The sequence below is a fragment of the Impatiens glandulifera genome, chromosome 7 (assembly GCF_907164915.1).
Source record: "Impatiens glandulifera chromosome 7, dImpGla2.1, whole genome shotgun sequence".
NCBI classification, from domain to species: domain Eukaryota; kingdom Viridiplantae; phylum Streptophyta; class Magnoliopsida; order Ericales; family Balsaminaceae; genus Impatiens; species Impatiens glandulifera.
The window spans coordinates 1,336,702-1,408,790 of record NC_061868.1 but is presented as its reverse complement, the minus strand read 5'-3'; the positions used below and the strand labels follow the sequence as shown (position 1 = coordinate 1,408,790).

The 72,089-nt window shown below is 27.9% G+C and overlaps 5 protein-coding genes, 1 non-coding gene and 1 pseudogene across 6 annotated transcripts; 4 read left to right on the top strand and 3 right to left on the bottom strand.

Moving 5' to 3' along the window:
• The first annotated feature begins 18,396 nt into the window (after nt 1-18,396).
• LOC124944739 (auxin response factor 2B-like) lies at nt 18,397-23,022 on the top strand. The gene is made up of 14 exons (XM_047485078.1): nt 18,397-18,826; nt 18,908-19,023; nt 19,175-19,270; nt 19,382-19,435; nt 19,510-19,662; nt 19,746-19,830; nt 20,055-20,145; nt 20,224-20,388; nt 21,118-21,237; nt 21,313-21,388; nt 21,474-21,639; nt 21,716-22,299; nt 22,369-22,559; nt 22,646-23,022. The coding sequence occupies exons 1-14, from the start codon at nt 18,709-18,711 to the stop codon at nt 22,803-22,805; spliced, it is 2,175 nt and encodes a 724-aa protein (XP_047341034.1). The 5' UTR covers nt 18,397-18,708; the 3' UTR covers nt 22,806-23,022.
• Nucleotides 23,023-25,285: 2,263 nt separating this feature from the next.
• Nucleotides 25,286-25,651, top strand: LOC124944858. The gene has a single exon (XM_047485204.1). The coding sequence runs from the start codon at nt 25,286-25,288 to the stop codon at nt 25,649-25,651; it is 366 nt and encodes a 121-aa protein (XP_047341160.1).
• Nucleotides 25,652-29,677: 4,026 nt separating this feature from the next.
• On the bottom strand, nt 29,678-31,954 carry LOC124944440 (transcription factor ICE1-like). The gene is made up of 4 exons (XM_047484692.1): nt 30,873-31,954; nt 30,185-30,460; nt 29,941-30,111; nt 29,678-29,868 (listed from the first exon to the last, which is right to left on the bottom strand). Exons 1-4 carry the CDS (start codon nt 31,866-31,868, stop codon nt 29,791-29,793), a joined length of 1,521 nt encoding a protein of 506 aa, XP_047340648.1. The 5' UTR covers nt 31,869-31,954; the 3' UTR covers nt 29,678-29,790.
• A 9,995-nt stretch (nt 31,955-41,949) lies between these two features.
• LOC124945761 lies at nt 41,950-44,218 on the top strand. Its single transcript, XM_047486253.1, has 4 exons — nt 41,950-42,087; nt 43,322-43,440; nt 43,516-43,637; nt 43,724-44,218. Exons 1-4 carry the CDS (start codon nt 41,982-41,984, stop codon nt 44,022-44,024), a joined length of 648 nt encoding a protein of 215 aa, XP_047342209.1. The 5' UTR covers nt 41,950-41,981; the 3' UTR covers nt 44,025-44,218.
• A 213-nt stretch (nt 44,219-44,431) lies between these two features.
• On the bottom strand, nt 44,432-45,417 carry LOC124945832 (acyl carrier protein 1, chloroplastic-like). Its single transcript, XM_047486335.1, has 4 exons — nt 45,257-45,417; nt 45,059-45,157; nt 44,838-44,960; nt 44,432-44,765 (listed from the first exon to the last, which is right to left on the bottom strand). Exons 1-4 carry the CDS (start codon nt 45,308-45,310, stop codon nt 44,640-44,642), a joined length of 402 nt encoding a protein of 133 aa, XP_047342291.1. The 5' UTR covers nt 45,311-45,417; the 3' UTR covers nt 44,432-44,639.
• Nucleotides 45,418-46,449: 1,032 nt separating this feature from the next.
• Nucleotides 46,450-46,521, top strand: TRNAD-GUC. The gene has a single exon. It is a non-coding gene; the product is annotated as a tRNA-Asp (tRNA).
• An 11,240-nt stretch (nt 46,522-57,761) lies between these two features.
• Nucleotides 57,762-59,635, bottom strand: LOC124944853 (annotated as a pseudogene).
• Between the last annotated feature and the right edge of the window lie 12,454 nt (nt 59,636-72,089).

Genomic DNA, 72,089 nt, shown 5'->3' with positions numbered 1-72,089 from the left:
TTTTTTTATTCTCTAACTTAATCAAATAATTTTTTTAGCCTCTCTATCTATATTCACATCTCTCTTTCATCTTCATTCTCATATGATAGAGCTTCATTCTCATATGAAAGATATGAGAGAGCTTCATTCTCATATGAAAGAGCCTTCAGACTTTAATTGCATTTATTCTCCATTTTCATATGAAAGAGTTTTCAACTAAATATCTAAGCTTCAATCTATCTAATATCTCTATTTCTTTGTTTCTTCTTTGCAAAACTTTTAAATCTTTATATATCTTTGTCGTTTAACACCTATTTTGAAGTCAATATATCTTCGTCGTTCAACATCTTAATTCAAATTTTATTTTGAATTAGAATAATCTGAATTAAATATTTAACCATAAAAGAAAAAAAAAGAAAAACAAATTCGGTTCGAATTTAAATTTGATTCGGTTTTATTAGAATTTATTCGAATTCGGTTCGGTTTTCGAATTAGATAAAAAAAAATAATTCGAAGAAACCGAACCGAAGAACTCGAATAACCCGAAAACCGAATCGATGAACACCCCTAATCTTAGGGCCGATCCTGTATACAACCTTTTTCCGGTCTTGCCCGACTTGGAAGTGACCTTTTTTTTTATTTTGAGAAATGACTTATTGTAATTAATTAAAATTCAAAAGTGAAAAGATATATAAATTTTAAATTAGAGTAAAACAACACTTTGTTCTAATAATAAAAATAACACCTAACAAAATAGGTCTAAAATGAAATACAAGCAAACAACCAAACTACAACAAAAACAAGAGATTTAAAGCACCTAATACATAGAAATTTTAGTCACTTCTTCAAACTTGAGACCAATTTTGACATATCTCTCAATTGTTCGGATTTATGGGTATTCGCCTTCATATATGAATGAGGGATGGCCATCAAGAACCATGTCTCTCTAAATTTGATCTTCATTCCTTATTGTTCTTGAAAACACTCTTACATTTTTTCCATCAACAAATAATACACAATAGTTCAAAAATAGCATTACATGACATTAATAAAGAACAAATTACTTTTGGCCTTTTCAAGCACTAACTCCTTAATATGAATCCACTCTTAAGAAAATTTTACAATCTCATGGAGTTTGCAAATCTTCCCCAAATTGTATTAGTATAAGGGAAGTCTCCAAATATATGGGCAATTGACTCATCATTATTCACACAAAGAACACAACATAAGCAAGGAATGGTCATGCTTATAATGTCTCTAGCTGAATGATCTTAGAAGACCAAACAAATTGTGTCCAACTCACAGCCTGTCCACAAACTTATAATCATGGAATCGACTCGATCATCCGATTATATATTATAAGTTTATAACCTTAGTCTATTCCCGTTTTGGACGGAACAGATCTACTAATTCTTTGATTATATTTAATAAGAAGGATCTTGAACGTTCGACGAAACAAATCTACTAATTCTTTGATTATATTTTATTAATATCTTGAATTGAGAAATAAACTTGCATGTTCGAGAAATATGAATCATTTACTTGTATCTGATAAGAATTAAATAAAATAAGCTTAATGGGAATGAATTATAACTTTTATGATGTGAATTTAGGGACGGATATAAGTAGGGGTTTGGGTGGGCTGAAGCCCATCCCGAAAAAAAAATGTGACATTACCCTCTAATTTTAAAAAAAAAAATCAATAGAATTTATTATTTTGTTTATTTAATTATTAAAAAAATGGTAAAACTTAAATTTATTTACCCGTTTTAACTAAAAAATTTTCGTTTTTTATTTTAGCTCACCCTAATTTTTTTTAGCCCGCCCCATCACCAAATCCTGGGTCGATCCCTAGATGTGATCGATCAAAATAAACGTATGTAGAATAATAGTAATTAAAGAATATCAACAATTCCGAATTTGAAGTTGTATCCTAATTCATAATGACTTACTTCAATTTTGAGCATCTAAATAAAATTAGATCAATCTTTTATGAAACATAACATAAATTAGGATCCAAAAATTATATTTAGGGTGAGTTTGAAAATGAAGAAAAACTTTGAAATTGACTTTAAAATATTAAAAAAAAATGTAATTGAAGATAATCGAATTTAAAAATGGCATCATTCCCTATTTTATTCCCTCCCACAAATTCCTTCTTCCTATTACTCCTCTTAACTAATATAACATTTATTAAAACTTTGTAATATAAAACTTAAACTCATCTAATATTTAAAAATATACCTCATACGAAAGAAATACAAACTCGTGTATTATAGCATAAAAATAATATATGAAAGATAACAATAAAAACAAAAACTTGTGACATTTTTATTATAAAATTATAAAATAATTTTATTTATCTCAAATATACATAGCTTTTATAAAAATATTTATCTTTTTATTGACTACCTAAACATCATCTATATGAAAAATTAAATTATTTATACAATTTTTTTTAAATTTCATCTTAATCTAATAAAATAAAAGAATATCTCAAATAGTTTTCTTCAAATAGACCTTCAAAATTTCTGAAGTCAAGAATTTAAATATATATATATATATATATATATATATATTAAATTTAATAAGTTATATATATATTTAAAAAAAAAGAGAAAATGAATAAAATAATAATAAAAGTAAAAAAAATTGTAAATTATAAGATGTGTAAAACAGTATATTATAGGATGACTGTTCCAGCATGAGTTTGGGTGGGCTTAAGCCCGCCTCAGCCCTAAGGTGCGTCCGTTATCTAAGCTAACCCAATAAATTGCTCAACGCACATTTATAGTATTTAGTATGTAATTATTTTTTTTTATAATAAATAATATTATTTTTGGATAATGATAAATTTTTACTTTTATAATTAATATAAAAAAATTCAGATTAACACCGTAATCATAAAAATAAATATATCAAATTTGATTTATTAATAATATTTGTTTATAATCTGACCCACAAAGAATAAGTCCATTAGTTACCATGTATGAATTGGGCCCAAACCTAGAGTTGGAACTAGCATTCATGTAACACAAATTGATCATTATTTTTTCTTTCATTTCTTGAAAACTAGTTAAGATTGTTTTAATCTTACATAATCAAATATCACTTCATTTAAACTTTTATTATAAAATGTATTTTATAATTATATATTAATACCCATTAATTTTTTCAAAATCAACACCAATTATAATTTTTTAAATAATATATTTTTTGAAAAAAATCTCAAATTATAATATCAAACAAGTCCTGAGTGGATCTGTCAATAATAATAATTATTATTGTTATATAATATAAGGTGGTAAAGGGTGAAAACAATTAGTGGGATTTCATTTTGTATGTATTTTTGGGAATTTAATTTAAAATTTTTGAGGTGGGGGAACAGAAGAGGACCTTTGCATATAAGTGAACATGGCCAAGTTATGTTTGGGACTCCAAATAGACAGCAAATATGAAGGACTGGGACATCTCCCCCATGTATCTACCACATGGGTTTATTTATTTATTTTTAAATTTTTTTAATTTTTAATTTTTTTTTTTTTTATAAATGATGTGGTGTGGGGGGAGGTTGTTGGTACCATTATAGAGTAAAAATTACTATCAATAAGAGAGCAGCCACAAAAAGATATATAGGACATTAGTCCTTTTTCCCATTCAGTCAATTATTTTTTTCTTTATTGCAATGTATAATTTTTTATTTTATTAAGTTAGCATGAATTCTTACAATTATATCTATTTGAGATTTCAAACCTTTTATTCTTGTAGAAAGAATGATTATTCATGGTAAAATATTGGTTGATAACAAATCTACCCTACCAAGATGAGACAATTGATGATAAAGCTTCAATTTATGGATAGAAATATATTTAGATGATCAGATTTGAAGTTCAATAATTTTATCTTAGTATTTCATGTAAAGAATGAAACTTGGGTATAAAACATGGAGAACTATGAAATAATTTTATCTACTATACATTTGGAAGTTATTATGTATATAAGAGTAAATTTTGACAAACAACTGAACAAGATAAGATGTGTGATATTTTTTTATTTTAAAAAAGAATTGCCTTTTTATTTTTTATTGTGAACGCGTCAAAATGATGTCAGAGTCTAGATAGACTGAATTCATTTGAAAGATGGAGAGTTATTTTCATGAACATAGAAATATCGTATCAAAGCAAGTATTACGTCCAAAGCTAAATTATCATGTCTTTTTGGATCAAATCAACCGACGATTGGAGACAAGTCTTTCCTCCGCGGTCAAAGAATGAACAAAACTTATGATTCTTTTCTTGTATTTGTTGGATGATAAATACGAGACAAAAAAAAAATTGTTCAGAACAAGGGATGGAGCGCGCGCAGAAAGCTTAAATCCACATAAAATGCTTTTTATTTATCTATTTATTAGTGAAAATTGCACTAAATTATGAAACCATAAAAAAAGAAAAAACAATACAATTTAAGTGATGACATTATTTGTTATAAGTTATAAGGACACAAATGAGAATCAGAAGACCGGGGAACTAGATGAGTGGATAACAACTTCTCTATTTTGTGTAATATCCATGTAAATTAAGTTACATTATTTCTAAACTTTTAATAAATTACCTTAGGAAACAAAACAATTGGCTATTCTTGAACTCATTGCAACAGCTTCCACACCAGTGCCCTTGGATTAGCAACCTAAATCTTATTTTATTTTTAATTGAGTCTTTTATATGTTCACATTTTATTCATTTTAGTTTAATGGCGACAAATAATTCAACCGCCGCTGATTCTAATTATAATTTTGTTGTTATTGTTGTTTACTTTATTTTTAATTATTTTTAAAAGCAAAAAAAATATTGATTAGCTTGGAAATTATTTATTTTGATAAAACAATATTTTAGAATTTTAAATTAATTTTTATGCATTTGTCTGATATTTTAATCTATAGGGCCACCCTTCCCTTCCCCTAAAAAAAAGAGTATTCATTAATAAAAGATTTAAATTTTAATAAAAATTTATTATATCATCTAACTAACTAAACTATTTTTTTAATTATAATACAAAATTATTATATATTATATATGTTTTTAATATAACATAAAATATATTCATTTAAATAAAAAAATAAGAATAAACTGATTTTCGCGTAATGCAACTCAAACTTTGAAGTCGACCATATTTTTAATAAGTAAAGTTCTTACCCTGATAAAACGAGATCTCTCAATGACTGTCAAATTTCGAATCGAGATCACCAATATGAAAACACCAAATTACATATATAGATCAATTGTTTCAATCCTGGAAATGAACATAAATTTAATAATGAAATATCATTTCAATACTAAAGTTGAAAGCCAAATGAGCCCACTCATATAGCACCATTGGTTTATAGCCAGTTGTATGATTACTTGAATAGTGTTTTATTTAAGATAAGGGCGGTGCACATATATAAATTGGGTAGACCTAACCTAATCTTTCACTAACCTTTGTTTATATAAGGTTAATCATTATTCTTCACTAATTAATAAATGTTGTAACATTGACATCAATAAGGTTTAAATTTCTATTACATCCTAATCTTCAACTAACTTAACTTAATTAGTATTAAGTTACATATTGCAATCCAAATTTAGGTATTGACTACACGACTAAGCACCATAAACTACCAATTTTCCCTTTCAATGTTAGAGCCCGTTTGTTACTTTCTCTAATTTTCTAAAAAAAAAACAAGGGATTGTTTGATCTAAAATTTTAAGAATTTTTATTAAAGTTTTTTTAATCTTGTTTGAATTTTGATTAAAAAATTGGCTATTTGGGATTTTTGTATGAATTATCAAAATATTATTTTTGAATTAATGAATTATGTTATTTAATGGTTAAATGACAACACTCAAATGACAATGGTGATTCTTAAAAAACCAAAGATCAATAATATGAAGATTATTCTACTTCTTACATTACAAAATAATAATAATGAAATATAATTATTTATAAAAAAAAAAACAATATCAAACTAAACTAAAAAAAAAATGTGTTTATGAGTTATATCAAATTTGATTTAAACTTTAAATGATAATGTCTAAGTTATCATACATGTTAAACATTTAAATTTGAATGTTATTATATTTAAATATCATCTTTACAATTAAATAAAGAAAAAATATATATTTCAATATATTTATATTTTAAATTTAGTTCTAATTATTACTGTGTTAAGAATAAAAAAATATGCACAAAATAAGTGTACAATTTTGATATATATATATATATATATATATATATATATATATATATATATAGACAAAGAATTGGTATAAGAAAATAAATTACTTTTTCCATAGTTATATATTTTGAACAAATAGTTAATGTTTATGCAAATAAACAATAAAAGGAAAAAATAACAATTGTGACAAAATAAAATAAAATTGTCACTGCATTATATGCATTATATGCACAATAAGAAATCATTACACAAAATCTATTTTTTAGTTTTAAATTCTCAAAAATATATATTAATATATAATAATAAGATTTTTTAAAATAAATAATTTTAATATTTTAATTATTAAATTAAGTGATATAATTTATTAAAAATATATAAAATAATGTTGGATTATGTTTATATTTTTATAAAAATTCAAATGAAACAGTCTCATAGATTTATTAATGTCTCTTTCACACACACTGACACACACTCATGCTTTGTGTCCCTTTTATTGGTGCTTAGGATTTCCTTTGTCATATAAATGATGATGTGTTATGATTGACTACTTTTGTTTAATTATTAATTAAATTGATCATTTATTCTACTTTATTTTTTAAAATATTATTTTAAATTATAACCTTAATATATCAAACAAACTAATCCTAATATATATTGCATTGTTATGCCACATATACACATTATTAAACTTTCAAATACAAATATAAAAATGATATCAAAATAAGATAATAATATAAAAAAAAAAGATACTTCAAATAATAAGAGTCTTACTATTAAGTTTAATTCTCACACCAAACGTAATTGTAGAAATAATTTTATTTTGCTAACATCTTCAAAAGATTCAAAATAAACTTGTATAGAAAATTATACACAAATAAGATCTTAATGTAGATGTTATGACTTGTTAACTAGGGACCAATATGATACTTCATAATTCCATCATATTGGACTTAGGACTTAAAAGCAAATATGTAGCCACAATAAACTTAAACTTAACATCTAATTTTTTATTTTATTTTTTTTACAACTTTATAATTCCATACATCACTATTGTTTTTTTTTTTGTTAAAGTGGATTGGACTCCCATGCTCAATATGAGGGAATTGCTCTATTTCCTGACCGATTTTAGGTAATCTTTTCATTATTGTTGTTTATCTCAACAATCGAGAATTGATATCAAGCTTCGAACCCGGAACAAGCTTTGCTACTCACTATGGGAGTTTTGTGAGCTTCTTTTGTTTTTATTGTGAAAGTCTCTATTTTCGCATTCTTAGATTTTATGATTGTTGTTTTTCTTTTGATTATGGACATCCTCTTCTCCTCCAATAAAAGGTTGTGTTATGATACTTTTTAATTGTTAAGTTGGAGTTTCCCTCTAAACATGCTCCTTTTTATTCACGAAATCACGATCTATACAATTTATTCTTCAATAAAAAAAAATATAATTGTACAATTAAGGTAATATAGGTTAAACAATCTAATTAATGAAAGCTCTATCATGTATGGACAATGTTTATAATTTCAACTCAAGTTGGTGCCAACTTTATTTAGAGAGCTAGAGTGAAATTGATTTTTTAACTAATCAATATTATTAAATTTTATAATATATTTTTATAATTAAAGTATTTTCAAGATATTGTTATATCTAAATTAATATTCCAATAAAATACTTGATATAAAATATTTCAATTTATTTTTTCAAATAACTAACCACCCACTCAAGCGATAATGTATGAAATAATTGATGCAGATTTGTAATGTATAATTAAATGAATATTTAATATTCAGAATGATCCGATTGCTCCAAAGCTAAGCTATCTTCATATATAGTATCATGATCACATAAAGTGTTCCATTAATTTAAGTGACAATGGTCACATGATAATTTATCTTAATAATGAAATATTAAATTATTCATGCTTTGTCTTGTCTAATTAACATAAATTATTAATTATCTTATCTCTTGTGCACGTAATTAACATTAATTTGTTTTTAAGTGTTAATTAAGTAGTTTATTTTATTATCTTATCTTGTGTTGTCAAACCAATAGGAGTTGGTCATCATTTTCCTCACAAAGACCACGGACAGCCGACAGGAAGAAGAAAGAATATTTTCTTATGCTTTTTGTTATAAAATATTTATGAATTAATTGTTGATTTCATTTTATTAATTTTATAAAGTTAGCTTGAATTTTATTTTCATTTAATGTGTTTTTAAAAATTAAACTTAATTTTTTTTAACATAAGAAGTTATAATAACCTCTTATATTCTAGGTAAAAATTGTATCAATAACTTTTTGTTCTTTTTCAAAACCAAAATAAAGAAATGTGAACTTTTTTATTTCTTAGTCAAATTATTAACATTTGAAACCACAATAAATTAATTAATATGTATTAGACAATTAATTTATTTGAAAAAAAACATTATCCTATAATCTCAAAAGCATATTGATGATGTATGAGCATTTAAAACATATAGCAACGGTATTAAGAAGGTTTGATCGTAATCAATAGACGGGTTCATATATATAATCGTTGTTCATTTAGCAACGAAAATTTTGTAATAGTAATTATGTTATAGTTATTATTGTCTCTTTATTAATATGATGTCTTTATTAATATTATGTTTCCTCTAAAACATTCATTTTCTATTACAAGTCAAGCTTAACACAAAATTCAAATGTATACCCATAGAGACGGAATGCTCGTACTATTGTGGCAATGTGGTCGCAAATTAGATTCTTTAGTCAATTTTTGATTTTATATTAATTAACGACATTCTAATCCTTCAAATTGTTGGAATTTTTAAACACAAAATTTTATATTTCTGTAACCCATTTATATATGATATAAGTTTTAACGTGTCATAACAATTAAACGGACCAAATCAGAATCGTAAAGTTTGAGTAAGTTTGAAAAAATTTAGACTGTTTTTAAAATTTTCTTAAAAAAATTATGAACAAAAACAAATGGATTACCGTAAATTTTTTTGTTAAGAATTAAATAAATAGGTAATTAACTAAATTTTAAAAATTAAAAATTAAAAGGTCATGTCATATTTTTATTATTCTTAATTAATTTTTATCATAAATTAAGTTTATTTTTTAATGTGTTTTTCTTGATATTTGCATCATTCTTGTAACAAAAATCAACTTGGAATTTAATAGAATATGCAAGAAGACTAGAAAATTTGTAATTGTTCATCCACTATTAGTTATTTGAAATTTTTATTGATTTTTTTATATATATATATAAAAGAGTTTTTAATTAGATGAATTAAATAATTAAAAAAAAGAAAATAGAGATGGGGGACATGTATCCTTCAGGTCTGTAGGTTAGGAGGATCAAGATTCAAGTGGACTAGGCAGAGGCAGCATGGGGCCCACCTGACTTGTCTACGTGTCACTTTATTAGTAGAGAATCGTTGTGGGACCCACACATCTATTTAGGCAGTTGATCTATATATTTTATTACCTTATTGAAAAGAAGAATTAAAAAGTACCCCACTACAAAATCTTCAACAACCACCGACTATATGATTTCTTAATTATTTTTTTAATTTTAAAAAGTTTAAAAACTCTCTTTATTGAGAGAGTAAAATCTTCATTCACTCACTTATCAAGATCATCAAACACATAGAAATAACATTATTATGGATATTATGTTTTTTAACCCAACACTATTGTCTAAATTAAGTTACAAGGTTACAAAGAAAAAATGAAAATTTAGTGGATAATCTAAATTTATGGATTAGATTAATCGGGGTTGGTTCTCCAAAAATAACAATAGTCTATTTGTATGCGCTTGACGAATCATATACGTTATGAAACTATTTTAGAAAAGAATTAAGTTTTACAATTGAGTAACCATATAGCATTAGCTTTGGGAAGATAGTGGAATAGAGAATTAATTCTCAACACCATGCTTGATAACAATTTGTAAGAAATCGAGGACCAAAGAGATGTTCGGTGTAAGGAGTTAAGGATATGTTCTTTTGATAATATAATCTGATTTTTTAGAAAATGAAACTTAGAAAAACTGGCTAATTCTTTGAACTCCATAGGCGCGTCTCATGGATTACAACACAGAATAAGCGTTGGAGAGATCTAAAAAATAGTTTGAGTCATAGTTATTCACATGAATTAAGAAAAGAACCTATTTTCCGTGGAACTAGTTCCACAGATGTTATTGTATTCTAACATATGTCAAATCTAAAAGGAATTGAGAATCATCATTGTAAGTAGGTGTCGAATGTGCCTAAAGGTTGAGGAATTTGCGACAGTCATCTTACTACACGGTTCATTTGTGTGCAAAATCTTGAGTTTGTTTATGGGTTTTACTTGTCATGGAATAGGTGATGCTTATTACTATTATGGGAAGTTGGAAAATATGAATTGAGTTATGCAAAACACTTGGACTTATAAAAAATAGAAATCAAAAGTGAATCATTATGCTTGTATGTAGGTGATACATTGAATTTAATCAAGGAACAAATGATTAAATGACATTTTTCTCTTCTCTTCTTTTCTTTTATTTTCTCCACTTTTCTATTCTTTGTTTGATCATGAGATATTTTGATCATAAATGTTTCAAGCAAATCCCTAAATATCTTGATGGATGGGGCCACACTAATGTGATTGGAGATGATTCTCCCAATCCTAATTCTACATCTTAAAGATAACATGAGGATGTGCTTGTCCTATAATAGATAAGTTTTACTTTTATATGGTTATTTTGGACCTTCAACATTTAATTATCTTTTGACTAAGTGGGTTAAACTTTCATTGATCTTTCTTCTATTATTCTCCATTAATTTTAGATGCCACAACTTTGTGTGAGTAAGTTCTTGTTTTAGATAGCTTCAAATAATCAAGCTGTCTTAGAGTGCATTTTAGTTACCCAATTTGAGTTATTATAAGAAGTTGAAATCTGGGGTGAGGCCTATTACGCAACGTCCCGCTAACATTTAACCAAGTAAATTAGATCACTTTTGTTAATTATATTACAAAATTATTATATGTTTAAATATAAATGTTGAAATGATCTATTTTAAAAAAGATAAATCGAATACTTCAAGTTGTAAAAAATAAATGCTACGTAAATTGCATAATTCAAGAATGAGATTTTTCAATTATTTATTAATGATAAGGGTAACATATATAATGAATATGTCTCATGGAAGAAGCCTTTTCATAGAACTTGAAATGATTTCAAGATCTAAATAACTTCATTATATTAAGTACATATTTAATTCCATGACTAATAAAAAAAACACTTATAAATTAATAAATTTTAAAATATAAATTAAGATTTCACACACAATTATTTGATATGGAAGAAGAAAAAAGGACTAACATCACCCATATGAAAGTGTTGTAGAGGCGCCCATACTTCAAAGTATACTAAAAATGAGCAAAGTTTATTTGTTATCTTCTCTTTATGTTTTCCTTTTTAGGACTATAATACTATTATTATTCTTCATCTTCACAAAGCAAGCAATGAAGTGAAGATTTCTCCAACCACCTTTGTCTATACAATGATGTGAAATGAAATTACTTCACATATTCCTCTTATTCAATAAGTAATCCTATTGACTTTGAAAAAGCCAACAAAGCATATTCTATTTTCTTACTAGCATATTGGTCCCATTTAAGAGTGCTCCATCAATGCATCATAATCTCTATCATTATCTCTAATTATAATATAATTATAGGTTTTTAAAAACAAATAATGTCTTGTTTGAACTATTTTCTAATCTCATTGTTGCGAAATTCGTTTACGCTCTTTATTGGCCTTCGTTGGAGGATATTCAGATCGTATTAACATTGTTTTGCGTTTTCATTAATTATACATTAGAGGAATTTGAGAAAGTTAGAAATCTATAGCAAAAGATTTTTATTTTTTTTAAATTATAGAACTAACATGACACTCATAACCATCCCTCTTCGTTTTCATTGGAAATCAAATCTGTGATTTTTTTGTTTCTTATGTCGATTTTTTCCAACGGACCACCATAACGGAGTCTTATATCGAAAGAAGAATAAAAGTTAGAAATATAGGAAGGTTGGAATTTGCATTAAAAAAAATATTTTATTTAATTAATTTGTGTAAGGCTAGTTTTGTTTCCTTAAATCTTAAAATGACTCAAATTACTATTTTATTTTATTGTTTTTTTTTTAATTTCGTTAATGTGCTGATATAAATCTTATAAAGAAAATTTTTTAATCAATTTATATTAAAAAGTTTTAAAATTATTTATTTAAAAATTACATATTTTGTCACTATTATCATCAAAATCACAATTATTTTAAAATTTGTTAAAATAAAAAATGAAAATAATTTTGTTTTTGTTTGATATAAAAGCAGTGTTCTAAACGGCGGTAGGCGGTGGCGGAGCGGTAAGTGACTGCCTACTGCCTCAGGTGCCTAGGCGGTGCCTAAGCGGTGCCTAGGCGGTTGAATATAAATATAATAAAGTTGTTCTATAATTATCATTTTACTAAAAAATCAAATTAATATTCTCTAATATAGTAACATTTAACAAAAATAAGTATGTAGACGAGCTGGAGAAGAGATAGATGATTAGATGATCTAAGAAGATGTAGATGATCAAGAAGGTGAGGTGAATGAGATAATAAACAGAAAAGAAGAATATAAATGAATTGGAATGTAAAAAGTCATTTCAAAATTTAAATAAATAGTGGGTGATAAAGAGTTTTTTTTATTAAATATATATACATATATTAATCTTAGTAATTAATTAATTAAAAATAATAAATAATTAAATAATCTGACCGCCTCATGTATAGGCGGAGCGGTGTTGGACCGCCTACCGCCTAGGCGCCGCCTCGACCGCCATTTAGAACACTGTATAAAAGACTTGGGTTAATTAAATGAAAACTTTTTTTAAGTAAAAAATGGATGAATAAAATAATTTTTTATCAATATTTTAGTTTAAATTAAAGAAAAAAATTTAATCAACTTTTTCTAAGAAACTTAATTAATTTTGTTTTTTAACCAAACAAAATTTTTGTTAGTGCAAATACGCTTGAGAATTTAACCCAATTAAAAAGAATAAAATATAATTAGTCATTTTTTAAATATATCAAATAGAAATAACTTTATCTATATTGAGAAAAGATTAAATTAAAAAGAAATGTTCATGCTAATGGACAAATTCTGTTTGGGGTCTCGGCAAAAGTAGTTAATTTACTCCGCTACCCCCTACCTGGAAGCTAGCACGTGACTTGGCTACTCATGTCTTTAGGTCTTGTTTGTTTACAACTTATGTTAATCTATAAATAAATATATAGAAACGAAATAAGTCAAATAAATATAAAAGTTTCATCAATTAAGTTTTGTATTAATTATTCTTTAAATCAGACCTGATTTATCAGTTATTTATTTATTTAATTTTAATATATATTTTTTATAATAAAATACTATTATAAACAAACAAAATTAATTATAACAAGATTTATTATTAAAAATTTAACAATAATTTTTTTTATAGTTAAGTGATTAATAAAAAAAAATAAACATATTAAACATTAATTAGTAAAATAAATTTAATTATTTAAATCATACTTAATTTCATATGTATTAATCAATATAATTATTTGAATTAGGAATTAGATAAATATAATTTGAATTTAATATAAATTTAATGAAATATATCGAATTTAACTATTTGTTCGCACCTAATTATGCTAAGCGAGAGATTTAATTATTCTTACATATTTAAGCTAAAAATAGAATGGAAAGACAAACAAAATTAAACTGTTGGTAAAAATATGAAAAGAAATTCAAGTATTTGAATACTCATAATTTGTATGTATACTTATTTTAATTAAACCATATTGGTCTAATGATAATTTGAAATATGTTAGGTTTATTTTATTATTTATACTTAATTGTAGATTAGAATATATAATAATATTGTTCAATATTGATATGAAGGTTGGAAGTCTCTATTTTTTATTATCTATTAATATTAGAATAATTTAACTTGATTTTAGTAAAAGTGTCATTATTTATATATTCTTCAGACTTACCATTTCTTTTATCAAGAACTATTAGAAGGCGAGGATAAAGTCGGAGACCATTCTACATGAGGAGACCATGACATTATTTATTGAAGGACAAAGAAGTATATGTCTCCATTATTGATTCAAGAGTACTCACTATTAGAAATGAAGGAACAATGTTACTTGATGGAGTGTTGTACTAAGAATAATGTTACTTCCACGACTTTGAAAAGAGGTGTAATTTTTTTTCGCAAATCACAAGATGTAAAACATTTAATATTGAAACAATGTTTATGGGTTGGGGAACAATTTTCGGTATTGACGCTTGTGTGATCATAATTTCTTTAAAGACTCTTACACAAGGATAAAAGAAAAATACAACAGAACATCAATAATGCCTTAACTTATTAATATCTTAATTTAAGTAGGTTCATAATAGTTAAATTTTGTGATAACCTTTTTTAGGAATAAATAATGTCACAAAATAAAAGTAAAAAATTAGGGCATGTAGACAAATTACACACTTTGAAGAAAATTTTGCAAAATTTAATGTGTGCAACCATATTAGTACATTGTAGTATTTTTAAATGTATTTTTATTATCTTTGTGTATAAGATTTGATAAGAAAGAAACAACATTAGCTTTGTACATTGCAAAAATAAAGTAAATATTTATTTGATTAATTTTCTTTTTAAGTAGACATTTATATAAAAAAACTCAATAGTTCATGGATTTGCCATTCACACCCTACTTATTTCAATGCCGAGTAATACTCTTTTGAGAATGTTATCAAAATTAATTGGGTGATGCTTGAGTCTTTGGGTAGCTGCTGAGAAGTTTAGATTGATGCGACTGATATGAGAGACCATATATATGGGTTACCATCCCAATTATCTTTTGGTGGACTATCTAGTTTGAGAAAAATTATCGAACCTTCAATAATCGTAACCGTGGGATGCGTATCATTCATAATGCTATTATTATAACGCTTTATGAGATTCGTTATGAAAAAATGTAAAATCGGCTAGGTAGTTAATCATTTTTCTCGAAAACTTATTGGGTAACATGATTGTATTTTATTATTTTTTTTAATGTTATGTTTTGTCGTTGTGGTTAAACGATTTTTATATTTTTAATATAGATCGACTAATTTTAAAATAAATCACTGTAATTATTTGATTAATTATCTCATATAAATAATCAAAAGCATTGAAGGAGGAAATATTCCTAACTCTTCTCTAATTGGTATTCCTAACTCTTCTTCAATTGACTATTTTTGCAAAGAATGGACAATCACACTATTATAAGAAATTAGAAGATTTGGTTTTATAACATACTTGCCTTTTTTTTTCTACTTAAGTGGGTTTTAATTATGTTAAATAAATAGTTTTTTTAATGCTTTTAATTGGAGTAAAATAAGAAGAAAAATCATATTTTTGTTGTGCTGAGTTTTTATCATTACTTATAGTTATAATATAAGAATGTCATATAAAATTGGAGTTATAAAAAGATCATATTTAAAAAGAAAAATAAACAAATATATTTATATTTGATAGAAAAAGTACTTATATTTTAAGTTGAAACACAATTGCTAATTAATAATAATTTAGTGAGAAGTGCTAATTACTATTACAGTTGATTAATTGATGATTACGGATTGGTTTAGTTATAAAATTCTATTTTCAATCTAATATTTGGTGGATAAGATTTATAAGATATTTGATTATATATGCCCTCAAATTCTAATTTCACATGCTTGAGAATTAATTTCATAATAATTAATCAAACACAAAAAATTAATTAAATAAATTAAGTACAATATTTTAACAAAATAACAATTTAAATAAATTTGTCATTATAAATTTTGTTTGTTAGAATAACACCAACAAAAATTAAGTATAAAATTAAATTAAATTAAATTAAATAAATATATAAAAAAAATATGGACAAAAAAAAATATTTCAATTGAGGAATGACAATTCAAGTAATAATGTTCAAATAGTTGGAAGTTGCTTTACATTTACTTTATTATTATAATAGTAATCTATTATATATATAGGCAACAAATCAAATCAGCTGAAGGGTTCTATTACAATATGATAATAAATTTTTAAATATCACCATTTTGCTCCTCTCTATGAGAGAGCACATCAAGAATTCCCATAACTGAGGAGAGGTCCTGCAAATTTTGAGTACAAAATAGTTATGTATTAAGTTAATTATTTTAGCTGGTTATGAAACCTATAGTTTCACTTGGTGCTTGCCCAATTAAAGTTTAACCTTAAATTCACAAATTTCCTTCTTCCTAAAAGAAGAAAAATGAGAAGAAAAATGAGTGTCGAAGACGAATAAAAACCTACCATTTCAATAATCATTTATCGACAATTTCAATAATCATTGATCGTGTTAGGATTTTAAGCCCATTGTCACCTATTTCATTTCTTAAAACAAATAAATGGAGCTTAGAAAAACGTGGCACTCATTTTTCTTTTATATGTTGTTTAATCATAACAACTATAAAATATATCATGAGAGTTCAGAAATGATCCCGATTACGGAATCTCTTCGGTTCCATTGTTCCCTTCATTATATTTAAAAATATATATTTTTTGACCCTTTTGCCCCTCCATGTGAGGAGGAACATGAGGAATAGAGGAGATCCCGTAACAGATGATCTTTTCTACATAAAAGTGAAAAGAAATAAAAAACGTGAAAAAAAAATTATTGGTCTCTTTTAATTTTACTCAACACATTTCACGTAAAGGAGCGCAAACTCACATATTTTATTTTATAAAGAAAAAGAGAAAATGTGCGTCGAGCAATTTCACTCTCATTTACCAAGGTTAAGCCAAGCCCACATATCTCCTTTCATAGAAATGGTACTCACACTATCAAAACCCTATAATTTTCACTATTCGCTCGGAGGCATCATTTCCTTATTTGTTGGGTTGGTTCATGCAAACGAGTCCTGGCCGTAACAACACGTTAGGGTTTAAGCCCAAGCCCACGTACTTCCTTTCTTACGAAAAAGTAAAGGAAAAAGAGTATAAGAAAGTGTGCATCTTTTGACGCCAACAAAACATTTCACTCATAGGTTTTAACGTCAATTAATATGTTTTTCACTTTCTTTAAAAATTGATAAAAAAAATTAAAATTTAAAGTGATGAATATTTTATTACTCACAATCCATACTAGTAAAAGTTATTTTTGAATAAAAAAATTTAATAAAAAATATTTCAAAATTAAGATGGACTATTCGACTCTTAATTTGACAAATATTGGACTCTTTTAATTTTACTCAGTCACATTACATTTCACATAAAAGAGTACAAAACTCAGATATTTTATTTCTTAAAGAAAAAGGGGAAATGTGCGTAGAGGAGTATGCGAACCTTTATAATTTCACTCTCACTTATCACGCTCAAGCCCACATATCTCCTTTCATAGAAAAGGTACCGACACTATCAAAACCCTATAATTTTTAATATTCGCTCGGAGGCATCATTTCCTTGTTTGTTGGGTTGGTTCACACGCGCAAACAAGTCCCGGCCGCAACATCACGTTAGGGTTTAAGCCCAAGGCCACATACTTCCTTTCATAGAAAATGGTATTGACACTATCAAAACCCTATAATTTTTGCTCGAAGGCATCATTTCCTTGTTTATTGGGATGATTCACGCGCACAAACAAGTCTCGGACGCCACAACACATTAGGGTTTACAAACAAGTCTCGGCCGCCACAACACATTAGGGTTTAAGCCCAAGCCCACATACTTACTTTCCTACGAAAAAGTAAAGGAAAAAGAGTGTAAGAAAGTATGCCTCTTTTGACGCCAACAAAACATTTCACACATAGGTTGTAACGTCAATTAATATTTTTTAACTTTCTTTTAAAATTGATAAAAAAAAAATTAAAATTTAAAGTGATTAATATTTTATTCCTCATAATCCATACTAGTAAAAGTTATTTTTGATTAATAAAATTTAATAAAAAATATTTCAAAAATTGAGAAAAACAAAATTGAGATGGAGTATTTACTATTTAAAATGAAAAAAGAATAGGGATGGACTAGAACTAGAAGGCTAGAATTACTTACCGGGAATAGCCGGTGTAAACATGGTTAGAATTTGACTATAGTTGAATGATTGCAAGGGCCATTTTGACCCATCTTGGTTAACAAAAACTCTCTCTCCTCTCTCTTCTCTCTCTCTCTTCCTTCATCCTCATCAGTAATCAAGTCGACAAAGCAAGGACTGTGTTTCTGGCACCTGCACTGGAACAGACCAATCCAATATCCATATAGAGAGAGAAAGACGAAGATAGAGAGATAATCTGAGTGTGTATATGTGTGTGAATTGTGATTCCAATTCGAGATGTTTACTTGATTTGTTGAGGTTTTGTTCAGTTGATTCTGGAGGAAGGCTTTGTGTTGATTTCTTCAGAATAGTCTTCATATGATCAGAGATCTGCGTTAAGAATTGATCAGAAATGACTTCTACTACAGATATGCCTTTCACTGGAAACGTCAGCGGAGAAAGAGACAGAGATAGAGATAGAGATAGCTTCTCTTCTGGTAACAACGAGCCAAATGATGTCGCCGGACAAGGTAATTCCGGCGAGTTCAAGCTAAGTTTTGAGTATTCCTTTCGTAATTTGAATCATTTCTATATTTGTTTCTTCAACGCAGTGATTCCAGAAGCCGCGCTCTACGCAGAGCTTTGGCGTGCCTGTGCTGGTCCTCTCGTAACCGTTCCTAGTGAAGGCGAACTCGTCTTCTACTTCCCGCAAGGACACATTGAACAGGTCTAGTTCTTCTTCGTCAATCTGCGTTACTGAACAAACGGAGAGCACGTTTCTCGTTTCTCGATATACGTTGGCTTTTTAGAAGCCTTTTTCTGTACAGTTCATTTTGGCGAAGAATATATGGTGAATAAATGATGTTCTTGTCTATTAGGTGGAGGCGTCAACTAACCAGGTAGCTGAACAGGAGATGCCTATTTATCGTCTTCCATCCAAGATCCTTTGCCGTGTGATGGACGTACGCTTAAAGGTATTTGTATGTAGAATTGGCTTATCTTGCAAATCGGTGATGATTTTTGTAGATCTTCACTTAAAATTCTGAATACATCTTGATCTCTTTGTTATTTACTGTTCTTTGTAGGCTGAACCGGAAACAGACGAGGTTTACGCCCAAGTGATTCTACATCCATTGAAAGTAAGCTTTCTTTTTCATAGTGATGGAGAAATATCAAGGAACCTGAACGTTGTCATGTCCATTTTTCAATGTAGGAAGATGAGAATCAAGTGAAGGATATTCAACCTTCTCCCCCACCTAATTTTCGTGTACATTCCTTTTGTAAGTCACTCACTGCCTCAGATACTAGCACTCATGGAGGATTTTCTGTGCTAAGACGACATGCTGATGAGTGTCTTCCTCCATTGGTGAGCGTTTATAGTTTGAAAATTTAGTCCTTATCTTTTTGCAAGTGAAATCCTGACCCTGACTCTGTTTTGTGCAAACACAGGATATGTCAAGGCAGCCTCCAACACAAGAGCTAGTGGCAAAAGATCTGCATGGAAATGAGTGGCGTTTCAAGCATATTTTTAGGGGTAATTCCATATAAATACACTATAAGATTGATGTGGGTTATTTTGAGAATAATTTCAAATAATCCACTATCCAATCAACATTTTTATCATTCAAATCATCAACTAAAATACCTCTAAAATCTTTTTATCTAAATAGCCCATAAATTACTTGATTTTCGTCAACTTACATTTATCAAGGCATTATACCATGGCATCTAGATCTTTTTTAATTTTTAAAATCCCAGGTCAACCACGAAGACATCTCCTTCAGAGTGGTTGGAGTGTGTTTGTAAGCTCCAAGAGGCTTGTTGCAGGGGATGCATTCATATTCCTAAGGTTAGTTAGTAGTTTTTATTCTCAAAGATCAAAGTTTCTATTCTTTTACTTGTAATTTATTTTACTTGGCCTCGCCAGAGGTGAGAATGGGGAACTTCGTGTGGGAGTAAGACGAGCCATGAGAAGACAGTGCAATGTTCCATCATCAGTGATTTCAAGCCATAGTATGCATCTTGGTGTTCTCGCAACTGCATGGCATGCATATACTACTGGAACAATTTTCACAGTCTATTACAAACCCAGGTTTTAATTATTTCTCAGCTTTCAATGTAATTTGCAGCCAGTTTTCTTTTCAATCAAATCCGTTGCAGAAATAATACACAAGTCAAAAAGTGAAGCATAGTTTAAAAGATAAACATCAAAAAGCAAATACCCTAGAGAAAGTTACTCCTGAACTTCAAACTTGTAATTTATACTTTTGCAAATCCTCATATAGTCAAGATTTGAGAGCATCAAACCCTGAATCCTGCTCCCTCCAATTGAGTATAGATAATTGGAGTGTAGTAGTAATGGGAAGCTATACTTGTGTGATGGATTTGACAATAATTGCTCTAAAATTTGTTTTAAGTACTCTTGTAAAACATGTGAGCGATTGTTAAACCTTGCAATGTGCTTAGCAGAGAGCTTATTTTGGTTTAAGCAGAAGCCTTAACCAATCAAATTTGCATTAATCGGGTGTATAAATGAGACGATATTTTGGGTTAAAATTATTTAAATCATGTTACCCCAGTTTCAGTTGGAGAAGGCATTTCCAAATTTGTGGATTTTGTAGAATCTGAAAGTTTTGAACTCATACCCATGACATTGTGACTTGAGTTCTTGCATTCTATCACAGAGTCACGAGTCTCCACTAAAAGAAATGTATTTTAATTGATGATTTGAATAATTTGATTAATGATAAGATTGTTGATGGGACAATGGGATATTTGGATTAACATCAAACAAAGCTTATGCTTTTCTTTCTTATTACAGGACTAGCCCAGCTGAGTTCATCATACCTTTCAAGCAATACATGGAGTCAGTGCAAAGTACTTATTCAATAGGGGTGAGGTTCAAAATGAGGTTTGAAGGCGAAGAATCTCCGGAGCAAAGGTATAAATCTACTCAATTATTCCTTGCAGCCTTTGTACTTTGAACTAAGCTGCTTTTGCTTTTCTCGTGTTGTAGATTTACTGGAACTATAGTTGGAATTGAGGATTCTGATCCTAAAAGATGGCCGGAATCTAAATGGAGATGTCTTAAGGTTCTCTATTGATCCTTTAAAGTTCATAATTGTTAAATAAATATTTTGTATACAATATATTCTAAAATATTTATTTTTATAAAAGGTTCGATGGGATGAAACTTCAACTATTCCTCGTCCAGATAAAGTTTCACCATGGAAAATAGAACCTGCTCCAACTCCACCCGCACCAAATTCCCTTCCAGTCCCGAGGCAAAAACGTCCTCGACCCAACAACATATCACCCGATTCATCTGTACTCACCCGAGAAGGTAAAATTCTAAAATTTAATCACTGACATTTCTTCCACAATTCCTAGCTTATCTTCTTTTCTTTTGTTTGTTTTAGGCACTTCAAGTAAGATAACAATAGACCCTTTTCTATCAAGGGTCTTACACGGTCAAGAATCATCGTCCAGCGCTTTGAACGAGATTAATAAGGAATCAGACGCCACTCAGGAAGATGACAAGTTTGAATTGGGAGATGGATCATCATCATCATTTGTAGCAGCAGCTAGACCCAAGTCTACATTTACAGATTTATTATCGGGATTTGGGAGTAGGAAAATTGTTTCCAGGGATTTCTATCCTCGACCAACTGATCATCAAAACATAAAATCATGGTCTCAACCGTCTTCATCACTCTCACTTAACCTATTATTGGATACTACCATGAATTCTTCTTGTACTCAAGGTCAGGGAAATTGGCTTATGCCACCTCCACCTACTCCATCTCCTCATGCGAGAGAGCCAGTTCTTAAGAAACCCGGTAACTGCAAACTTTTTGGTATATCCCTTACTAACAGCAACTTCAGCAGCCCCGTCACATCGGAAAATCCAAAATTGGTTGATACTCAAATCGCTATCATCGACCAAGAGAAGTCCTACCAAGATCATCATCGTCAAGGCAGTTCAACAAGAAGTTGCACCAAGGTTTTTTTTCTTCTCTTAAATTCTTGTAAGCCTCTTTAAAAAAATTCTTATGTTATACTTGATTTTCAGGTTCACAAGCAAGGAATTGCACTGGGTAGGTCAGTGGACCTAACAAAGTTCAACAATTACGAAGAACTATTGAATGAACTCGACAGGATATTTGAATTCAACGGTGATCTGAAAGCACGCGACAAGAATTGGTTAGTTGTGTATACTGACGATGAAGGTGATATGATGCTTGTTGGAGATGATCCGTGGCAGTAAGTGTTCCTTTTAGTATAAATTTCGGGAATTAACATTCTTTATTTAGTTAAATTTTTTTAAAAAAAATGCGTTGAACAAACAGGGAATTCTGCGGGATGGTTAGGAAAATATTTATATACACTAGGGAGGAAGTGCAGCGAATGAACCCGGGGACCTTGAATTCGAAGATCGAGGGAAATTCATCAGATGAAGATGAAACAACTAAAGATAGAAAAGGTAATGCTCAACTTCCTTGCGTTTAGGTATTATTGATCAGATGTTAAAAAGAGAGTTCTTCAATTATTATTAGTTTATTATAACTATTTTGGAAATGAAATGAGGGAGTTGAAATTTAGTATTATATACAGAGTGGTTTTTCGATGACTTTAAACTTTCTATAGCCCTTTGTAAATAACCCATATATACTCCTCTTTTTTTTTAACATATAAACTTATGTACTAATGATGTCTTCTTAAGTCATTTTCTTTATTTAAATTTGGATATTCGATATGGATTAACTCTTATAATGTTAAGTGGACGGTTTGAAGGTGATGTGATTTTTGGTGCATCGATCAAACTCGTCCATTTAATAGTTGTTTTCAAATAATTTCATTATATTGTGATCGATTTTCTCAAAATCTACCTATGGGCTACGATAACTTGGGACCCAAGAAAGAGTAGTTACTGATTTATAGATGAACAAATTGAACCAATATATTAACTTTTTTGAAAACTATGGATATTTGGAAATTTATTGTTGTTATTATCCATAGATATTAAAAACTGTTCCAACTGATGTATGTTGAGAGTGTTTGATAATTTGATTTTGGAATACTTTGATATGCATTAATGTTTTTATTACTGTTAATGATTTTATAATGTACACGGTATTATTTGATTCATTCTTCTAGAAGTATCCGTGTTTGTTTATAGGTAACACAATAATAAAAATATATATAAATAATTAATAGTTTAAAAATATCAATATAAAGAATACAAAAATGATATCCTTTTAAAAATATTAGTCATTTATTTTAATATTTTGAATTTTTATTTAAATAATTATTTTATTTTGCATATTAATTTTTTATTGTAAAATATGTCAGATATAATAATTAATAATGGTTAAAAATATATTGTTAAATTATTATTTATAAATACTTAATTTAATATAAAGTAAATTTAAAAAGAATTTTGAAATGTTTGAAATAATTTATAAATATTTATTATTTTAATTTATAATGTTATTGTTGAATAAAAAAATATTTATATATATTTTAAAAATATTATTAAATCAAATATTGAAAATAAATCATTCAATTAAAAGGTTTAAATAAAATATTAAAAATATTTAATAAAAACTTACCTGTGATAAATATATTTTAAATTTGTTAGTAAAAATTATAAATATACATATATTTTAATTATATATATAAATATATATATATATTTTTTTGACAGTAGAGATTTTTTTTTGAATTTGTGTTTATTAATAATATATAATAATAACTTCATAAAACATTGAAATGACCGTACAATTAAAAGTTTGTCATATTTCTCCACATAAATTAATTGAAATACCTATACAATGAAAAGTTTGTCATGTTTCTCTATTCAAATTAATTGAAATGATCATACAATGTTGTCATATTTCTCCACTCAAATTAATTGAAATGATTATACAATGAAAAGTTTGTCTTATTTCTCCACATAAATTAATTGAAATGACCATACAAAAAAAATTGTCATATTTCTCCACATAAATTAATTGAAATGACCATCCAATGAAAAATTTGTCATATTTCTCCACTCAAATTAATTGAAATGATAATACAATGAAAAATTTGTCCTATTTCTCCGCATAAATTAACTAAAATGACCATCCAATAAAAAATTTGTCATATTTCTCCACTCAAATTAATTGAAATGATAATACAATGAAAAGTTTGTCCTATTTCTCTGCATAAATTAACTAAAATGACCGTACAATGAAAAACTTGTCTTATTTCTTCATATAAATTAATTGAAATGAGCCTACAATGAAAAGTTTGTCATATTTCTTCACTAAAATTATTTGAAATGACCAAACACTTAAAAATTGGTCTCATTTCTCCACTCAAATTAATTAAAATGACTATATTACCATCCTATTGCATTTACACTACTATAAATACATAACATATCCTACTGATATTGTTAAATCATTCATAACTCATCACATATATCTTCCACAAGTCTCCATAATGAATTTCAACGTTAGTGATTCATCATTTTCTTCTTCTTCTTTAGATGATGATAATATGATGATTCATCAAAGACAACAAAATTGATGTCGTTTTCATAAAAAAAAACATGATCATCCAACAACTTCTTGAACAACAAAGCCAACAAGTACTACATCGTGGTTCAGTTCCTGGACATATTGTCATCAATCGTGATCGTGAAAATGTCAATCGTAGATTATACAATGATTATTTTTTAGATAATCCAGTGTATAATGAGACCATGTTTCGTCGAAGATATCGAATGTCTCGCTCATTGTTCCTTCGAATTGTTGACGCAGTCAAAGATCATGATCGCTACTTTCAACAACAATGCAGGCAGACTTGGATTATCTCCAATAAAAAAATAATGGCAGTTTTTTGTATGTTGGCATATGATGCTCCAGCAGATGCCACAAATGAGTATATTAAAATTGGAGAATCTACTACAATTGAAAGTATAAAAAAAAAATTGTCGCGCTATGGTTGAGATATTTAGCGAACGCTATCTTAGAAGGCCAATACCAAATGATATTTCTAGACTTCTCAATATTGGTCAGCAATGTGGATTTCCTGGAATGTTAGGCAGTTTAAATTGTATGCATTGGAGGTGGAAAAATTGTCCAACCGCGTGGGCGGTGCAATACGCTGGCCGTAGTGGAAAGCCTACTATCATTCTCGAAGCTGTCGTAGATTATGATCTTTGGATATGGCATGCATATTTTGGTTTGCTAGGCACCAACAATGATATAAACGTGCTAGAGTCATCTCATTTGTTATCGGATCTAGCTCAAGATATTTCTCCTCCGACTCATTATGTAATTCAAGGAAAAGAATATATAACATGAGCTATTATTTAGCTGATGGCATATATCCAAAATAATCTACTCTTGTGCAAACAATTCATGAGTCACGTGGTTGAAAGAAAAAATAATTTGCAATGAAACAAGAAACATATAGAAAAGACGTTGAACGTGCATTCGGAGTTCTTCAATCACGTTTTTCCATTATAGCAGGACCGATACGATATTGGAGAAAAGAAGTGTTGCATGATATAATGACTACGTGCATAATTTTGTATAATATGATTGTTGAGGATAAACGTGACATTAATGCACATATCGAAATTGAAATGAAAACGCATTCACCAGAGGTCGAAATGGTGATAGATGAAAATACTCAATTTTAAGATTTCATATCTCGGCACGGAAAAATAAGAAATAAAGATGCACACATTGAACTTTGTAATGCATTAATTGATCATTTGTGGGAAGAGTACATCAATTCCGAGAACTGATACATTGTTTATGTTATGTGTATGTGTATCAAATGTTTTATTATTAATAATGTTTGTTTTAATATAATATGTTTGTTTATTTAAATGTATTATTAAATTATTTTGTTATTTATGAATTATTGATATATAATTAATTTTATTTTAATTTTATTAAATGAATTGGAAATTATTGTGCTTAAATATGTAAAGTTGATAAATATATAAATAATATTAATAAAGTAAAAAAGTTAGTGTAAAAAAGAAATATTTTAAGAATATTTTTTTAGTTTAAAAATGAATTTTTGAGTTATAAATAAATTACTGTTTGATAATGTAACTATTTTTTTTTTTTTTTGTTTGTGAATGAACTCGTGGGTTGTAGATTGTCTGAACAAAATAGATCACAAAGACAAAATGAGACAACATGTATTAAATATTCCATTAGTCCATTATCCAATGAATAGTTTGTTATTAATTTTTATTTATAATTTTGTTAAATGTAAATTCTTAAATTTAATAAATAAAACATAATTTAAGTGTATTAGATTATTTAATAATTATAATTCAATAGAAACATGTTTCGAATTCTTTTTATTTAAATAATTTTAGATTAATATAAGAAAACTCTTACAACTATATTATTTTGTTTTTGTTTTATTCGATTATTTTAGGTTATATATCATCACTATAATTCGGGACATATCTAGGTTATAATTTAAGTAGATTTAGTTCACCCCTAAATATAAAATAAAATAATTTTATTTTTTTATTATAAAAATGTGAAATAACTCTATAATTTATTCAATTTAATTTACTATTTACTTCTAACATTTAAAAAATGACCAAACTTATGTTGTTTAATTTATTTTATTCATATTTTTTTTTCTTAAGTTCACCTTAATTGTTTTTCAAGCACAATTCAACTCTATTTTGGGATCATTCGTCCATGACTAAAATCGATAATATGATCCGATATAAAATAAAATATTGATTTTTTATTCTCAAATATATTTAAATTTAAATATTAAGTTTTGTTTAAAAATAGTATTTAAACAATTCTCATATTGATCTAATTAATTTTAAAACAATGGTTACAAGTTACAACCTATCAAAGTTATTTCAAGATCAAAATTCTTAAATTTGAGTAGCACTAATTAAGAACCCACAACTAAATGGTGTTGTTAGTCACCTTAAAATAAATTTGGATCATAAAAAAATTTCAGTAATAAAAATTATTTATGTGAAATATAAAACAACTCTATTAAGAGGACAGTCTTTTTTTTATAATAGTTAATTTTTTTTTATAATAGTTAGATACTAATTTTTGATATCCCTGAAAATTAAATAAATGGGATAAATAAAGAAAATAAATAGACAATACGGTCAATATATAATAAAATAAAGTATTATTAAAAAAATAAATGATGATAATGAAAAATTAAAATATATAAGGAAAATAAATAAAATAATAATAAAAATATATTTGATTTTTAATATTATGTTTGATTTTTGCAGAAAAAAAAAATTGGAGATAAAAGGATAAAGAGAATGCAAGAAAACAAAAAGCTATCTTTATTGGCAATAATCCAGTGCAATAGAAATCAGATAAAAACATTACAGCAGGGTCATCCAACGACCTCCAGACGTCCAGGAACGATCCAAGGGACAAGAATGGGCCATGCCTTCATAAACGAAAAACTAACGGACCTAACGGCGTCCCTTAATCTCTGACGGAACTCCAAGCAAACGCTAACGGAACGCTGAAATCCGTTAACACTTGAGGAATATGAGCCTTCATCTTCCCCGAAGGCTAAAAAGAGAATTTCGATACTAAAGGCGGTTAGATTCGTAGGATGAGTTTGATTTTTTACTTTTACCATTTCGATTTCATTGGCCATTATCTATGCTTAAATAATTTATAAAATAAAAAAAAAAAGTTCAAATTCAGGCTTGTTCAGATTTGTGCTTCATTTCAATCTTCTCTCTATTAATGTTTAGTCAATTGCATTCCATTTCTAGTCTTGTCTAAAGTTACGAACATCTTAGATATCATCTAGGAAAGGAAATAAGTGTAGCCTTTTAGACATAGGCTATATCTTTAAATGAAAAAAAATCAGATTTAGAATCAAAACAAAAATATAATAATTTTTCACATTTCGAAAGACCAAATGTTTCGTAGTAGAGACTGTCCATTGGATGGGCATGCAGGTCATAGCGCGAAAGACCATTTCCCAAACGTAACCAAACACCGAGCCCGAAAAAAATTCTTAATTTTTTTTTCTTGATTTCTTTCGAAGTAAACTAAGTGACAACTCTTAAAAAAAAGCCAAAATTATGTCTAATTATTATTAAGTTCTATTTCGGTTACTCATCTCAATTTTGGTGAAACAACCTTGAGTGAGTTGTCTCATCATCTCGTTTTACGAGATTTAAGAGAAAGGTAAGACACGAGACTTAGCAAATTAATTGATTAAAAACATTTTTCTAAAAAGTATAAGGGTCGACTTTACCAAATCGATTCTTCTTCCCACTCGGGATTCGAGAGGAAGGTAATGCCAACCGATTTCGGATTGTAAAAACCACTTTTAAAGACAAGATAAAAATGTTTTTAAATCAACTGATCAAAAACTAACTATGTACAAATACATTTTTTTATTTATAGCAAGCACAAAGTTATAAACATTACAATTTATGTTATTTCTATCTTTCAAATTAATCAATAATAACTTAAACAACTTATAGTTTCTTATAATTATCACTTGTAACCTTTTTTTTCATTTTTTTTAAGAACACATCCTTTGTTGAAAAAGAATTTGGTTAAGACTTCAATGTAACTATGTCAATATTCATTATATACTATACTTTTATTTCATGATTTTCTTTTTTAACCAACACACATTCTTTATGTCCAATCTACCAACTATCTAAAGATAGATATACCAAATGTTTGTTTATCTTCATGTAAATTTAAATTTATTTTGTTATAAACAATCAGTTTTATTCGGTTAAGGTTCAAAAGACCTAGTGAAAATTTATGTTACAATTTATCAAATAAAACTACCTATAAAAACGAAAATAAATGTAATCTAATTGCAATACTCGTCGTGGTAATGGTTTCTCCCGACTCATAATTTCTGAAGCACTCTGCAGATAACATCCTTAGTGTACATGAAAACCGACCAATGTCGGCGACAATAGCTTCATTCGTGGCAGAGCACAAAAACACAACACCAATATCTGAACCTGACAAGAAAATTACCAAGTGTATCAATAAACAAAAGCAAAACAATCAAGAATCTGTCAGCTAACATAAATCCAAATAACCTTTTAGTATGACTATGAAGGGCACAAGGATCATGTTCTTTTTTTCCCTTAGTAGCTGAAGATGGTTGTGTAAACAACCCCAGAAAAGATTGAAGGCTCGAATCATTGCTGTTTGACTAATACCTCGATCTTCCAATAAACAGACTTAGAAATAGGCATGTAAATTGCAATAACAACACAAAACTTCATGTTATAGGATCAAAATTAAAATAAAAGCCATTATATAGTAAACTAAGAAATGGGCATGCAATATAGAGAAGGGGGAGGAGAAATTAAGAGTAACAAAACCAAACATTTAAAGTATATGATATGGGAAAATCTTAAACAAAGTTTGAAAGTTAAATAAAGTCTTTGAAATGAAAATCATTAAAATTCCAGCTTCTTGAATCATGCCAAAAGTCCAGCTGATTCCAAAAGGATTGCTTTGATCTGCTCTGGACTCAAATCCTGCCCTTCTCTACATTGCTGAAATATAAAAACAACTTGTATTACTTACTTCAAATATCAAATCTAAGACAAAACAAGATATAATTTTACCTCTGCCCGAAAAATATCCATGGCGAATCCATTAAAGCAGCTAATGACAGCTTGTTGAACATCGAGTCCCATTTCATCCATAGCCCTCATAGTCGATAGCAGCAGCCCCGGTTTACGCGCACAAAACATATGTATATTCACAGCCCTTCCTTCTCTAGCTCTTACTTCAATCTACCCAAAACAAATTTCATTAATCAAAAACAACCAATTCAATGAGCATCATATGTGTAAGCTAACTAATTACCTTTCTAGGTTGAGAGTTTGGGCTATTGATGTTCATTGAAGCCGGGCAGAGTTCATCCTTAATCCGGTTTGATAGCGAAGGAGTAGTCGGTGTCAATGGATAAAAACTCGTCATCATGTTATTGTTAGGCGCCATCGAAGAAGATGATGACCCGGGTGGAGTAGTAGTAGTAGTATTAGTATTAGTTGTTTCCAATTCATTGTGTAGTTGGTTTATCTTTTGCAAAAGCTCCTTCAAATATTCTATAGCATCACCAAGAATTGATGCCCTGTCCATCTTTATTACAAGATCAATAAAATGTTACATTTATGTTAATACAATTTGAATAATTTTATAAAAAAAAATACTTTAAAATTCAAATGGGTTGGTCTCATAAATACTTAAATCTTGTTCTTTTTCATTTTCTTCCTCGGGACAGTCCATTCAAAAAGATTGAGATGAACAAGTTGTGTGGTGAATGTGGACCCAATAAAATCAATCTTTTAACAGGATTCACGTGAGACTATTTAATGCTATTCAAAAACCCTTTTTTTTTCTTTTTCAAAAACTTATTTTTATTTGAATTACTAGAATAATTATATAAAATTTCACGGGAAAAAAAATGATAGAACATTAGAACAAATCAACAAACAAATTCACGAGAAAATCAAAAATCATGTAACAATTGAAAACAAACAATAATTCTTACCTTACTAATCTTTGGAACAACAGACCTCAACATGTAAAGTCTATCATTAAGCTTCTTCCTCCGGCGACGTTCAGCCATCAGATTCTTCGCCGGAAGTTTCTTCTTCCCATTCTTAGAACTCCCTTCTTCATTACCGGCGCCGGCGCCGTCACCCTTATTACTCTCCAGAAAATCATCTGAATCATAGTTCAATCCAGACCCATCAATACTATCATCAAGATTATTATTATTACTATTACCTCCAATAGAAACCCCCCCTCCACCGCCGCCGCCGCTTCCACCGCCGCCGTTGTTGTTGTTTATCATCATCATCATACCATCGGAGTTATTATTACTAGAACTCCCAAAATTCTTCCTCAGAGCAGCTCTTTTCTGAAACAGAGTAGGCTGAGCAGCAATCGATTCGAAATTCTCAAGTGGTTTCAAAGTCATTGATCTGTTGTTTAGAAAAATTGAATCGTTATTACAACGATTATCGAAACCACGGAAGCCGTATCCAGTAAACGCCGGTGTTGGGTTATTGTTACTCTCCGGTGGCAACGATGGAAGTAAGTGATGAGGATTTGAGGTGAGATTTGGGAGAATTCCGATTTGGGTATTGTTTGAGGTGAAATCTACGTTGAACAATTGATTATGTTCTAGAAAATCGAATCCATTATCATCGTTAAGAACGGGTTGAAAAGATTGTTTATTGGGTATAAAATAGTTGACCTGAGATGGGTCTAGATTTGTGAACATGGACGCCGGTGATGGTGAACAGGAGGCGGAGGAATCGACAGGATTAAGTATTAGGTTGTTTTGGGTTTCTCCGGTGGTTTGAAAAGTGAGGTTTTGTGTTTCGTTATTGGTTACATACCAGCTGCCGTCGTCGACATCGACTCCAAGCATGGATCTGAAGTTGGAAATAGATGAATCCATTTGGCCGGTGACATTCACGGCGGCGCCGGTGGTGGTGGTTTGTGGCCATGGTGGTGGTTCTCCATTTTCCATCCACATTTTCTTCTTATATATGTGAATAGAAGAAACAGAGAGAGAGAGGAAGAGAGAAACAGAGAGAGAGAGAATGAGATATGGTGCTTTGGAGAAGGAGCCTTATATATATATATATTTATATATATTGTTAAAAAAACAGTCTTTCTTTCTTTCCTTCACTTTGTTTTGATGTAATGATGGAAAGATTGTTCATCATCATCAATTCATCATCATCATAGCTGTTTTTCTTATTTTTGTAGAGTTGTTTGATTTGGGGTTATTTGGATGGTATTTAGATGTATAATTTAAGATAGATTAGCAATCAAATAGAACAAGACCTTAGTAATAATATTTTCAAATAATTTAGGTAATCTTGTGTGATTGTAGTGATTGTATTAACTAAAAAAGTGTGCAAGGCTTTTTTTCAATTTTGAGTAATTTAGGGTTACTTAGGTGTAGAGAAGATATGATTGTATTAAAATATAGATATTTGATGAACAAATATGTATGATTTAATGATAAAATGAGATTAAACTCAAATATAATTGAACAAAATTTTCTAGTATTTTTTTTTTAAATAAGTTGTATGAGAATAAATCAAAATAATTGAATCAAACAAGGCCTTAGTAATATTATTTTTAAATAATTTAGGTAATATTGTGATTGTGTTAACTAAAAAAGTATGCAAGACATTGTTTGCTTTTGAGTAATTTTAGATTACTTAATGTGAAAAGATATGCTTAATAAATTATATAAAAATATATAATGTTTTGATTGATTATTTGATGAACAAATATATATGATTTAATGTTAATTTGAGATTAACTCAAATATAATTGAACAAGGCCTTCATTATTTTTTAAAGATAGGTTATTTGAAATTAAATTAAAATAATTAAATCGAACAAGATTTTAGTAATAATATTTTCAAATAATTTAGGTAATCTTGAGATTGTATTAATTAAAACAGCGAGTAAGACGTTGTTCAATCGATTTTGAATAATCTAGGGTTACCTAGTTGAAAATATATGTTTACAAGATTATATAAAAATAAATAGTGTTTTTTGATTGATTATTTGATGAACAACTATATATGATTTAATGATAATTTAAGAATAAACTCAAATAAAATTGAGCCATACCTCATATTATTTCTTTTAAATATTTTATTTTAGATTAAATCATAATAATCAGATCGAATAAGACTATATATAGTAATAATCATTTTAAATAATTTAGATAATCTCGTGATTACATTAACAAAAAAAAAAGTGTAAAGCCTTGTTCGATTTTGAATAATATGATATTACTTAGGCAAAAATATATGTTTACTAGATTATATATCATAGATATTATTTTGATTGATTATTTGATGAACAAATATATATGATTTAATTATGATTTGATATTAAATTCAAATATAATTTAACAATGCCTTCATGTATTTTTTAAGGATATGTTATTTGAGATTAAATTTCAAATGATTAAATCAAACAATACATTATTATTAATAATCTTTCAAATAATTTAGGTAATCTCTTGATTGCATTAATTAACTAAAATAAAAATGTAAAGTCTTGTTCGGTTTTGAGTAATTTGAGATTAATTAAGTGAAAATATATGTTTATTAAATTATATAAAAATATAGATAGTATTTTCATTGATTGTTTGATAAACTATATATGGTTTAATGATAATTTGAGATAAAATTCAAATATAAGTGAACAAGGTTTCCTATTATTTTTTTTAAGATAAGTTATTTGAGAATAAATTTAAAACAATTAAACCGAACAAAACCTTTGTATCAAATTTTTAAATAATTTAAGAAATAGTGTGAATATTGCTCTTTCGAAATAATTTAGGAAATCTTGTGGTTAACTAGAAAAAGTTGTAAGGCCTTGTTCGATTTTGAGTAATCTAAGGTTACTTAGATGAAACGATGTGCTTACAAGATTATATAAAAATATAGATAATAGTTTGATTGATTATTTAATGAACAAATATATACGATTCAATGATAATTTAAGATTAAATTCAAATATAATCAAACAAGTCATACTAATATTTTCGAAAAATAAATTATTTGAGATTAAATTCAAAAATCAAATCGAACATGACCTTATAATAATCTTTTCAACCTTAGTAATAATCTTTTCAAATAATTTAGGTAATATCTTGATTAGGTTAACTAAAAATTAAAGTGTGTAACGCCTTGTTCATTTTGAGTAATATGAGGTTACTTAATTGAAAAGACATTGAGTATAAAAATATAAAGGTTAATTAAGTTTTTGAGATTAAAATTGAAGTAATCAAATCGAATAAGACCTTGGTAATAATAATTCAAAAACATTAAGCAATCTCGGGAGTACGTTAACTAATTAATGAGTTAGTGTGAAAAATGTGTGTAAGACCTTGTTCAATTTTGAATAATATTTGATTACTTAGATGAAATGACATTAAGTGTAGATGCATGTAATAAAAAAATTATATAAGATTATAAATATTATTTTAATTAATAATTTGATAAAGGTGATTGATGAACAAATATATATATGATTGAATGATTAGTTAATTTCAAATAAAACACATAATCTAACAAGGCCTTGAATGATAATTTGATTCATTTAATTGATTATATTGATTATACTCATCAATTAATAATAAGATATTATTGGATGAGTAGTTGTTTGATATTAAACTCAAAGTAATCAATTCGAATCGATTATTTTGAAAATTATTAAACATAATTTCTATAATAAAACCAACAAGGCATTATCGAGATAATTTTTTTAATACAAAATTATTAAAAATAATAATCATCACTGTGACACTTAAAATACCAAAAGTTTATATTCAATACAAATATTATACAATAAATTTAAATAAAAATTCATTAATAGAAAGAAGGAAAGTGCAATGTTAAAAATGGAAGAAAATGTCTTTTTGACCAAAAGGGTCAATTCATTATTTATATCCACATACTTCAAGATTATTTTGTAAAACAGTTAAAATTGAGATTATTTATAAATATATTTTGGTTATATTTAAAATCATAATCATATTCAAATATAAATTTTATGATATATAATCAAACTCTTTTGATTAACCAAATGGGACATTTAAGTTAATCAAGACTTACTTATTTTGGTAGTAAATTAATGGTCATTCCTTAATTTTTTCAAAAACAATTGTTCTTTTATGTTTCATTGGAACATATTAGCCATTTAATTATGAGGAAATAATAAATTTCTTAATTAAGAACACTTATTATAATAATAATAATAATAATAATAATAGAAATAAGCTTATAAAATGACACTCCTTCAATTTCATTTTAAACAAAAAAATAAAAGGCTAAAAATGCAACAAACTAGAGCTAAATATGCATTTCCAAAATAAATAAATAAATCTACAATAACTCCTTTTTAGAAAAAATAAATAAATAAAAAATCTACAAGAACCAAATTTGCATTTCTTAGTATATAATTTAGAACTTGGATTGTGTTAGATCTTAAGATTTGAACTCATTCTCCTAAATCACTAATTAATCTTATAAATAAATAACTAATCAAATAAGATAAATAAATTTTATTAATTTTAATGCTAATATTACATATTTCTATAATTTTTCTTAAAGAAAATGCTAAAAATAATTAAAAATAAATAAAGTTGCATATGTCTAAAGTGTCGTTTCTCTCGCATTTGGGTGTGGTTTGTTTCTTTTGTTTGATAACGATGGTTTTAAAATAGAGTCATTACAAACTTTTTCGAATGATTTTAAACTACTTTCGACAAATAACGACGAAATAGATAAACATTATTGCAAAAATAATAATTGTCTAGATTAATTTTATGTATATTTTAGTTTTAAAAGGAAGAAATTTATGTAGATTGATACTTATCTCATGATCACCTCATGCAATATCTATTCAGATTACAAATTAATTATTCAGATTATAATTTAAATAGAAGTTACCATTCTTACTAGGTATAAAAGTTGCAGATTTCATCTAGAAAAAATATAAATTATTTCATGAAAATGTTTTGAGAATATTGTACATTATACTTAGGTCATCATTAACTACTCAATGTTAATGAATAGGCTTAAAATTAAGGAATTTACTAATATCATTTGATTTTTTGGATTGATTGTTGTTCTTAGATGAAGGGGTTTAGTTCTATAATTTTAAAGTACATAGGAACATTGTGAACCTATATATTGTGTCTCGAGTAAAACTATTAGTGTATGTCGATAGTTTTTTTTTCCTTCTAGTATAGAAATGTATAATATTGGGTAATGCAAATATTTTGTTTTGATACCTAATATTTTGTATACATAATATAAAAAAGGTCGAACTTTTTATATAAATTTGGGTTTTTTCTTACCTATTCTATTTTCTTATTTATTGTTGGGAAAGTTATTTTAAAAAATCATTATTAAAATTAAAATTTTATACATGAAATGAACTAGTCATATTTAATTTTAGATTTAATTTTCACTTAAACGCATTAAGTTAAAATGAGTATCATTATTTATTTTTTAGGCAATTCGAAAATCGAACCAATATTTGAATAAATTCTAATAAAATCGAACCAAATTCAAATTTAATTTTCGGTTCAAATTCGAATAATTCGATTTTTTTAATATATTATATATAATTATATATAATAATAAATAAATAATAAAAAATAAATTCGGTTTAATTTTCAAGTTGAATAAATCCCAACTCGAAAATCAAATCAAAAAACCGTATTTAAATTCGAATTAATTTAAAATTTGATTCGAAAACTGAAAATAAAATTCAAATTAGTTTATTTGAATTCGGTGAATTTAAATTCAATGAATTCAAATTCAGTTAGATATTCGATATAGACTATGAAAGTAAAAATCATGATAATATCTTAAATTTAAAGAAAAAAAATTATAACTAAACATTATTATAAACTTACAGGAAAATTGGGAAGGACCCTAGGTTTAGGTTTATTCTACTTATATAGTTTTGTAGTTAAAAAGACATCATTGCATAAATATATAATAATGTTTTTTTATAAAATTAAAATATTTTAATATTTTATTTGATAAATTAAATTACTTAAATGATGAGATGATATATAAATTATATATATATAGACAATTTATTCAACTTAATCTCAAATAACTAAAAAAACATTGGCTTTTCAAATAATTTTGTTTAGATACAAATTTATAGAAAAAGTTAATTATTTAAAGTTATTTGGTCAAATTAATAATGTATAAATATATAATCATTATAAAATAATATATTGTTTATAGTTAGAGAAATGATAGAAATGAGAATTTAAGAAAGAGAACGAGGAAGGAAATTACTGTCACCAATTATTGTTATTGAAAAAATGATTTAGGTTGAAAAGAAAGATAAAAGAGAAATAGATTGTGCCAGATAATTCTGGCTCAAATTTTCTCTACCAATCATATTTTTTATAATTATTATTATTATTTAACTATTTTGAGTTTTTAGAAACTATTTTTTATTATTTTAGTTATTTTAGTAGTTGAATTTTTTTAATTAATTATATTTTATTTAAAATTCAGTAATTTAAGGGATAATAAAATTTTGTAAGAGATCAAACGTAAATGGTTAGATTTTCACTAAAATACTTTTAAATTCAAGTATAAGTTATAAATTATGGTATAATATTAACTTTCAATATTAAAATGTTTTGATTTGAGTATTTTTGAATAATTAAAAATAAAAAGTATAAAAATATTGACCTAATTAGTTTGATATATATATTTTTTTAACAGTGTAATATTATATATATTCTCATTAGTATTAGTAATTATTTTAATCTTCTCAAATTTTATTTTGAATGTTATTTTATGTTTGACTAAAAATGATTAGATCTTTAATTAGACAGTGCAAATTTCTTAATTTTAAATAATTAAGTATGTTTAAGTAGTTTATGTTTGATGCATTCATCAATATATAGGTTAACTAGTTTAGTTGGTCGATCATGTACATATGTACATATAATATAAATGAGATTCAAATTTAAATTTAAATTTATCATTTTTAATTATATAAGATTTAAATTAATAACTCATCAATTTGTAATTATTAATCACATTGTATATATTTTTTTAGGCGGCAAAGAAGATGATGCGGTCGGATATAGAGTTTACTTTTTTTTTTTTAGAATTAAATTTTCATTTGAACACCCTTCTGTATTATGTGTTCTTTACGGTTTGATTAGGAAAATTACAAAGTGTTTCTAATAATTTGGATGGATTTATCATTATTTTAATTATATTTATATATATGGTTAGTTATCATTTGATATAATTTTTTTTGGTGTTCATTACCAACCATTAAATAAAGATAAATTTTATCTCCCGCTCATAAATCCGGGTAGAAATTTTTCCAATGTCGTTTAATTTCGGTTTACTCTCCTTTATCATTCATTGTTATTGATTAGATAAGTTCATCATTTCTTGAAAAAATTGTGACTTGGTGAATTAATTTTTTTAGAATCTTTATTTTTACATTTTATGTAACATTTAGATTTAAATTTTTAGATGTTATTTTTTTATTTGTAAATTAATACTTTATACGTAACTTCTTATTTAATTTAATAATGATTAATTTTTTTATAAAAAAAAGTACATCTATTAAAATATAAAAAAATATATTTTATTATATACTGTCCTCTACTTTTTTTACCTAATAAAAGATAAGAAAATAAAGAAGTAAATGCCAAAACTATTAAACGGTGGATAAATGTCTATTTTAGCACTCAAACTTATTAGAAATACTTATTTTGACCTTATACTTCAAGAATTTACAATAGATAATAATTATACTCAATTTGCAACATCAACTCAAGCATATTTCTCTTGTTTTAGAGCTTGTTTGATTTTGTATTATGAATTTAAAATCTTGTTTGATGAATATGTTTTATTTGAGTTAAATTATTAAAATATTTTTTATTTAAAATTTATAAAATATTATATAATTATTATTTTCTAAGTTAGAAAGTCATATCTTTTATTTTATTAGACACATTATATTAATATGATTTTGTGATGAATTTGCAAGTTCCAAGATGATGAACTTTAATATCTAATAAATATTTCAAGGTTTTCTTGTGATGAGATGATAATTAAATAACATAATTTTATTTGTAATTAAAAAATTAGATAAATAGGAAGAAGATGTTACAAAATAAAAACTTAAAAATTGAAAAGAAAATTATAATTTTTTTTATTTGAAACAGTAATTTTCAGATAAATTAATTACGATCAGAAAGATGAAGATTCCCGTGAAGCTTAAACAGTAACAGTCTGGTGGGCCCAATAAGAGTATTTATTTGACTTCAGCTAAATGGGCCCACTCTCATTTTCTTCACTCAATTCAACGGTTCTATCTCATAATATCTATTATTTATATTATTTATACTTTTATAAAATTGTATTATATTAATTTAAATAGATAAAAAATAAAATAAAATAAAATAATGTGTAAGTTATTTAAAAACACACCATTAAAATTGTAAGGTCAAGAATTTAAAACAAAACCCTAAACCCCAACATTTGTAAAGTAATATAGGATTTGAACCACTACCAAATCAATTAATAAAATTTTAAATACTAATTTTTTAATAATATAATTTATTATCTTGAATTAATTCTTTAATTTATTTAAATTTATATAAAAATTATTTATATAAAAATTATTTTAAATATTTTACATTTTAAATGTTGACCAAAAAATTGAAATATCTTCATTAGTGATCAAGATATATGATAAGTTTTTTTTTTTTTTTTTTAATTCTATCAGTTTTCAAATCTTGTTAAATATAATAATCATGTAATTTTATAATTTTAATGTTTGCATGTCTTAATTTTAAACATTAAGACATAAACATTAACATGATCTAATCAGTGAGAAATAATTTTAAATTTGAAATTAAAGAGTTACAATTATTTTGTCTAATTAATTGACAAGAATTTTGTTGAAGCGAATAAATTTTTGTTATTTAATTTTTATTAAAAATGTAAAATATAAAAATAAGACTATGAAAGATCATATTGTTTTTTTAATTTTAAAAAAAAGATCATATAAAAAAATCCTTCAAACTTAAATTAACATTATATGACAGATATGAAACATCTTCCCAATTAAAAAAATGAAATCTTCTTTCTTCCATTAATTGATGTTTAAGTGGTTAAATTGAGGTTTCATGAAACATCTAGAATTAGTTTTTTTTTATTAAATAGTTTTTGAATTCATTTTTTAATATTTTTTTTTTTTGTTTGAAACCTTTTATAAATATTTACATAACTTTTTCGATGTTATTTATCAATTACCAGACCGTTTAAAATTTTGGGTAGAGTTTCTTTTTAAAAGGTTTAATATTTAGGTTAATATTTAGTCTTAACCAAATATTCGACTGAATTCGAAACCGAATTCGAATAAACCAAATTCGAATTTAATTTCTTGTTTTTGAATCGAATTTTAGACCAATTCGAATTCAAATTAATTTTTGAGTTAGAGTTTCAACTCGAAGACCAAACTGAAACTGAAGACCGAAAACCAAATTCATTTTTATTATTTATATATTATATAATTTATTAGATATAATTAAATAATTATATGTTAAATTAGGTCAGCATTTCTTAATTTATGAGAAATTGTGTACGAGTGTTTAATATTTGATTTGAACTAAATATTCGACTGAATTCAAATTCATCGAATTTAAATAAATCGAATTCGAATTTTAATATTCGGTTCGATTTTTGATTTGGCTTATAAAAAATAAAAATTCAAAGAATCCAACCCGATTAACTCAAATAACCCGAAAATCGAACCGATGAACACCCCTAATTCTTCTGACATTATTGAGTTGTTCGATTTAATCTCCTTCTCCGTTCATTATAATAGAGCTAATATCATTTCGTCTTTAGAGTTACCTCAAAAAAAAAGTATTATTATTAAATAATTTTTATTAAAAATTTAATATTTGTAAATTTATATTATTTAAAATATTTTATTATTTTTTATAAATTAATATTATATTTATAATTTCTTATTTCATTTTATGAGAATTAAATCCGGGTAATCATAATTATGAAATAGATAAACACTAATAATATGTTTTGTAATTTTTTTATTGGTTTGATCTACATTCGAACAAGAATGGGGACATTGCAACTCAAATAGGAATTATAGAATGGTAATATTTTTTTTTTCTTAAAGTAGCCATTATCATTCTTTTTAGTGTTACTAATTTACATAAAAAAAATCACTTATTTAAATATATATATTCAACTAATTTAGTATATTTAGAGTTTATTCAGTTTTTAAAAACAAATTCAACTTAAAATCAAATATTATTTTATCCATTTTTTTATTAATTATATCAATTAATTTATTAATTAAAATTAATTAAAATATTTTTATTAAAAAGAATTATTCTACAATTAGATATTAATATTTTTTAAATTATTTTTCAAAAAAAATAACACTTCACAAAATAAATATAAAAAAGCCCAGAAAGAGACAAAAGAAAGAGGAGATAATATCAGGTCCAACAGCCCAAACCCTCTTTAGTCCCTCTACCTTCGTGCCTGCTCCGACCGCCGACTTCCGACCGCCGTCCGCCGACGCCGACCGCCTGCTGCTTCTGCATCTTGCTGTCGTGAGCCGTCCACTGTACAGTCTTCAGGTTATTACCCTTTTTCTCTTTTTTTGTTTTGTTTTGTTAAAATCCAACCTAGATAGTATTAGTAATTACTAAGATCAATTCGAACACAATCATTATTAATATGTTTGTTTAATTGGTCAAGAGATCCATGAACTGATGATATGAGATGATTTAGTTGCAATTTTCAATATGTAAAAGGAAAATTAGAAATTGGCAACAGTCATCAATTCCAGCAGCTCTTCATTGATGCCAAATATACTAATTTTATTCATGTTGGGGACTCCCCACAGTAACTGTGTTAAAGATGAGCATTGGGTTTTTCTAATTTGTTGTGTAACTCTAGAAATTTGTTCAAGAATTCCTTAATCTTGATTCTTGATATCTTGTTTAGTTGTTTGATTATCTGTTTATAGTTTATGATTACCATCTCCCAAATTTCAATTGTAAAATACAGATGGAGAAGAGCTTTGCTGCTGAGATATATTCTGAGTCTCTGAAGCATTCAGAAGCTGTAGTTAATCCCTCTTCAAGTGCTTTCCAAAGTCAAACTACTTCAAATGGTATTTTACATTCACACTGAAATATACTTCTCTTGGCTATTTATATCGGACATCACTTTCTTTCGAATGTATTGTAATTTCTATGTATTTGGCTATTTATATCCTGGAGTGGGTATCTTTCTATAGTTGAGCATAATCAAAATAGAGAAGTTGTAGGAAAGGAGATGAACTCAATGCTTGATTTAGAAACACTTTTGTATTATCTGCTCCATAGATGATATCATATCTTCTCAAATCAAAGCTGACCAAAGATATGACCTTAATTTTATTGGCAACACCAAGCATCAGACTTCAAAAGTGTAGTAATTACCATTGAAAATGTCACCTTACTCATTTATAACCCTGGAAGTTGATTCATCATCTAGATCAAAGTTATAGGACCACTAAAGTAATTTAGATTGTAACCTTAATGCACCTATGGCTTTAAAGGAACATGTTTTGTTTGTACCTTGAGAGGATTAGGGGCTTGGATATAGTTGAGAAAGTGGAAGAGGTACCAATTGAGCCTATTTGAAATCTGGTATTTTATCAGAATTCATTGCACAATCACATTCTTATTGAGATCTGTCAAAGTATATGGCCTTTAATTCATGATTCAGATTATAGTGTGATTTTATTTTATTTTGTATAAAACTCATCATTCATGTTTTTCTATGGATAATGATCCAGATATATTTTAGGTCATGATTCTGATTATTCTGTGATTTTTTTTGTTTCATTTGGTATAGGAGTCATAATCCAGAATATTTTATGGATACTGATCCATATTATTTTTCAGATCATTGTACTTTTTTTTTGCAAAGATAAAGTTTTCAGATCATAAAGATAACAAATATGCCCAATATGATTACAAATTTAATACTCGATTATTCAATCAATATTAGACTCTGGTACCAAATTTATGTAAAATAGACATTGTTACTGGAAGAAATAGAGAATTGTAGGAAAGGGAATCAACTTCAATTTAAGAGATAACAATAAAACACCCAATTCATAATTTTTCTAAAGTTACTTGAATATCTATTCCAATATATTCATAGATAGTTACAATATATTCAAATAATGTTGAATTATGAATATCAATTAGAGTTTGCAATCTATATATTTTTTGTGACCTGGGTTTATTCCCCAGGGAGGCGAGCACAACCCTCACTGATTACTCTTGATTATTGTGATTACTCTTTTGATTATGTGATTACTCTTTTGATTTATTGTTAATGTCTCCTTCATTTAGATAGATTGAACGAGTTGACAAATGAAGACGATTCACCATGGGGCGGTTCCTCCGACGAGCTGGAGGGACCATCTGATTTAGACCGAGAATGGAAATACAGGCATGACCAATTTCACAAGGTATTCATGTATAAGGCTTAAAGCTTGATTTTTTTTTTTGGGGGGGACTCATTTGATGTTTTATTCGTAACTCAGATTGGATATCGTGATGGGCTCATTGCGGGAAAGGAAACATCAGCACAAGAAGGGTTTAACATTGGATTTAAAGAATCAGTGCTCGTCGGATACGATTGGGGGCTTGTTAGAGGTTTTTCTAGGTTGGTTTATTCATCTTCCTCTCCCCTTCCGTCTTATTTCATTGTTTAATTCTGAGTTACTGAATTGTCCAATTGTTGTTTTAAAGTGCATTTTCTTTGCTACCGGAGTCGTTAAAGGAGAAGCTTGTTGAAACAGAAGAGGATAGAGAGAAATTCCAGTCGCTGGAGAAATCAGTCCGTTCAATTGCAACAACAGACGCACTTAAGTTGTTTAACGATGAAATAGTGGAAAATGATCAACCGGGGGAGGAAAATCAGAGTGGCCTGAAGAATAATCATCCAGGTTCGAACAACACTTTAAGAGATTACTATGTGAAGCTCACCTCACTTCTCAGTAATAATATGCTGATTAATGAAGCTGTTACTCAAGTAAAAATAGATAGATAATGGTGAATGAATGGATAAGTAAATGCTCAAGAACTTACAATGGATTCATAACAGCTAAGATGGCTAAGGGTTTATCTAATTCAATTTATATATGTATTTACAATTTGAACAGTTTATATGAAGAACCTTGAGAATGTTTACTGTTTAGTAACTTATTTGATTTCTGGTTACAAATTTGGCCCGTTTTCATGGAATGTTTATGTTCTTGGACCCTTTTTGCTCAATTTCCAAGCTTAAAACACTATATATCTAAATTTGGGTTTGAGTCCAGGTTTAGATGAGAAAACTTCAATAAATCGAGTCTAATTAATTTATCAAACAATTTTTCATTCAAATCAATACCCACAAATTGTTTCTAAATGGGGCATATTATATGAATCTAGATTTAGAAACAAAAAATTGAATTATACTCAGAGAACAAGAACTGCATATGACTCAAGAACAAATTGCAGAGACCACAATCAATCAATTTCAAAGGAAAAATTGGAAGCCGACTGAATCCCACCTAGTTAAATTACATGGTTCCTCCAAAAATACAAAAAAGAAATCAACCCAAATGATCCATACAAAACACAAACTCAAAAGTTCTCATTTTTTTCTGAAGAAAATTTGAAACTAAGTGTTCTTTTGTAGCAGTTTCTCAATCAAATTAGCTGCTTCCTGCACATTCGTAATGTTGTCTGAGCTCTCCTCTTCCACAGTAATTCCAAACTCTTCTTCCAACCCCATCACAATTTCAACCTACCCATAAAAACCCATTTCAAAACCAAATCACTTTATATAAAAAAAACGAAAACTGAGATTAATTTTTACAGTGTCCAATGAATCTGCTCCAAGATCCAAAAAAGTTGTTTCAGGTGTAAGCACAGTTTCAGGAGACAAAGCCAATTGTTTCCTAACAATTGCACAAACTTTATCCACTGTTTCAGGTTTTGCCTGTAATAAACCATATTCATAGATTTATAACTTAGAACTTAGAACACTGACAAATTTCAGTGAAATTAGTGACAAAAGTGAAGGATTATTTGAAATACAGAGCAAGAAATGCGTAGGCGAGAAGTCCTCAAGGAAGTGAAACCACTCTTTGGCCAATTAAGGGATACTAATTTCAAACTCGAACTTCTTCCAGATATCTATACATAAAAAATCAAATTATGGGTAACATTTGATACAGTTCTATGTATAATAATATAATGTATTAGTTAAAATGATTATTTGAAAACAATTCTCACCTGGGTAAATGATGGGAAGAACCTGATAGAGGTAGCTGCTGAAAGAGAAGCCATTGTTGAATCCAATGAAGAGATAGAGAGTGAAAGTATAGAGGAGGAAGAAGAAGGAAAGATAGATAGTTCAGTTAAAACAGTCAAATGAGAAGATAAGGTACGACGTCGTTTGATCTGAATATGTGTTTTGTTTTTGTGTGATTGTAATCCCTTCCTTTCCAAAGCCTATCTTTTTCTTTTTTTTGCTGACATGGGATTTTTAGATAAAAGTATATTTTTAAAATAGAAATTATTTTTTCTAAAAATTAATTTGTAAGAATGAATATTTTTAAGTTAAATATAAATTTGAGTCAAAGATCTAAATACACTTTATGTTTTAAAATATTGTAAAGAAAAAAAACATTAGAAGATATTATAGAGAATAAATAAACTAGTATTTGAATTGATGGTTTTGATAGTAAAGGGTTAATAGCTATCAAACTTAACTTTCAATTTATTGTTAGGTTTTATTACAATTGTATTTGATATTTGTATAATTGTATCGTGTTTATTGATATATTAAAAGACTAATTGTCATTCTCGAAAATTTGTAAATAATTAAATTTTATTTGATTTGCGTATTTTACTAGAGAGGTGTACTTTACAAGAGAGGTTTGTTTACCGTTAAGTTATTGTATTTAATTTTTTTTATTATTATAAGCTTTGAGTAAATTTGCTTTTTATTTTATTATAATGAGATAGTTTAGTTATTATTTTAATAAAAGTCATTTTATTATATCTGCATTTAAAATATTTTTAAGTGAAAATTAAACTTTTATTTTTAGACAACTTTTACAACTTAAACAATCATAATAATTTTTATTTTTTTTATTTTTTCAAAAGAATATTAGCATCAACATTTATTTTTACACAATTCTCATTTGTTTATTTCATAATATATTTCTTTTAATAAATAAAAGTGTAAAACAAAATATTTTGCATTTTAGATGGTCTCTAATACAAACAAATTTTGGGATATTTTTGAATAAGGTGGGATAAAATTGAATTACACCATGTTACAAGTATGTATATAAATATATTAATTAAAATAATAATACATATGGAAATTATAATTGGAATGAAAAAATAAAAAACGAAATTTCCAAATTTCAAATCTTGACTTCAATGAAAACAACTATTTCAGAATGTATAAACACCCAGTCGTTGTAGTATAGTGGTAAGTATTCCCGCCTGTCACGCGGGTGACCCGGGTTCGATCCCCGGCAACGGCGTTATTTTTTAATTTTTTTCGTTTATATTGTTGAAATTCTAGACAAATATTGTATTTTTGATGTTCTTTTTTTTGTCTGTCTGATTTTCTACCATAGCTCATAATTGAAGCTAGATATTTGACATTCTTACAAATTTGGTGCACAAATATGCAATATCAATGCTCCTTCTCCTGGCGGGGTGCATTTTTTAAAAATGGATCTTTTTGGCCAAATGGATAGGTTTTAGTTAAAAATGTATATAGCTAGAACAAAGGTACTTCTCAGCCATATCATGCACTTAACTTGTTTGCTGGAATGTTTACTTGAACTTGATGATCATTTCTAATATTATTATGTTGATTTCACTCTGCAGAAGTAAATATGTTGTATTTAAAGATAACACATGGAGCGGGCTTCTCTTATAATCAGAGGTATTTATTGAACTTGATGATATGATTTGTATTTTTAAAGTTCTTTGCATAAATTTTCATTACTTGCGATTTTTGTTGTAAAATGGATAGTAATCGGTGTTTATTTAGCCGCCTTCCTTATATAAAAACAAACCCTCTATTTAGATTCCTTATGAGGTCTCCCTTTTAGCTACTACGACCTGGTTAAGGTAATTGGTTTATTGTATTGAGTTGTTGTCATTTCTTGTTTTAACATTAGTAAGAAAGTGGTAGAAATATTAAATGTCAATTTTTAACTTTCTTGATGATCATATTATTGTATGAGATTTGAGAAGCCAACTAAAGCATTATCTTAAATTAATCTTGAAAAGGAAAATTTGACTCAAGTTTTGGTTAAAAACAATTCAGTTTTGATTTCTGTTTTTACTTGTAGTAGGACAAATAAATGTTGAAAAGGAAAATCTGGCTCAAGTATTGTTGCCTTGTCATATATAGATGATTTCTATAGCAAGTAGTTTTACATGATCACATTTCCACCTAATCATTGTATCAAGTTACAATTTTGGTGTATCCACTTGACGTTCCAAGATCCAGCGTAAACATTTTGCTAAAGCACACGAGAAGAAGAAAATATGATGATTATAGAAATTCTTCGATTTCTTCCGGAAGCGGATGATCATCTGCTTCTCACGTTCCGTGAATTGCGGGGACAATGAAGAATATCCAGAAAGGCGTATCGCGAATATGTCTGATTCTATTTCTATCTCTGTTCATTCCGTTTGAAGAAAGAAAGGATCCAATTTTTATTTCATCCGGGAAAAGTCATCTTTTTCTCAATAATGTCTTTGTCATTTGATCCAATAGCCTTCCGTGAGATAGGAAGAGATTTGATCAATATTCCTCGTCAATTCCTTTGAGTTTCATTCTTACAAACGTACTCCCCAAGTAGGATACTTAACGCGTTAGCTACAACACTACACGGGTCGATACACACAAACACATAATATCCATCGTTTACGGCTAGGACTACTGGGGTATCTCCCCTAGCTTTCGTCTCTCAGTGTCAGTGTCAACCCAGTAGAATCGAAGTCGATTTACTTTGTAAAAAGAAGTTATCAATGAACTTCTATGAAATGGTTTCACGGGATTCAGCCAATTGTCTTGATAATGAAATATTTGAGAAATATGAATGCGTGTTATCAAAGAACTTCTGCGATTATTTCAAATTGCCCCATAGATCCTATATCTATCTATATGAAGAAGAAATCAAGTAATTTATCTAAAAAAAAGAAGAAATCAAGTAACAAATGAGACTCTTACTTATACAAATGGTACTTCGAACTTGGAACGGTCTACAGGGTTCATAACTACTCCTCTTACTACGAGACGCTTCCTTAGCCAACGCTTAGATCTGGCTCTACCCAAACTTTTCTGGTTCACCCCAACATTCCCAACTTGTCTAACTGTTGCTGAGCAGTTTTTGGATATCAAACGGACCTTCCCAAAAGGTAATTTTAATGTGGCCAATTTCCCCTCTTTTGCAATCAGAATAAGTCAGATGATGGAACGGGATGAGGGAACCCTAGGAGAGTCGCCGACTCCAACTACCGTCCATGTACGATCCATACATGGACGGTAGTTGGAGTCGGCGACTCTCTTAGGGTTCCCTCATCCCGTTCTGTCATCTGACTTATGTTCTTCATGTAGCATTCAGACCGAATGACTCTAGGAAATTACGTCGATACTTCCAATATTATGGGTCTCATAGGAGACATCTCTATTTTCCCCTGGAAATCTTTCGAATTACCATGGCTTAACTTTTAATTCTCTCCTGACCATCAAATGAAATGTGAATAACCCATCATCCTCTCTTTGAAACAAGGGTTGTTTCCGGTTCTGTCGGTGCTTGAAACAATTTTGTCTTCTCCATATTACTATATCTCTAGCTATTTTCATCTCTAACAAGAAAAAGTTGCTGCCACCCACAATATAATTGGGTGATCTTTTGTATTTTATTATTAAAAGGAAATTTGTTTTTATTTTTTCGAATGAGTTTTTGTTTTGTTTCACCACAAATGGATTTCCAAGCATGGATTGTTCCGCTCTTATAACTTGAAAAATGGAATGAACGAAAAGACGGACCGGCTCACAGGATGGGAAAAGCGCTTTACTTCTATCGTGTTTGCTTCCATTAAGGATTAATGTAAGTCCTTCAAAAGAAATTGAGTCCGAATTTTCTGAATCGAGTTAGAAAGGAAATGGGCTAGCCAAACAGTCTGTAGTTATTCATACTTTTTTCTGTATGACTTGGAAGCGGGTTTACGTCAAATGTATAGCAATTCCACCCATTTCATCGAGATAAGCAAGATGTATTCTATCTAACTTGTTCCTGCTAAAAAAAATGAAGCACCAATAAATCCATGTGAGATTATTTGTAAAATGATTTCATGGAGTCCCGTATCGATTATATAACCAATTCCTATAATTATGAAACCTATATGAGATACAGAGGAGTAGACTATTATTTTTTTTTAAGATGTAAAAATTCTATATTGATTCGAATTAACCCATATGCTCCCATTTTTAATAAGATTCCATATTGATTCGAATTAACCCATATGCTCCCATTTTTAATAAGATTTCCAGTTAAAAGCATATAAGTACTGGATTTATCGGACCCAAATCAGTAAATGATCAAATTACTACCCTTCATTTTGAAAGAGTTAAAAAATACATGTTGAGTCCCTCAAATTTTATTATTCTAAACCTCATATGATGTTTTTCTAGTAACTAACTTTAATTATGTGCCAAATTACTTTTTTTTATCAATCTTTAAGATTTTCGGAAAAATAATAGACTAATCGCATAACGCAATGTATCTTATTTTTGCGCTGACACATTGTCCATCTTTATATTTCTCATTGCTTTGAGCAATAGTATATAGAGTAATGTCAAAAGAAAATAAAATACAGTTTGGCTAATGCAAGTATGATCTTAAAATTTATTTGAACACTGTAGTTCAAATTTAACATATATTTTTGTCATTAAAGAAAGGACTTTATTAGAAATTGGTACAAAATATCATTTGTTATTACTACTATTTTATATTTTTTTTATAGTAATGTTTATTACTGAGCATTTTATAAGTATTACTCCAAAAATAGACATGAAAAAAAATGATCACAGGTCACTCCATCAAGATTTACGTATATATTTTGAAATTAATAGAGAACTAGTATGACACCCCACAAATATGTCTCGCTTAAACTCAAAACGCTTCTAGATGGAATCAAACTCGTAACTTTTTGGTCTCTTAAATCGACTCTTACAACTGAGTTACCTTGGTATATATATATATATATATATATTCTAGTCTAGAAGCAATAAGAGGTGAATATTCCTAACCTCCTTAAGAGGTTCTGGGTTAGACCCCGTCAAACACACTACAACAAAAATGACTTTTGGCGATGCTTAAATAGACTTCTGCCAACCTTTAAAAGCGTCGCCAAAAATATCACCGACACTCATTCTTGCGTCGCCAGAAGCAGGGTGGGCGCAAGTTATAACGACGCTTAATTAAGCGTCGGTAACCTTTATTTAAGCGTTGCTAAAAGTCTATTCAATTTTTAACCCTTCTTTATATTAGTAGATTTTTTTTTACAATTTTTTTAGAATATTTTTTTTTATAAATTAAATAATTATTAAGAAAAATTATTCTTATGACATGTTTAATTATAACAAAATTAACACAAATTTACTCAACAAAATTTTATCATAATCAAAAGATTCAAAAGATCTCAAACTAAATAATTTTGAACAACAAAATTGAAATAAAAAACTGGAAATAGATGATTTTCATCTTCTTAATCTTCTTCTTGAGCCTCCCCTGCAATTATTTAAAAGAATATTATTTTAAAGATTAAAAATAAAAAATGTATGTTGATGTGAATTAAATATAGACAAATTTTGAAAAAAAAACCTGATTGATGTGTCCACATTTCTTCTTCATACTGTTGACAACTCTTACTTGACAACTCTTACAGTTGTATGACAACTCGAGTATGAATACTTTAATCCGCCATCAATACCATCAAAAGAAAAAAAAAACAAAAATTTTCATTTTATATTCCTATAAACAAAAAAGTATAAAACTTTCCTAATAAGCAGATCAATCATATAAGAAGAAACATCTAATATAAGATAAACAATCACAAGATTCGCACATCTAATATTATACTTAGAGTTCTAACAATGTACTACCAATGATGAATATTGCAATAATCAAAACAAAAAAAGACATAAAAAATATAGAAAAATACCTTAAGTAATTATGAATACTTCAGTCAGCCATCAATACTATCATAAGAAAAAACTCAAATACAAATGATTAATTTTCTTTTTATAGTTATATAATTCAAACAAAAAAAGTATAAAACTGTCATATAAACCGATCAACTATATAAGAAGAAAGATATAATACAAGAAGATAAAAAGAAGAATCACAAGATTCGAGCATCCTATGATAAATATTGCAATAATTAAAACAAAAAAGACATAAAAAAGGTAGAAAAATACTTAAGTAGATTCTTATTCAGGGATAATGGAGTACAAACCAGCCAGTTGCTGATATAAACCAACTTTGGCTCTAGGTCTCAACCAAGTTTCTTATTTGAAAGGGAAAGAGAGTGAATGAAAAGATAATGAAGAAACTGAATAAGAATGTTTCTTCCTGACGTATGACTGCAGATCACTCTTTTTTTTGCTTCAAATGAATATGTAATGCATCCTGTTATTTACCTATCATGCTTCCTTTCCACACACACATCCATCCATGGTGAAACCTGGTTTTCTGAACAAACCAAATCATGGGGAAGATTTTATCAAGTACCTAGGAACAATTGATTTAAATGGTTAGTTGTAATCAAGATAAGCTTCACTTTCATTTAGATCCAAAAACTTTTTTGACTTTTCCAAAAATGGATTGTAGTTGACACACCTATTTATTAAAGAATTATCCTTATTAGGACAACATGATGGTTTATATTATGGATATGTTATGAAGATAGACTAAATCTATAATAATGGTATTGTCCAATATATACAAATTGGTTAAGAGTTTATAGGTGAAAACTGTACAAACAACACTTGCATAAGAGGATTTCCTCTTCTATAACTTCTCAAACTTATATTTATCCACACTGGTTTTTATTATTTTTTTGAGACCAGATTTTTTTTTTCCTGGATGAGACTACTAGATTTTCCTTGTTACCATCTCTTAATAAGATGAAACAAAATACATGGAATAACATATTTCACAGTTTATTTTCTTATGCATCCAATCTGTGACAAAATTGGGATACCAACAGGTCAACAACCCTAACCTTTAGGTATCATTTCTTACTAGATTTTTAGATACAAATGCTACAATAATTTGAAATGGATAAACATTAAGATCATTCATTGTCTGAAATTCCAAACATCGAGATTAGGAGTTCCTACCATCTTAATGTTTGAGAACTTATTCTCTCTATTCTAGAAATCAGATACAACAAGTGCCTTTACCCAACTCTCCACATGACTTACAGACCACACTAAAATAATTCCCTGGGCATCTTTCCAATATCTTAGGGAAAACCATTAGTTTACACATATTGAAGTTGATTTACTTTATTGACCTATTTTTAACAAGATGGATTTGTGTATCACAGAAAGTACCTCCATCATTATAACCCAGCATGGTTGTTTCTCTAAATCCTCTGTTGGCACAACAAAACTACTAAAGATGAATAATCAAACTCAAGAATGTAACTCCTATTATGAAAATAAGTAAGAGAATATTGTCCACCAGACTCTTTATATAAACAGGAATAATTAGCAACTTGAACCAAACCTAAGAGAATTGAATTAGAGACCTTGTATCTTTACATGTATCTATCCAATAGGAATGCCAAGACAAGACACTATATAAACATATAAACTTGTAGTAGCTGAAGATATCAAGTATTTGTTTGATATGCCCTAAGAAATTGTAGCAAAATAAGAGAAAAGGAAAAAAGATATAATAATCAGAACAATACCCTATCCATCTCGGTCAACAGCATCTCAACACTCTATTTTAAATCTTGATGAATGAATTCGATTTTCTCCAATTGTTTCCATTTGTCTTTTTGCAAGTGAAGGGTTGATTTCCACAGAACTACAGAAACCACAAACATTTGTTACCTCCCCATGGACACTATATTTGTATAGTTAATTCAAAAGCAAAATCATATCTTTGCATATTCAAACTAGTTCCAAAATAGATCAAAATTTCAGTATCTGTATTGATCTGTACGTGTATGTCATGCTACTGTACACTCGGCTTGGTGCATTCAACATTATGTAATCCATTATCCCCTTTGCACATGTTCCAGATCCTCCACCAATTTCATATATCTGAATTGAGATTACAAGAGACATGATCAGCGGTTATTTGATGTTAAATTAAAAAACGGATTTGAGAAATACAAGTTTATACAATGGATATATGGGAATAGTTACTTCGGGAACTGATAAAATCCATAACTAGCATTCCAGCAACTTTAGTCCCTTGTGACAGATATATACAACATCTCCTTTCATGAATAGGGATTCTCTAAAAGGCACTACTATCAATTTAGTATAACTTCACATTCATGCCTACAGAGAACTATTGCTATGGTTCCTTAACCTGATTTACTCATTCCTCAAGCAAGAAAAGTAAGTTAATAATGTTCACATCCAAAAAAGAAGGCAAGACGTGACTAGTGCTTAAAAGAGGGCAAAACAAAAATTGTCTGACTCATAAATGTACCAGTAAAAATTTGATTGAAATCTTATTTCAAGATACTCCATGCAAACTGTCATACAGATCAATCAACTCCAGGGGTTTTAAATAGATAATTAAGGTTTTAATATGGAAAATCTTTATCCTAAGAAGCATAAGGAGATCTGAATAGTAGACATAAACAGTCATATGCAACTCATTTTAAGTTTATGACTACTTGAATCCATTTTAGCAACTTCTATACAAAAATCTCACATAGTTAGATCAGCTACTAGCTACAATAAGATGCCACTAAGATCCACAGACCCAGAACGAAAATTAGGCTTCTCTTCTAGACTCTTCCGCTACACTGTTGGACATTTCTAAATATTTAAAACTCTGATTCCTAATTTTAAAATATATAAGTTAATTTTTTATTCTTAAATATAATATAATATTTAATTAATTTATTTTTGGTTTATATTATTTTTAATTTAATTAAAATAATAATTAAATAAAAGACAAATGTTAATAAAAAAAATTAATAATACTATAATTTTTTTTAAAAATTATCAATTAAATTTTAATATAAATAAAATTTTAAGTCAAATTTTATTTTAAAATAATAAAATATAAAATTTATAAAGTTTAAAAGTAAAACACAAAAAATATTAAAATTTAGAATAATTAAATTGTAAGGTTTAACAAAGTTTTTATATATAAAAAAAAGAAAGGTGATTATTATAGGTATAAAGTTTGGCAAAGGTATTTTTTATTTTATTTTTACCCACGTTTAATATGCGTTGGCATATAAAAGTCGCTAAAAATGCGTTTTGTTGTAGTGACAGTAAGTTCCGCGCCTAGTTAAATAGTTAAATTTGTTTGCGGACTATGTAATTAACTGCTAAGTTATTCGGCAAAGGATAACCAGTTTGATCTTTTGCTAATTTCTTCACAACAACACTAAATGTCCTATTGTTTATATTAATTGCTTTGTTTATTTGTAAGTTTTGTTTTAATAAATATGTAATTGATTGACTATATTATGCACTAAACTTGTTTTCTATAATATTTAATAAACTTATTACATTGATTTCACACTCCAATAAACAAATATGTTGTATTTGAAGACAACATTTGAATGAACTTCTCTTATTCAACTAGATTCTTTTATAACCATGAGTATTAATTGAACTTGATGATATAAATGGTATTTTCAAATTTTTTGCATAAATTTCTCATAACTTGGAATTTTTGTTGTAAATTGGACAGTAATAGTTGTTTATTAGCCACTCTTCTTACATAAGACGAAAGTCTCTATTTAGATTTATTTTGGGTATCTCTTTTGGGTACTACGATTTGGTTTAAGTTGATTGATTTATTCTATTGAGTTGTTGTCATTTCTTACTTTCATATTAGTAAGAAAGTGGTACAAGTTTTAAATGTAAATTTTTAACTTTCTTGGTATCATATTACTATAAAAACGTTTTGATAAAGCATACGAAAAGCAAAAGAAAAGATGACGATCATACCATGAAATACATGTTATTTTTCAAGTCCCTCAAATTTTATTATTCGGAAAGCTCAAATGATTAATGCATGTTAGTTTTTTTTTCTTTCCTTTAAGAAATAAAAATGTCTATTATCTAACTTATTATTATTCCATGAATAGATAGAAAATGACTAGGCTCACCCCATCAAGATTTGACCTTATTGTGATTTGATATTCACTAGTTCCATTACAACACTATATTACCTTATTATTTGTACTTTGCAAGTATATTTAATTGTAATTTTATTTTTGTGATAAATATATAATAGATTGACATTTTAGAACAAGAACAAAGGTACTACTCAAGCAATATTATGCACTCATCTTGTTTTCTAGAATGTTTAATATAACTTGATGATCATTTTTAATAAATATGTTGTATTTAAAGAAAACATTTGGAATGGACTTCAATTATTCAACTAAATTTTTATATAACCTCGAGTATTTATTGAACTTGATGATATGATTGGTATTTTCAAAGTTTTTTTTACACAAATTTCTCACTACTTGTGATTTTTGTTGAAAATTGGATAGTAATCGTTGTTTATTTAGCCACCTTCCTTACATAAATCAAAAGTCTCTATTTATATTTCTTTTGAGGTCTCCCATTAGCTACTAGGATCTGGTTTAAGGTGATTGATTTATTCTATTGAGTTATTGTCATTTCTTGCTTTCATATTAGTAAGAAAGTGATAAAAGTTTTAAATGTCAGTTTTTAACTTTCTTAATTATCAAATTACCATAAAAATGTTTTGATAAAGCATACGAAAAGAGGACGATCATACCATGAAATAAATGTTATTTTTCAAGTCCCTCAAATTTGATTAATCGAAACATCATATGATTAATGCATGTTAGTTTTTTTTTTCTTTCAATTAACAAATCAAAATGTCTTTCTATTATCTAACTTAGTATTATTCCATGAATAGACAGAAAATGACTAGGCTCACCCCATCAAGATGATTTGATATTTACTAGTTTCTTTACAACACTACGTTACATTTTTGTTTATACTTGCAAGTATATTTAATGGTAAGTTTGTTTTTGCGATAAATATATAATAGATTGACATTTTGAACAAAAATAATGAAAATTAATATTTTGATGATTAAAATTTATATACTTTTAATTTTAAATATTTAATTTATGATTCTATAATAATGTTAAAGCAATAATAGTAAATATGATGAAAAATTCTTAATATTTTCGGCACAATTTTATGTGTCGATAATTATTTTTACCGACGTATAACTACTCTTACAGCGTATAATTACTCCATGCCGACACAAAACAATGTGTCGATAATTCTTCCACCGGCCCAAAATTATGCGTAGTTAATTACTCTTATGAAGTATATTTACCCTTTACTGACAAATATTAACATTAAGTAATTATTTTACCGGCGTATATTCATCCTTTACCGACACAAAATATGTGTCGGTAATCCTTCTTACTGACGTATAGTTACCCTTTAGTGTCACAAATTCTTGTGCCAATAATTCTTTTACCAACGTATATTTATCCTTTACCGTCAAAATTTATGTGTCAATAATTCTTTTTATCAACGTATATTGCACTACAACAAAACATGCATTTAGTGACACATAACTGCCCACGCTTATTAAGCGTCAGCAAAAGTTCAGAAAATAATTTTTTTTTATCTACCTATGACAACCTTTATAATTTTTTATTTATTTATATTTTAAAAAATTCTTATAAGCAAATGATTATTAAACATTTCGTTTTAATATTTTTTATGTTTTATTTTTAATTTTTTAAATACTTTTTACAATATAGTCGGTTAATCATTAAATTAAATATGAATTTATTACTAATATAAAATAATTAAATAAAATTAAAATTAGATAAAATAAAATAAATTAAAATTGTAGATAAATAATATAATAAATTAGCTAAGTAATTTATTTGTAATTTACATGTCAGAATCAAACAAGACCATTATTTTAATTATTGTTGGTTATCTCATTATTGGATAAAATTTTTTTTACTTTGTTTTAATTTTATTTGATTAAAGGTCACTACCATTCTCATATAAAGAAGGCCCTTAATTTAATTTTTGTTGCCAGATTGAAAAATGAAACTAGAGGGGTCCAACATTAATGACTATCCAATGTTTTGACTAATAATGTATATCATATATTTCATTAGGTTAACTTTTAATATTTAATAAATAAATAAATAAAAATATGAATACATAATAATTACAATATTAAAAAAAAAAATTAAACAGTTTTTATTTTCACTCTCATCCTTAACTAATTAGTCTTAAAAAAAAATTGTAAAATTATAAAATTTTTAAATATTTGATCAGTTATAATTTTATTACAAACTAGTCAAATTATTTAATATCTAAAATAAAATAAATACATTTTTCATCGTCAACTTTTTAATGTGTGAAATATAAAGAAAACTAAAAATAGGACATCCACACGATGAGATAGATGAAGTTAAGTAGAGAGAGGGTGATAAAGTTCAAATCCAGATGGCAACTCTGTTAATCTCCACATAAACTCAACTTCTCACCTTCTAGGTTTTCCTTCAACTTCTGATCTTCCGCCGATGACTCCGACGACGCCGAAACTAAATCCACTGCTGCTGATGCATCATCATCATCAGATCCAGACAGTTTCGACAACAAACTCTCTCAAATCAGGTTGCGTTACCGCAGCGGATCTGGAAAGAAGGCTGAGATTCGCAAGAGCCGAAAAGGACATAAATCATCTCTTCTACAAGGTCATTGCAATCAACGGATGTTGTTCGAAAGGAGATGATCTCGAAAGCTCTTAGTTGACCTAATTTAGATTTGAGAAGCCACAGGTATCTTCCAACCCTCCTCCTCTGCGTTTTCCTCTCATAATTTGACTTAGGGGATGACAAATGTTTTGAACAACAGGAAGGGGAAGGTAACTCAGTAGTAAACAAACGTCTCTACCTAGTTTGGTTACTCAACTTTCAAATACCAGTTGCAGGCAATGGCTGAGGAAGAAGTCAAACATAACAGGTTAATAATTCCAGTTCATTCCTCTTCTTTGCTTTGATAGAACATTTGCGAATGTCTTCAGATCTCAGAAACGTAGTACATCCTTTTCTCAAAATTTAAAATTAAAAACTCGCGATTCACCATCAACATCAAACCTCACACATTTGACATTCCTTTTCTTTTTCCCATCCCTGCATTTTATTCATAAGTAAGACAACGGAACATATGAATTATCAGATCAAATCTTAAAACAGTTTACTTACAGTGTATGATTATTGATGCCATTGATAAAACGGGCAATGTTGCTTCTGTTATCAGCTGATAACGAGACTTCTTGAGACTTCTTGATGGATCAGAAGCATAAAGCAATGTCATTATGCTATCTCCATCATCATTTTCGCGCTTCTTCAAATAATCAACATCTCCAACATATTCCGATATTATAGTCAGATCCTTTATCTGTCTATCCACTTCAACAGTATATCTATCCAAAACAACAAGGAAGAAAATCTTGAAACCAATTTTTCTGTACATGTGTATTCTATTCTTTATAGAAAAGGCATAAACTACAATTAACTCACCCTTCAATTGGGTCATAAACAACCATTAGGGGGAGGCATTCCCCTCTTTCCATCATGCTTTTGCACAAATTTAAGGCTTCACAATCCTATTTTGACAGAACCTGCACAATTTCAAATATATATATGAATTTTTACTATCCAATCGATTGAATTATGGAAGCCTCGATCTTTGTTAAGACATTTTACCTGCACTCCGCTATGCTCCAAAGCAGCAGAATTTGCGAATCTAGGAGCCATTCCGGGCATGTAAGTGAGCTCGTTTCTGTAATGAGCTCCGGTTGATGTAAGAGTTGTTGCCAGCGAGGCCATTTGTTCTAATCTCCTAGTGGGATCTTCAGTTGGAATGTAGGGCAGCAACCTTCTTCTCTTCTTTAATGATGAAAAATTGACTGTTCTTTTTCTCTTCTTTTTGTTTTCTGCAAGTATTATAGAGATAAGAGAAATCTTCAGTTCATCAATGGCATCCTTTTTAATTGCGAAAAATATTTTAATTTTTGTTTATAGAGGTGTGTTAAAGAAACAAATTGATTATTCTATTTTTGTTGTGTTAATAACTTGATAGCAGCATGATTAATTGATATTCTGTTTTTGTTGTATTAATAATTTGTGACAGGCACTTATCATTTGTGAACAGGAACAAGAACTTCAATTTGATTTTCAGCTTTATGGGTAAGAACTTACAGTGGTGGTCTCTCTTTTTAGCCATTCCAGTTCATCCCTCTTATTTTGTTTGATAGAACATTTGTGAATGTCTCTAGATCCCAAGAAACGTAGTTCATCCTTTTTATGACCTAATAATGTATCCATTCCCAGGATTTATATAGTATTACAGTAATTACATATAGATAGTACCTTCTAGATATTAATGTCTGTCTTCTTGTATTCTAGATTCTGAGGATTAGTTTCAATGAGATTGTCAAGATTGATATGTTTGTCTATGCTTTTGGAGATGAGGTAAATTTTTTAATGTTTTCCTTCATTATGAACCATATATTGTATTAACACTTCTATAAACAGAATGTAAGACTTGTCAAGGTTGCTCTTAGGATTGGTGCTGGTAACATGGTAAATGCTATTCTATGAAAGTTTCACATAAGGTACTTTTAAGAAGAAGAAAAACTTATTTTATTCCTTGCGAGGAATATGCATGATCAATATAACTTAGTATAGTAAGTGATTCTGCAGGAAAGGAACTCACTTCCATTGCCAAATATACAAGGAGATGTGCGTCGTGTGTGCTCTTGCAACAATTTATTCACATCTAGTTGTATGCTCATAACCATCACTACACTCATTTATAATATTATTCATTCAAATGATTTTTTTCCTCTTGTTTATATTTGTTTTTTTGTAGTGGATGGTGAGGCGATGGATACAGTATCTTGGACGCGATAAAATAGTGAAGTAATGGTGTGGAACAATAATCACTAATGGTGTGGAACAATAATAACCCAGCTTCAGCTTGAGGTTCATATGCGAACAATTATTATTTTACTACAAAAATACATTTAGTTCTTATTTTTTTGAAATCTCTATCTTAGGGGCAAACAACATAAACAGAGTTTCACAAGAGCTGATCTATTGAAGTGTCTTGAAATGATAAAGGTATTTTTGTTGTTAACTTCAATGTATATCAATTTTGTTTGGTTGTTACATTTGATTCCATTTGAATCTTTCCCTTAACTTTCTTTTTCCTATTATTACTCTTCTTCAGGTTGAACATGAACTTTCTCCGCATATGTCGAATTTTGCTCGAATAAGAAATTGGAAACAGGTAAAAGAAAATAAAATAGAGTTGTTTTTAGTTTTATCTACATTTCTTTATTGGAAAATTTTATAATTATTAAGATCTAATCATCTAAGGTTTTTAAATTTGGAGCATTTTAAAAGTGCATTACAGGTAAAGATTTTATTATGAATCCACAAACTGATGATAGCATTGATGATGGTGCATTGATGATGGTTGGGCTGAAATCTATTATTATGAAATTTGTATTATTATGAAATTTGTAATATGATAGATTATTTTGAAATTTGTAATATGATAGATTATTTTGAAATTTGTAATATGATTTTGTGAAATAATACTATGGGAGAAAATTTACCTTTCTTTTTTTATTGTTTAAAATGTCAATAATGAGAATAAATAATTCTATAAATGTCATTTTTAATGATTATTTACCTTTTTTTTTTAAAATATAAAATCAAAATATAGAGAAAATTGATAATATAAATTTAAAAAGCAAAAATAAAAAATAAAATAAAATTGTTAAAAATTAAATGGGTTTTTAGCGACGCTTAAATTACTTTTACCGACGCTTAAATAAGCGTTGTTATAACTTGCGCCGACCCTGCTTATGGCGACGCAAGAATAAGGGTCGGTGATATTTTTGGCGACGCTTTTAAGGGTTGGCAGAAGTCTTTTTAAGGGTCGCCAGAGGTCTTTTTTGTTGTAGTGTTGATACTTTTCGGCACAAACTTATGGGTCAGTATATAGATTTGTGAGAAGGGTACAGTTTAAGTGACAAAACTTACTTAGAATACTTTAACTTAAACTTGGGTGATAATTATGGGATCGTATTAGTTTCCTAAATTAAAAAAGTTAAAAGATAAAAATTTACTGAAATTAAAATCTTGTTATAAATAAAAAGTAAAATAAATTTTAATAATAAAGAATTTAATTAAATGTCAAACATCGAGTCGTTGTATAATAGTGGTAAGTATTCCCGCCTGTCACGCGGGTGACCCGGGTTCGTTCCCCGGCAACGGCGTAATCTTTTGTTATATTCAAGTTAAGTATTCATATTTTCAGTGTTCTACGTCTAATATTATTAAGATGTCCCGTTTAAGGTTGAAATTGCACTTTTGATGTTCTTGTTTTTTTGTCTTTTAAGTTATTATCTAATTTTCTATCATAGTTCATAACCGAAGCTAGTATTTGACATTCTTACAAATTTAGTAAGTTTGGTACTGCATTACTTGAAAATGGATCTTTTGGCTAGATGGACATGTTTTGGTTAGTATAGCTAGAACAAAGGAACTACTCATGCAATGCTATGCACTCAACTTGTTTTCTAGAATGTTTAATATAACTTGATGATCATTTTTAATATTATTACGTACTATGATGAGCAAAAAATGTTATATTTAAAGACAACATTTGGAATGGACTTCGATTATTCAATTAGATTCTTATATAACCATGAGTATTTATTGAACATGATGATATGATTGGTATTTTCAAAGTTTTTTTCATAAATTTCTCATTACTTGGGATTTTTATTGTAAATTGGACAGTAATTGTCGAAGTCGATTTACTTTGTAAAAAGAAGTTATCAATGAACTTCTATGAAATGGTTTCACGGGATTCAGCCAATTGTCTTGATCATAAAATATTTGACAAATATGAATACGTGTTATCAAAGAACTTCTACGATTATTTCAAATTACCCCATAGATCCTATATCTATCTATATGAAGAAGAAATCAAGTAATTTTTCAAAAAAAAAAGAAATCAAGTAACGAAGGGTACTCTTACTTATACAAATGGTACTTTGAACTTGGAACGGTCTACAGGGTTCATAACTACTCCTCTTACTACGGGACGCATCCTTAGCCAACGCTTAGATCCGACTCTACCCAAAATTTTCTAGTTCACTCCAACATTCCCCACTTGTCTGACTGTTGTTGAGAAATTTTTGGATATCAAACGGACCTCCCCAGAAGGTAATTTTAATGTGGCTAATTTCCCCTCTTTTGCAATCAGAATAAGCCAGATGATGGAACGGGATGAGAGAACCCTAGGAGAGTCGCCGTCTTCAACTATCGTCCGTGTACGATCCATACATGGACGGTAGTTGGAGTCGGTGACTCTCTTAGGGTTCCCTCATCCCATTTCGTCATCTGACTTATGCTCTTCATGTAGCATTACGTCAATACTTTTAATATTATGGGTAACATGGGAGACATCTCTATTTCCCCCTAGAAATCTTTCGAATTACCACGGCTTAACTTTCAATTCTCCCCTAACCATCAAATGAAATGTGAATAACCCGTCATCCTCTCTTTGAAATAAAGGGTGTTTCCGGTTCTGTTTGTGCTTGAAACAATTTTGTCTTCTCCATATTACTCTATCTCTAGCTTTTTTCATCTCTAAGAAGAAAAAGTTGCTGCCACCAACAATATAATTGAGTGATCTCTTGTATTTTATTACTTAAAGGAATTTTGTTTTTATTTTTTCGAATGAGTTTTTGTTTTGTTTCACCACAAATGGATTTCCAAGCATGGATTGTTCCGCTCTTACAACCGAAAAATGGAATGAACAAAAAGACGGACCGGCCCACAGGATGGGAAAAGCGCTTTACTTCTATTGTGTTTGCTTCCATTAAGGATTAATGTAAGTCCTTCAAGAGCGATTGAGTCCGAATTTTCTGAATCGAGTTAGAAAAGAAATGGGCTAGCCAAACCGTCTCTAGTTATCCATACTTTTTTCTGTATGACTTGGAAGCGCGTTTACGTCAAATGTATAGCAATCCCACCCATTTCATCGAGATAAGCACGATGTATTCTATCATAACTTGTTCATGCTAAAAAAAATGAAGTACCAATAAATTCATGTGAGATTATTTGTAAAATGGCTTCATGGAGTCCCGTATCGGCTATAGAACCAATTCCTATAATTATGAAACCTATGTGAGATACCGAGGAGTAGCCTATTCTTTTTTTAAGAGGTAAAAATTCCACATTGATTCGAATTAACCCATATGCTCCCATTTTTAATAAGATTTCGAGCTAAAAGCATATAAGTACTGGATTTATCAGACTCAGATCGGTAAATGATCAAATTACTGCCCTTCATTTTGTAAGAGTTAAAAAATACATGTTTTGAGTCCCTCAAATTTTATTATTCGAAACCTCATATGATGTTTTCTGGTAACTAACTTTAAATATGTTGCGAATTACTTTCTTTTTTTTTATCAATCTTTAAGATTTTTGGAAAAATAATAGACTAACGCATAGCGCAATGTATCTTATTTTTGGGTTGACACATTGTTCATCTTTATATTTCTCTTTCCTTTGAGCAATAGTATATAGAGCAATGTCAAAAGAAAATAAAATACAGTTTGGCTTATGCAAGTATGATTTTAAAATTGATTTGAACACTGTAGTTCAAATTTAACATATCTTTTTGTCATTACAGAAAGGACTTTATTAGAAATTGGTACAAAATATCATTTGTTATTACTACTATATTATATTTTTTTATAGTAATTTTTATTAGTGAGCATTTTATAAGTATTACTCAAAAAATAGACAAGAAAAAAAAATGATCAAGGGTCACTCAATTTACGTATATATTTTAAAATTATTAGAGAACTAGCATGACACCCCACAAGTAGCTTGTATTTTTTTTTATTACATAAGAAGTCTAGTGTTTAAATATTGAAAATTACATCTCAATAAAATAAAATAAAATATTAATAAAATAAAAATTAAATCTATAAATAAAATAAAAATTAATTGATTTGACAATCAACAACAAATCTTCAATCAAATAGCAACTCAATTATTCTAATTGATTTTCTATTGATAACATTTTATTCTTGTAATTTCCATTCTTGAAATTGTTTCATTCCAAGATAATTCTACACTCCCCCACAAGTTGGGTAGTAGATGTTCAGACTTCCCAACTTGCCACATACTTCCTCGAATCGCCTTGGTGAGTATGTCAGCCACCTGATTGCGAGATGTAACGTTGAGGGGTGCAATAGAGCATTGAGTAGAGATTGAAGAGGGTGTTGTCGATGGGATGAAATTTGGATGGCATCGAGTTGTCTTTGAATCGCCGGAGTTTCGCTGAATGATAGTGAGTTGACTTTGAAATTCCGGAATTTCACTGGAATTTGATGATATCGAGTTGGCTTGAAACGCTGGAGTTTCACTGAATGACATTGAGATGACTTTGATTCGCCGCAGTTTCACTGGAATTTGATGACAACGAGTTGGCTTGAAATGCCGGAGTGTCGCTGAATGTTAATGACAACAAGTTGACTTGAAACGCCGGAGTGTCGCTTTATATTGATGACAACGAGTTGACTTGAAACGCCGGAGTGTCACTGTATGTTGATGACAACGAGTTAGCTTGAAATGCCAGAGTTTCGCTAGATTAAAAACTATAATAATAATAATAATGATTAGATCCCTCTATTACTATAATAATAATAATAATGATTAGAGCCCTCTATTAATGGCTAAAGTAACCATTGATGGAGGCAGCGACACACTAAATTTATAGCTCAAGAACAAAAGTTTAGCTCTGATACCATGTAAAAAATTTTGAGAGTGGAAAAATAATAATTTTTATTGCTTGTATTTTTTTGATTACATAAAAAGTCTAGTGCTTAAATAGTGAAAATTACATCTCAATAAAATAAAAAAATATTAATAAAATAAAAATCAAATCTATAAATAAAATAAAAATCAAATCAATTATAATTTTGATTTGACAATCAGCAACAAATCTTCAATTAAGTAGCAAATCAATTATTCTCATTTATTTGCTACTAATAACATTTCATTCTTAAAATTTCAATCCTTGAAATTGTTTCCTTCCAAGATAATTCTACACTCTCCCACAAGTTGGGTAGTAAATGTTGAGACTGCCCAACTTGCCACATACTTCCTCGAATCGCCTTGATGAGTATTTCAACCACCTGATCGTGGGATATAACGTAGAGGGGTGCAATAGAGCCTTGGGCAGAGATTGAAGAGGGTGTTGTCGATGTGATGAAATGGTAGTGAAAAAGCTTTGAATTGCCGAAGTTTCACTAGATGTTGATGACAGCGAGTGACGTTCGAATCGCCGGAGTGTCACTGAATGACAGTGAAAAGGCTTTGAATTGACGAAGTTTCATTGGAATTTGATGACAGCGAGTGACGTTCAAATTGCCGGAGTGTCGCTGAATATTGATGACACCGAGTTGGCTTGAAACGCCGGAGTATCATTGAATGACAGTGAAAAGGCTTTGATTTGCCGAAGTTTCACTAGAATTTGATGATGAATAAAATATTCTCTCGAAAAAATAATAATAATTAATAGAGCATTATTAAAAAAATATAATAATAATGATTAGAGCCCTCTATCAATGGATAAGGTAACCATTGATAGAGACATGACTAAATTTGTAACTCTAGAACAAAAGTTTGGCTCTGATACCATGTAAAATTTTGAGAGAGAGAAAATAATATTTTATTATTTGTAATTTCTTATGTATTACATAAGAAGTCTAATACTTAAATGGTGAAAATTACATATCAATAAATTAAAAAAAAATAAAAAAAAAAATTAAATCATTTATAATTGATTTGACAATAAAGCAAATCTTCAATCAAGTAGCAAATCAATTATTCTAATTGATTTGCTATTGATAACTTTTATTCTTGAAATTTCCATTTTTGAATAACCATTTGAAATGGACTTCAATTATTTAACTAGATTCTTATATAACCATGAGTATTTATTGAACTTGATGATATGATTGGTGTTTTCAAAGTTTTTTTTCATAAATTTCTCATTACTTGGGATTTTTTTTTTGTTGTAAATTGGACAGTAATCGTTGTTTATTTAGCCGTCTTCCTTACATAAAACAAAAATCTCTATTTAAATTTATTTTGAGATCCCTTTTAGCTACTACGATCTGGATCTGGTGTAAAGTGATTGATTTTTTCTATTGTGTTGTTGACATTTCTTACTTTCATATTAATAAGAAAGTTGTAAAAGTTTAAAATGTCAATTTTTAACTTTCTTGATTATCATAATGCCATAAAAATGTTTTGATAAAGCATACGAAAAGATGACGATCATAAATGAAATACATGTTATTTTTCAAGTCCTCAAATTTTAATATTCGAAAACCTCCTATGATTAAAGCATGTTAGTTTTTTTTTCTTTCAATTAACAAATCAAAATGTCTTTCTATTATCTAACTTAGTATTATTTCATGAATAGACAGAAAATGACTAGGCTCACCCCATCAAGATTTGATATTCACTAGTTTTATTTTTTATTTTAAATTTCTTTAAAAACTTTGATTTCAATTTAGAAACTTATGCTCCACAAATAAAATAAAATTAAGAAATTGATCTCAACAACCAACTTTGACACAATAAAATAAAATTAAGAAATTGGTCTAACCAACCAAGTTTGACACACCATCTCCTATATTTATTATCTAAAATTTATTTCTCCTTTTCATTCACTTTGAGGGGAAGGATATATGACAATCTGATGACACCTTTTGAGGAAGAAGGAGTGTTGACTTGTCATCGTGTTATTATCGTGTCAATTCTGTGTCGTGATCGTATTGTTTCGTGTTTTTAAGGTGACGATGTTTTAGGCCTACAAATGGTGGTTCATGGCAATGCTATCAAAATCGAGAGTTTACGTAAAATCGTTAATCAATTGTAAGAGTTTCATTTGAAAAATAATAGTTATATATTATTATTATTGATATATATAATTAAATATTTTATATACTTAGACAATTTTACAAATTTATATATTTAAATATAAAATTAATTAAAAAATAATAATAAATAAAATACTATAAAAAAATTATACATAAAAAATTAATTATATTAAATAATTTATTTGAATAAATAATAACTTTATTTTTAATTTTTAAATATAAATTTATTTTTTAAAACGTAAAATCGTATTAAATCGTAAAATCGAAATTATTTATAAAATCGTAAAATCTTATTATTGTAAATTTAAAATCGTAAGAGTTTACTTATTTAAGAGTTTACTTAAAATCAAACTCGTTAACCTGATGTGAAATCATAAAATCGTACGATTTTAAAAGTTAACTCGAGATTTTAACCGTCTTGGTCCATGGACAAGATTTCTCTTGAAAATTTGGTGAAGAGTTGCCTTTACCTGTAACCTAGCTACAAGTGTTATTGATTGGCGAATGATGATGGCTTCTATGTTGGCAATGGCAACAAAAATGTTTACCAAGAAAAATGATTGGTCATGATTCATGTCAAATAAAAAAAATGCATAAGCATAACTTTTCATTTTTCTTGTATTGTCTTAACAATAGTTCATTTAGCTCTTGATAAGTTTCAATTCATTTCTGTACAACTTTGATATTCTAATATACATGTTTGAAAATTCTGCCGTAATTCTGGATTCGGAATACTCTGTGGCCTATTATGTACTCATCATGTTTATATATTTTTCATTCTTTAGACATTTTAGTTCAAAATAAAAAATCCAATAAAAATATAAAACAATTTAATAAATTATTTCTAACAAAAATACCAAAATATATATATTTTCTTTAGATCTAATTTAAATTTTATTTAATTTTCTAACTTGTTTTTTTTTTTTTTTTGTGATTTTTAAGTTTAAAATTTTGAATATTTACGCGCTACTGGTAATGATCCATTTTATGAGAAACTATTTTTTGAAAATATATTAGATCATTGTCAACTTTATTTGAATGTGTTCTAGCTTCCTCCATTAAATATTCAAAACCATATTTTCTAACATTTTCAAAATATAAAATAAGCTCCTTCATTTTTGTAATTGCATCATAAATTTCTATATCTTCTTCTTGTTGAAGCAATTTAGTAACACAATTAATTTTGTCTAAAACTTTGTACCAAATATATAAATTAATTAAGAACTCAAAATATTTTAATGTACACATTTTTGCCTTTAGCATATTCTCTCCAAATATGATCCTCAAAATATTTTTAAGTAGACATTTTTGCCTTTAGCATATTCTCTCCAAATATGATCCTCAAAATATTTTAAAGTAGACATTTTTGCCTTTAACATATGATCCTCAAAATATTTTAAAGTAGACATTTTTGCCTTTAGCATATTCTCTCCAAATATGATCCTCAAAATATTTTAAAGTAGACATTTTTGCCTTTAGCATATTCTCTCCAAATATGATCGTGCTTCTCTGTGATGGATAATTCAACAAAAACATTTCCAAATTTTAATAATGCATTTATTTGCACAGTTTGATTTTCTTAATCTATGCATATTAATACTGCATAGTTTAGTCCATTAAAATTAGATTTTTTTTTTCTATTTTCATAATAACTGAAAGATTTTTTTCCATTTTCATACTATTAAATGATGCACCTAAAATACTCCTTATACTTAATTAATTGAGTATTTATATGCATTAGTATATTCCATGGTGAATGCAAATTAAGTTGAGAGTTTAGGATATATTTTTTTTCTTGTAGACATACCTATACTATTCTCAAGACATCAAAAGGTGCTATGGAGTCCAAGTTTATTATATGTTTTACCCTTCCTCTCCTTCTCTTGTCCCTTATTATAAACACTCACTCTGCATTTTCCTCTAGCGACACAAACAAAGACGAGTTCAATAGTAAAAGATTTCATTTGGGTCCTCCACTAGGAGAGGTCCATATCATCAGCAATGTGTCAGATGTTCGAGGAGCTTTGACATTGAGATGTAAGTCAGGTGACGATGACTTAGGCCTACAAACGGTGGTCCATGGACAAGATTTTTCTTGGAAATTCGGTGAGAACATTTGGGGAACTACGCTCTACTTTTGTCATTTCTATTGGAATTCAAAAGATAAAAGATTCGCCGTATATGATAACTCTATTAAAAGTTATTGTACAACCAAAGGATTGCCTGTAACCTACAAGTGTTATTGGGTGGTGAATGAAGATGGTTTCTATGTAGGCAATGACAACAAAACGTTTACTAAGAAAAATGATTGGTCATGATTCATGTCAAAAAATTTCATTCAATAAGATTAATGCTTTGCTTACCTAATAAAAAAAAATGCATAAGCACAACTTTTCATTTTCTTGTATTGTCTTAACAATAGTTCATTTAGACATGTTTGAAAATTCTGCCGTAATTCTTGATTCGGAAGTCTTTGTGTCAGATGTCATCATTTCTATATATTTTCATGCTCAAGACATTTTAGTTCAAAATAAAAAATTCAATAAAAATTTAAAACAATTTAATAAATTATTTCTAACAATAATACCCAAAAATATATATTTTCTTTGGATCTAATTTATATTTTATTTAATTTTCTGACTTGATTTTGTGATTTTTCAGTTTTTAATTTAAATATTTATGCACTACTGGTATTTACAATTTTATTTATTTTATTTTCTATATCTTAGATACTTAATTGCATATTTAGGATTAATTATAAGTGAAGCATGCTTAGGATTTTGGATGAACTTTAGACACATGTTTAGGTAATTAATTAAATAAAAAAATTGTAAAAAACAATCACACTTCTAATTATGACTAAGTCTTTAAATAGAGACCACACAAAACAATGAGTACCGGGACATATCACCAATGTTTTTTTCACGTGTAACGAAACAAAATTTCTAAAATAAATCGCATTTCAACTCATTTTTAAAAACACATTTGGTAGAAAATTTTAAAGTCCAAAGCTAAGTCCCAACTGTTCAGATCGACGTCTGGACGACCTTATTGGTTTTGTACCCGATGTTGTCGGTCGGATCAGCCTCTCGGTTCGAGTCCATTTCGTTTCGATCGGTCGCGTTTTCAAAATGAAAAGACATTTTTGGCGCGTTCACAATATGCTTCCATAATGACATTGTAAAATTAATGATCTCAATTTTACTTCTCTAGGTAACATTTCCTTCAAATTACTAAGTTCCTTAAATAATTTATCCCATCAATGTCGATTTATTGGTTGTCTCTCATGAAATTTTACAATTTAATTCAATTTTTCATCAATTGCTTTTCACTAACACTTGAATTTTACATTGAACAAAAATTCAAAGAGTTCTTCATAATGTTCAAATTGCTCAAATCGATCTCGATGTGATAAGAGCTTGATCTATAATGTGGAGAAAATATGTAATTCTAAATTTATTCTCTAATGATTGGCATCATCTCTCACACCCTTGTTAAAAAAAAAATCCGTTTATGAGAAACTATTTTTGAAAAAACATTGGATCAATGTAATCTTTACTTGCAAGTGTTCTAACTTCCTCTATTAAATCTTCAAAACCACCTTCTCTAACCTTTTCAAAATATAAAATGATCTCCTTCACTTTTGTAATTGCATCATAAATTTCCATATCTTCTTCTTGTTGAAACAATTTACTAACACGATTAATTTTTGTCTAAAACTTTGTACCATACATAAACTAATTAAGAACTCAAAATCTTTTAAAGTAGACATAGCCTTTAGCTTTTACTCTCACAATATGATCATGTTTTTCTATAATGGATAATTCAACCAAAACAACTTTAAATTCAATACTTATTTTTTATTTTTTAACCCTTTCAATATGACTTTCCCAACGAGTCGTCGACAAAGGTTTTGGTGTCAAATTCTTCACAAATGTTTTAAGTAGATTTTTCCGCTGTGTTAAACCTGAAAATAATATCTAAATGTTGAGTAAATATTCAAAAAAAATATTCTGTTTGATCACAAGATTTTGTCATATCACATATAACAATGTTTAAACTATGATATTACGATGAAATATAAAATGCTTTAGGATTTACATCAAGTAACATTTTTTTGTACACCTTAATGTTTATCTTTCATATTTGAGCCATTGTCATAACCTTGTCCTCTTATATCAACAATGTTGAGTTGAAGTTCAATCAAAACATCTTATAGTCATTTGAAAAGTCCAAGCCAAGAAAGACCTCAAACACCTTGACAATCATATCTTCAATATCCACACATCTTATAACAATCCTCATTTGTTCTTGATAATTTATATCTGAGGTACAGTATAGGATAATGAAAAAATATTTTTCTTTTGAAATCTCCTTGAGGATTCTTTCTTTTATCTCTTCAGACAACAAATTTATCAATTCATTTTTAATTTTTTTTGACTAAGATATTGATTGTGAATCTTTTTTATCTACCATAAGTTGAAGTTGTTCTTTCATAGTATGATCAAATTCCGAAAAAAACCAATAAGTTGATAAAAAAAGTTCATTACTATTTTCATAAATCTTCTCACTAGATCCATGAAAAAGAAAATTATTTTGAGATAGATACTTCACACTTCCAATTATTCGAGTTAATATCAACACCCAAAATATTTTTCTCTTTGTTGATTAGTTCTTCCATCTTCTTGTCTATTGTTGTAGTTTTTTTTCAATTCATTACATCTTAAAATATTGAGGATGTGTTATAAATTACTTAATGGTCTTTAATCTTTGGATAAAGGTTACTCCAATAA

Coding starts and splice junctions, on each gene's coding strand:
- LOC124945832 (XM_047486335.1), bottom strand. CDS start 45,310: ATGGCTTCTCTTTCAGCAGCTACCTCTATCAGGTTCTTCCCATCATTT. Junction 45,158..45,256: donor TCTTCCCATCATTTACCCAG/GTGAGAATTGTT, acceptor TTTTATGTATAG/ATATCTGGAAGAAGTTCGAG. Junction 44,961..45,058: donor GCCTACGCATTTCTTGCTCT/GTATTTCAAATA, acceptor GGTTTATTACAG/GCAAAACCTGAAACAGTGGA.
- LOC124944440 (XM_047484692.1), bottom strand. CDS start 31,868: ATGTGGATGGAAAATGGAGAACCACCACCATGGCCACAAACCACCACC. Junction 30,112..30,184: donor CAAACTCTCAACCTAGAAAG/GTAATTAGTTAG, acceptor TGTTTTGGGTAG/ATTGAAGTAAGAGCTAGAGA. Junction 29,869..29,940: donor TGGATATTTTTCGGGCAGAG/GTAAAATTATAT, acceptor TTTATATTTCAG/CAATGTAGAGAAGGGCAGGA.
- LOC124944739 (XM_047485078.1), top strand. CDS start 18,709: ATGACTTCTACTACAGATATGCCTTTCACTGGAAACGTCAGCGGAGAA. Junction 19,271..19,381: donor TGATGGACGTACGCTTAAAG/GTATTTGTATGT, acceptor TGTTCTTTGTAG/GCTGAACCGGAAACAGACGA. Junction 21,389..21,473: donor CTAAATGGAGATGTCTTAAG/GTTCTCTATTGA, acceptor TTTTTATAAAAG/GTTCGATGGGATGAAACTTC.
- LOC124945761 (XM_047486253.1), top strand. CDS start 41,982: ATGGAGAAGAGCTTTGCTGCTGAGATATATTCTGAGTCTCTGAAGCAT. Junction 43,441..43,515: donor GGCATGACCAATTTCACAAG/GTATTCATGTAT, acceptor TTCGTAACTCAG/ATTGGATATCGTGATGGGCT. Junction 43,638..43,723: donor CTTGTTAGAGGTTTTTCTAG/GTTGGTTTATTC, acceptor GTTGTTTTAAAG/TGCATTTTCTTTGCTACCGG.
- LOC124944858 (XM_047485204.1), top strand. CDS start 25,286: ATGGTTGAGATATTTAGCGAACGCTATCTTAGAAGGCCAATACCAAAT.